Source organism: Anser brachyrhynchus, assembly GCF_964034855.1.
Source record: "Anser brachyrhynchus genome assembly, chromosome: 1".
In the NCBI taxonomy this organism is placed as follows: Eukaryota; Metazoa; Chordata; class Aves; order Anseriformes; family Anatidae; genus Anser; species Anser brachyrhynchus.
The window spans coordinates 35,257,861-35,329,949 of NC_137694.1; the positions used below are offsets into that span (position 1 = coordinate 35,257,861).

At 36.4% G+C, this 72,089-nt stretch overlaps 2 long non-coding RNA genes across 3 annotated transcripts; both read right to left on the reverse strand.

Annotated features, from left to right (window-relative positions):
- Window positions 1–15,238: 15,238 nt before the first annotated feature.
- On the reverse strand, window positions 15,239–26,945 carry LOC308178641. Its single transcript, XR_013939868.1, has 3 exons — window positions 25,480–26,945; window positions 22,372–22,449; window positions 15,239–16,899 (listed from the first exon to the last, which is right to left on the reverse strand). It is a non-coding gene; the product is annotated as an uncharacterized lncRNA (long non-coding RNA).
- A 7,471-nt stretch (window positions 26,946–34,416) lies between these two features.
- LOC308184667 lies at window positions 34,417–41,968 on the reverse strand. 2 transcript variants are annotated; one of them, XR_013942777.1, is made up of 4 exons: window positions 41,876–41,968; window positions 41,592–41,748; window positions 40,156–40,321; window positions 34,417–37,510 (listed from the first exon to the last, which is right to left on the reverse strand). It is a non-coding gene; the product is annotated as an uncharacterized lncRNA (long non-coding RNA). The 2 variants fall into 2 exon arrangements; XR_013942776.1 differs by lacking the exon at window positions 40,156–40,321.
- Between the last annotated feature and the right edge of the window lie 30,121 nt (window positions 41,969–72,089).

Genomic DNA, 72,089 nt, shown 5'->3' on the forward strand with positions numbered 1-72,089 from the left:
TCTTGCTTGTTTTCCATGCTGTATGCATTGGTGTAGAGGCACTTCAGCTGGGCAATCAGTCGTATCACATTTCCAGAACCCTTCCTGATTGTATTGATCTGCACTTCATACAGAAATCAAACTGAATAAAAGATTCTGTACCCATAGAACCGTATTCTACATTATGACCTACTTAAAGTATCAACACTACACTCAGAAACCTTTGTCCTCTCCTAACAGTCACTATCAAACCAACAGGTACTATAAGATACTTTGTGATGGAATAGGTCACTGCTTCCCTGACTAAAATTGAACCCCTTTTATAATGTAGCTCACACAGGCCTCAACTCAGAAAACTGTCTCCATTTCTCTGTGCACCTAAGTGTGTATTTGTCTTTAGGCACACACACTCACACTGCACAGTGCCTTAAGTGTCTTAACCTTTGTAATGCTAAGGGCCTTCCATTTGCAATTCTGTAGTCTGACTTTTACTTCCAGCTCTGCAACCTCTCACCTAAGCTGATGTAGCAGGATTTTTTCCCTTTTGTTCCTAAGCTATTTTTCTCATGTTATTCTCTCAGCCTTGCACCTGCCAACCCCAATATTGTAGTTATAGACGATTCTCTTTGGGAAACAACTTCCACTGGCATGAGAATGACTCCCCCACACACACATTCACCTTCCCTACTCCTTGTTTTGTAGCTTTTAGCTTATACTGCAAGAATACAAGGACTTAGTGAAAACCATAGAAGATAATAGTCTATTCTATTCTATAGTTCTATTCTATAGTCATAAATCACTGATAAGCATTATCCAATAACACACGTACCCCAAACTGAGCAACCAATGTGTGCAACACTTGCACCTGATTAAGCATGTTCCAAAGAGTTCTACAAGCATCATAAATATAGAGTGAGTTTGGCCAGGTCCTGAGGAAAACTATACAGCACCACAGAAAAAGCATGGCAGAAAAAATCATTGTCATCAGCAGCACTTTCTGCATTGCTGCACTGGATGAACTGCTGAATTGGAGAGGATGTAAGGATGATCTCTAGAGAACCCACCTCTTCACTTCCCAGCTGGCCACTGGGGACCTCTCTCTCTCTCTTCTCTCATTCTTCTGAATTTTTCCCTTGTAAAGTAACTTGGAAGTCAATTTATGTCATCAGCCATGGATCTCACAAAAAAAACTTTTTGCACATGAACATGTCTCAACATCCTTTTTGCAACAGTTAAATACAGGTTAAACATGGGGATCAAATTATGGCCCGAATGGGGATGAATTAACATGTTTAAATCTCTTCTGAATTTGAACTGGAAAGCTGGATATAAATCTCATGAGAAACAGGCTTAATGGCCCCAGTATTCCCAAAGATGGCACCAGAGGAAGTATTTTACATACATATGCTGTAAAGCAGACACATGAATACACAGAGGTGGAAAAGATAAGGTTACAAACCAAGAATTACAAAGTCAGGGTCTATCCAATGAGCAACAAAGGCTGGCCTTCTTTGAGTAGTTTGAGAACTTATTCATTTCCCTCTGCTGCTTTCAGAAACTTCCAGTGTATGAGTGTCTGAAAATCATTAGATCATGAATGCTTTAACTAACTAGTAAATACGGTCATTATTGGACCCTCTCAACACCATATCCCATGCAAAAACACTGAGTATGTGAAATTCGGCCAATTACTCCTTCTCTCCATAGGTTCTTTCCTGATTGTGAATGTGGAATAACACTCAGCATCTTTAAAATGGCCCACAGATGGACATCAACAAAAGAAAGCACTATAGAAATATCAGCTTGCATGATGATACATCACGTACTGATGATACAAAAGCCACAAAATAAGATATTAATTTTGCATGCGTACAGGTAAGTTAAGTGTTTTCAACTGCCATGATAGTTGCCAGAGAGCTACTCAATACATAACAGCTTTAAGTATCATTAAGCTCAATGCAAAAGTTGACATCGACAGGCCAGCCAGGTGAACAAATCTCTAGGCTTCACTGACTATATTGACTGTCAACTAAAAACAGAGTTTACGCACCACAGACATCTAGAGTCAGCTGCCCTAATCTCAATCTGAACCCTGTCTCTTCATGTTCCATATAGCATGAAACAATAAATACAAAGCAAATGAAGTGTTTTATCAAGTACGGCCATTATTATATACAAATCCAAACTTATTCCATTTTGATACTGACCTAAATGAGGTTTCAAAAGAAATATGAATGACTTCTCTTTGGCTGAGAAAGAATGGTATACCCAGTCCTAAATCAGATGGTGAATGAGTATACATATTTCCAAGTACATCAACTCATTTTGAAAGCCAACTGGCAATAGCATGATGAAACATTTTAGGATACCTCCCGATGTATTTTCCATGAGAGGAACTACCTTTCCTTTTTAAATATGTATGTAACACACAGTGTTAACTTTCAAAAAAGTCCTCCAAAACTACTATGCAAAAATGTTTAAAGCTGAGTATTTATAAAAAAAGTATATAAATTTGGCATTGCCTCCTGAAGCCTCAGGCTTCCACGACAAGCATAATATTCTTTGTTTTCTCTTTAATATTTCTGTATGGCACTGATATCTTTGACTTCCATGTGATACAAAGTGCAGAATTTGACTCTGAGCTAGTATTACATATGCTTTCTGAAGAGGTACAAAACATGATTTGTCCTTGTCTATATTTGCACTCAAACCATTTAAACATTTCTTTAGTTATATGCATTGCTAACGTCTTTCGTTAGCAACAGGTAATTTTCATAGCAGAGAAGGATGGAGAACCTAACCTCCTAATACTTGAAATCTAAAAAAAAAGGCAGACAGCAAAAGGCCTGAAAACACTTGAACTCCAGCAGCATAAGCTTTTCCCAAGCCTTTACAGTGGGCACAGATTTGCACTTTAGTGTGATAGGAATGGAACTAAGGAAGGATCTTTTCTTTTTATTGCCCCTTCCGAAAAAATAACAAGACTTGCAAAGATGAGTGTTTGCTAATCATGTTGGTTTCCACAGTTATTAGCAAAGCACTTTAAAATCACTATGTGACACCCAGTAAGAAAACTACATACATGTGGACTGTGCCAAACAAAAAAGTGCTCTGAGGCACAGCTTTCTTTTGGATTTCCGTGTGTGGAGATCTTCAAACCACTGATGAAAAATTGACTCCATTTCTCACTTTATAGGAGGTTTTCAGAACACTGCAGCACTCAGCCTCCCCAAAACTCTGTGTATCTGATCTGTGTGTCCTTGTAGCTATTGTTACTAAGGGTAGAGTCTCAGAAGTTTTCAAATGGTCTGTAGCTGTACCAAAGGTACTTCTGGCATGAAAGTATTAAAATAATGCTATTTGGCTAATATAGGATGATATAATGATAAGGGATTACAATTAAAACAAAACAAAACAAAACAAAACACGGAAAGCAAGAAAATAAAATGAAACATTTCAAATACAGGTCAAAGAAAAATGAAGTTACCTTAACAGGCTCACTAACAAAAACAGGGTAAATCAAGGAAATACAGTGTATAGAAATGTAATTTGTACAAGAGTGTGATTGTTGAAATTTAATTGATGAACGAAATCACTGTTGATTAAAGAGAGGTAGTATACATATCACAGAGTAAGAAGATTAAAGGGAGAAATCATTTAAGCTAGCATCAAATGAAAACGAGCAATTGAAAGGACTTGTTCAAAGTCCTTTTGTCTACAGTGCTTGAATGACTGCCAGGTCTAACAGCTGAGGTTCCCACAACTCCTTGTTGTTCTGCCATCAGAGTTCATAGCTGCTTGTTTCTGTGTGAACAAGAAGAAGTGCAATGAGCCTCCCAGATGTCCTCCTCTGCTTTCCCATGGCCCTGATGCTTCTTCTGGGATTCCACTTGGTACCTCAGCTTTAATATGGGGAATGACCAGATCACAATTACAACAGGACACTTATACCAAGAAAGCTCTGCTTTGAATACAAGCAAAGCAATCCTGCACACCTAGACAGATGTGTTACCCAGAAAATAAATAAATAAGAGCTTGTGTTTTGACCAGGCTTTCCCAAATAGCATACGAGCAGCTAATTCTATTGCTTCTCAAAACCCTACGCTGAATGACAAGTAGTATGCACAATTCTCAAAGGGTCATCAAACAGCTACTCCTCAAAGTCATAATAACAGGGACTTCTCAGAGCAAATCGGACTTATATTTGCCCATGGTAATGAGCTCACTGCTTGCATGCAAATTGTTTTAATTTATTTTAAACCTCTCCTGTTTCATCTTGATAATCCAAGAATTATAAACAAAAGAAAAGAGAGAGAAGAACAAAACTTTAGAAACAGCCTCCATGTTTACATGCTGATGCAGGCTGTTTCTCTTGCACTCTGTGGAGAGAGCTCATTTCTGTATAGCACAAGCACATTTAAAAGTTAAATTAAATACAGCTAACAGTGTGAGAATAAAGACGAACAAAATTCATTATAAAACGCTCTTGCTTTCTCTCAAGACAATATTGAGGAACTCTAAGGAAGCTCCAATTGATAAACTACACCACACAGCTTCAGAACATAAACAAACTACTTTGGTTTGCAGCTCCCAAGGAATTTTTACCAGAGAAAGGCACAGCTGTGGAACAGTGAAGGATTTCTCAAATCTCAGTTCAATCAACTGCTCAATAACAGAGCAGTTATTAGCTTTAAAGAAGAAAGACCTAGAATTTGTATCTTACTTCTAAGTATCAATTTAGAAAATGCTGTGGGAAAATACAGTTTAATAAATAATGGAACAAATCTTTTCAGAAAGGTTAAGTAAGGAAATGTACTTCCTCTAATACTTACGCTATAAAATTAAGGAGAAATTTAGTAGAAGAAATTCTCTGGATACTGAGGAATATAATTAATTACCTTCTCTTCCAAATAAACTAGTTTGCAGTAATGTATCAGAAGCCTAGCTCATTCTCTATATTTTAAATAGGAAATGCATGTAATACAATAGATCACTTTATAGTAACTACCAGGAAAGGCCATCCATACCATTCTCTCTAACTGTTGTGATCCTTTTATAATTTTATTTTATTTTTTTTCTTTCAAAGGAAATCAGAACCAAAGCTGCTGGCACTTAGTGGAGAGTGTATAAGGTGACACATAGAAGAGTATTCTGGTTCCCACTGGTAAACTATCTCAGAACTTATCTGGAGTCCTCAGTGTGGAGAGTTATCCAAGGTAAATTAAGAAAAGCTAGTATTTTCATTTGAGCATATTCTTCAGTCAAACTTCCTAAGCTAGGAGAATGTCATTCCTTTGGTGTGATCAGCTAACCCACTATAACTGCATGCAATCATAAGAGTCTTCAAAAGCAATTCAATTCAGCTATTTTGAAGGACCATTTGATTCCCTTTTTCTCTTCTTTACATGTTTCTTGTGCTAAGAACAGAGTCTTATGAAACCAATTCCCATGGATTCTCACCTTTGAAACTGAGAAAGGAATATATTCTGAATGCTTATTTTACGCTCAAAAACTGCATTCAGAATTGATGAAAGGATTATCTGATCTAACTTCAACATTTATTCCAAATAAGAATATTCCTGTTCTTTGATCAATGTAATAGAAAAAATAACTATTTATAAATGCAGTTTAGGTAAGCAGTACTAAAAACAAATTAACCAACTATTCCAAATATCTTTTATTTCAACTGGTTTCTGTTCTCCACCTGTTAGAGATCAAAAAGAAGTTTCACAGCTTCTGTATCCAACCATTTCATTGTACTTAAACACTTAATTTCAGCAAATGTAGAATATAGAGTCATTTATGACGTATCTTAGTTTTGATAATTAAATGGAAGGCAGCAACAGATAATATGAGGAACAAAGAGGAAGAATGCAGTACTGGAAGTTGCTGTCAGCAAGGGTAATGTTATATCTGAACCACTGTTCAGATCACCTGGACCTTGATCAAAATCAAAAAACACTGGTGCATGATTCATCACTTTGCCAAGTGAAGACAGCCTCATGCTCCGACAAGTCATCAGGATCATCTGTCTCTGTGCAGAGCACAGAAACCTGACAATAGTCAAATGTAGGCTGTTAGCTCTGGTGAAGCCACCTAATTTGAAATTGGTTTTAATTTAGCTTAATGCATATAGTTTTATACATTATTTATTTTTATAGTTGCATGTTTGTTTTTCATTTTAATACAATTGCATGTTTTTATCATTTTAACAATCTCTATTTACTATGTGATTATGTTGTGGATTAATTTATCAAAATTGATTCACATTTAATTAGTAATAATTTAACAACAATTTTATTTCCTACTGCTTAAGAATACTATAGGTTTTAACAGCAGTCACCTCTTACACCTTTACCACTGCATGTACTTACTGAAGGATTTTTAGAGTATAATTTAATAAAAGATATGCAAGCAGTAATACAAAAGTTTCTTAAAGAAAGAAACTTCAGTAATAACCTTGCCCAAAACTAATGTAGCAACTTCATTCACTCTCTACATGTCTTTCTACTGAGGACACAATTCAGTGATAGTCTTTCCTCTGGCTGTAATGAGAATCTGATCACCATTAATTAAAAACGCTTGGAAAGTACTTCTCTGAACCATAGGTGGTTCCTATCTCATCGAAGTTTAGAAGATGAAAAATTAGCTCCTTAATTTAAGCTTGTTACCTTTGATCTCCATAGGGTAAATGTAGAGACAAATCACTAGAGAGCATTACTCCATTCTAAGAGAGTTGTATAAGGGTCGGATTCAGCTGTATATTAAGACATCTAAATTATATTGTGAGCAGGTACTGGGTCATTATGGATCATAATCATCTGAAACCTCAAAGTCATTTTACAACGCCTTTATATGAAAAAAGTATCTTCTGAAATTCTGTTTAGACACACAATTTTATCTCTGCCTTGTAATGAAGATGGAAAATTAAAAACACTGTCTTTAAAAAGCTGTATAGCTTAATCTGGAAATGGAAGCTTTATTAACCATTAATTGTAGCTTCACAGTTACTTTATAGTCTTGTAGTTATTGTGTGGCACTGTTCCAAAGAAAAATTTAAAGTGTTTTGTGCCTTCATTTCTTTCCAATGCAATTCCAGGTCTGGAATCCCTGATTTAACAGTGTGTAGTATGGAGATTATTAGAATAATTCTGAAATATATATATATATTAATTTCAGTAATTAATACATCCTTGAGCTTTGAACCCATTCTGAAGTTTTTGAAAATACGAAAGGTGCACATGAATAGGCATATCATGGTATGAATACTTAAAATGCATCTTTGAGATTAATTTTGGGAGATACATCCATTCCCACTTCCACAGCAAACTGGTGTGATTTAAAGTAAGAACGACTGAACCATTGCTCTGCTTTCATATTGCATGGATTTAGTGAGATAGATAAGGCATGCTCTCACCTCAGCAATTTCCAGGAATTATTTTTTGCCATACATTACTTTGGTGAGCTCATTTATTTCATAAATGGTTCTGGCTTCTGAAACCATGTAACAGATTCCCCATTAGCTGAAAGTTTGTTCCCTGTACAACATCTGGGTGAAATCCAACTGATTCTTGTGCCATCAGGTTCTTGTGCCATGCAACTTCTAACCTAAGTAAAAAATGATCTGTGACACAATACTCTGGAAGGATCTGCTTTGATATTCATTACTTGTACATCTGGTCAAAACACTTTCCACATGTTCATTGTTGGAAAAGAAGTTTGCAAAACTATAACCCATGACTCAATGGAATATTAGTAAAATGTTTCAGTTATTCATTGCCATTTAAAAATGTCCATGTGGGTTTGTCAGTACAGCTTTTGAAATGTAACAAATTAATATCCTCACTTTGTCTTAATTTGTGGACAGATGGTGTGAAGAGGGCTGAGTGATGCACAGTGCTGTCCCTCAGCTTGTCAAGACTTATTTACAGCACAGGAGCCATCCTCTGATGGCTGATTATCTGCTTCATTTGGTAGAAGTGAAATTAACCTCTGGTTTCTGTGCTGATGACTCAGCAGGTAGTGTACTACTAATGCAAAAAATAGTACCAGAAAGACATTGGTCTTCTACCCTAACAAGGCCCATTAAAGAGCCAAATTGCTTTATTAGACCCAGGAGATAGAAGCAATCATTTCAGTCCACTAACTGGAAATAATAAAGTCTGGAAAAAAGAGGAAAATGAGTTTTCTTTCCATGCATGACAAGAAAAAAAAAAAAAAAGAAAAAAAAAAACATAATTCTGCAATTAAGTTCATTGGAAGCAGATATTTGTACTAAAATTGAAAAATCATGAAAGATACAAGAAGTTGTACATAGTTTCAGTTCCTGTGGCTTTTGCTTCTTGGATTGTGTTACGTAGTACAGAGAATTATGCACAGTGTATTTCCAACAAGAGTAATCTTAGTTAAACAGCTTGATGTTAAATATACCTGATGTATGATTCTTTATGCTGGCTAATAATACAACAGCAGTAATAATCCACCTGGAAATGCACATTAAAGACTCTCAAAAATGTAACCTCTTTTGAAAGGTTCTTCTAATGATAGCATTTATGGGCTCACAATGAAAAATCAGGGCAGAGGATGACTAACAAAGAGCAATATTAACCATATTTAATTGAATATGTTGAGAAATACATAAATCTCGAGGGCTACCTGTCAACAGGAAGAAAGTATTTGCTATTTGAAATCAAATTTACATTATATTTCTGCATGAAAAGCTCCTATGACAACTCCTGTTGCACAATATTGTGTTACATCACATTACACATTTGCTTGATCCGGCAATATTTAAGTGTGATGCATCAGAAATGTTAAAAAAAGAAAAAAAAATCCTTCTTTTTTCTTTTATCTTTTTTTTTCCCTGCTGAACATACCAGTAAGTGCTCCAGTATTGATCACCCATGGGTAGTTTTGAGAGCATGTATCAAGCATGATACCTGCTCATCTTTAGAAGAGCAAGTGCTGGGGAAAACTGCTATAAACACCAGATGGGAGATTAAACAGAGATTCTAAAGATTTTCTTGAAATATTAACAGAAAATATATGGAGCACACTGAGGAACTCCTATTATGGTAAATAGCTTGTGGGTGTTTGTTCAAGAGCTTTGAGTCATTATACAGATTTCTTTTTAACCCTTCTTGGTCTTTGAAAGCAGAAGCACCTTCATTACTGCAGATTCTTTTCCAGAAGAAATGCTAATATTTTCATCATGAATTTGTGTGTCCAAGAAAAATTGTCTGTTGTTGCCTCCTGGATATGATTTAGTCAGTTCTCCCAGACAAATGCCCCACAGCATTTTCTTTCTCCTCAGAGGCTTCTTACCTAACTATGAAAAACTCCAGAAGTCTTACAGTGACTGATCAAAGCTCCAGGCCCAACAGGTAGTATTTGGGTTGAGTCGAAGCTGTACAATGGATTCACAAGAACTTGCTTAGCCACAAATAAGCTTCAGGTATCCATACAGGGACATGAAAATTTATGTTGCCTTCGGGAAATCTGTATAAAGAAATAATCTCTAGTGAATCTTTTAAGTAACATGCAATTGCTTTGTAACCCCGGAAAACTGACATAGTTGAAAGACATACCATAGATTCTAGAAACTGATTTTCTCCAACTTAGTATCCAGCTTATTTTGCTCGTCTGCAACCATGTTCCTTACTGTACATGCTATTTTATTCACCCATGCTAACTACTGTTTCACGTAATTGAATGTGAACAATGCTGTTGTTCTATCTAAAGACCAGAGACAGTTGCAATGTGATTACACATCTGAGAGCTGGGGGGCAAATGTGGGGCTCTGCATCTTAAGGAGAGTTTTTTTGGTTTTTTTTTTTTTGTTTTTTTCTGGAAGAAGATTTTGACTGCCTATTTCCTCATGGAATACAAGAGGAAGTCAATCATATTTTTTGAAGGAAAAACATGGTACATAACTGTTTCATGTATTCCAAACTTCTCCTGGTAACCCAGTATTGCCATATTGCATTTAGCTACTTATTTATATAAGACCTCTATTACATATCCTGGTCCCCATATTTCTACCATGAAATCTTTATTTTTTTAACTTCTTTTAGTTTTCCCTCAAATCAAGTTGGACACAACCTGAGTTTTTCCAAATGAATAGATAATACCTCCCCCACTGAAATTGTGTACCTGGTGTGCTATGCCATGCCAACCCTCTACACTGAGGTATCTCCCTCTTGTCGCAGTCCTTCCCAGTTTATAGTTCACTCGCTCCAAAACTTTCTTTAGCAGAGTTTCTTGTCTGTTCAACAATCAACTCCTTCTTCTCCTCTTCTACCCAAATCAGTCCTCTTTTACCTGCCTTACTATTGGTTCTCAGTCCAGTCCCCTGGTGAGTCACTCAACTCTGTTCAAAAACTTCATTAGCCCTGTCAACAGGACTCAGTCCTGGGGTCGTCTTTTCTGATACCAACCCCTGCATTTGATCATATTTATCTGTTACAACAATGCATAACATAAGGAACACAGAAACTACTGATAAATGTGTTGGACTGTAACGAAGATGATTAGCACCATTTTCCAGGTTACAAAGATTCAAGTCACATTCTAAAAGTTACACATGAATCTCCTGCTCTCAAGTGGACTGCAGCCTTTCCAGCTTTGAACTCTACATTCCTTCCAGGTAAGAGAAGGAAAGAAATTAAGTCTCAATAACGATTACACATCGGCTTCTCGCGGGAGCCCCAAGAGGAAAATCTGTCATTTCACTTCAACGTTTACTGTAGCAATATTGACAATGTGTCCCTATGCCACTAGCTCAGAGCACTGGATATGTGCATATCTTCACCAAATGTGTGAACAAGAACGATACTCATTCACTGCCACTTCTTTAAGGACTGTCTTCTGTTCCTGTTAAATCTAATGTCAGTTTTGCCAGATATTCAAATTGAATTACACTTTGGCCCCAGCATAAGGGAATTTTGTTCCTAAACTTTTCAGTTTGCTAATTATAAAATGGTTTTCTACACATATTTAACCACATAAACATTAAAGAAAAATACCCCAACAAAACTGAATGAATTCCTGTATTAGAATGTGTCACACATATTTGATGCAGTTTGTCTAAGCTAAAGCCAAACCATTTTTTTTTGGGGGGGGTCTAAATCCTTTTCCATACTTTTTTTTTTTCTACTGTTCCTAGCGACTTCATTAGTCTTCCACAAATTTTTTAACTGTTTAGAAATACATCATCTGAAAAGATAAATAGAAGATGGTCACATCTCCTAGAATCTCTTGCACCAAGAAGCAGAAGCTTACTTAAAAGAAGTATCATACACTGTTTCCCAGAGCAAGCTTAGTTTATTCTAACTAGCTCAGCCTCTTGAAGATGTAGTGGTCTCTCGAATATTTTTCACAAGAACACATCTCATTTCTTTTTGTGTGTGTGTGTTTTGTTGTTGTTGTTGTCTGTCTGTTTATTTTCCCCAGATATCTAGGGTAAATACAGAAATAGAATTTCATAACTTCTCAGACCAACAGAGTGACTCATTCATCATCAAGTTGTGTTGAATGCCATGATAAATAAAATGAATATAATTCAACCCACTGAGTAGAATTTTCTGTGCAGGATACAAGTCTGAGGACATGGTCCCAGGCCAGAAACACAAATTTGTGCTTCATGTATTTAGCATCATACCAAACTTCAGACTATATGTGCAGTCCATGATTCTACACCTGTACAGCATGCAGCTGAATCTCCCCAAACATTTCTCCATCAAACAGTCTTTGTTTGTTTATTAGCATTTTAACATGCACAAGTTTCAAAATCTCTTTGCAACACGACCTAAGACAATTTCTGCAATGACACTTTCCAGACCATCTAAAGTAGTAGCTCAGAAAGATGGATTGTCAAGTTTTTGTCCGAATTTAATTGAGACCTCACTTACCACAGAGTAACTCTCTCAACATTTAGTATTTAACAAAAATGCAATCCTTAATCTTTAACGCCTAGCTTCTAACAGTTACTATTTCCATAATCTTTTCAGATTTTACTTAGCAGCTATGCTTTATCTAAGCAAAACATAGAACTGAAAAGCTAGGAACAATACGTTCACCTGGGACGGGGCAACCCTGGCTATACATACAGACTGGGTGACGAGACGCTGGAGAGCAGCCCCGCAGAGAGGGTCTGGGGGTTGTGGTGGACAGCAAGTTGAATACGAGCCAGCAGTGTGCCCTGGCAGCCAGGAGGGCCGACTGTATCCTGGGGTGCATCAAGCACGGCATTGCTAGTCGGTCGAGGGAAGGGATTGTCCCGCTCTGCTCTGCGCTGGTGCAGCCTCACCTCGAGTACTGTGTGCAGTTCTGGGCACCACAGTACAAAAAGGATGTGAAACTGTTGGAGAGTGTCCAGAGGAGGGCGACGAAGATGGTGAAGCGCCTAGAGGGGAAGACATATAAGGAGCAGCTGAGGTCCCTTGGCCTGTTCAGCCTGGAGACTGAGGGGAAACATCATCGCAGTCTACAGCTTCCTCGCAAGGTGGAGTGGAGGGGCAGGCGCCGACCTATTCTCCTTAATCACCAATGGTAGGACCCACAGGAATGGTGTCAAACTGAGGCAGGGAAGGTTTAGGCTAGACATCAGGAAGACGTTCTTCACCGAGAGGGTGGTCGCACACTAGAACAGGCTCCCCAGGGAAGTAGTCACTGCATGAAGCCTGTCTGAATTTAAGAAGCGTTTGAACTATGCACTTAGTCACATGGTCTAAAATTTTGGGTAGACCTGTGCGGTGCCAGGAGTTGGACTCGATGATCCTTATGGGTCCCTTCCAACTCAGGATATTCTATGATTCTATATAATATCACTTATCAATACGGAGAAAAAAAGCAGCACTGCAATGATTAGCTTTTCTCTAATAGAAAATTAATCAAAATCCTTAATTTTAAAATTAATACAATGCATCTGCAGGTTGGAAGTGCTTTTTCAGAAAACATGGTGTGCAGCACTGTGGGATCTGGGGCATAATAAGGTTTTCAGCTGAAGATCAAGACTAACAGAGAATTCAAACTTTAAAAACAAACAAACAAACAAACAACAACAACAAAACAACAAATGTCAAGTTTGAAGATGTCTGATATCATATCATCCAGATATCTGGGAGGAGCATTGTCCACTTTTTGAAGGAGGGGTAAATGGGGGGGGGGGGGGGGAAGGGGTGTTTTGTTTTTAATGGACAAGCAATGCCTAATACTCAATACAAAAGACTTTGGGGAAAAGAAAAAAAAAAAGAGAGAAAGAGAGAATTGTGTAGCTTCCCAACTGGCTTCCCATTAAGCTCTCTTATCTACAGGGCTACTGAGTCACACTTCTCTACTGGATGAATGTGTTTGGCACATTCACTTTATCAGAAATTATGGTATGTGTTCTGGCAATTTTTACTGAGTTATCAGAGGCAGGCAACCTTTGAGTTTTCCTCTTAAGAAGAGCTAGAAACATGGGCAAACTCTTTCTAGAAAGGGCTCCAATGCATTAAGCAATTATCCACAACTTGAGCTCCTGAAGATTTTCATTAGATTCTGAGAATGAGTAGGGTCTAATATTTGAGTGTCAGATGTCCTTAGACAGCACAGAGATAACTAACTAGAAGGCTGGTTTCCAGAATAAAGGCTGTATTTAGAGCACAAACAGGAACAGAATTCAAAGAAAGTAAGCAATTTTTTGCATGAAATCCCAGCTACCCACAATGTCTAGGGCAAAGTTATCTGTAGAACTTCCCTGAGTGTTAATCATAAATCCTGAGTGTTAAATTTCACTGGAGTTTACATCCGTACATTTTGACTCTTGCATGGCTTCCATTTCCATACATTGTGTCTCTCTCCAGTATATTTTGTAGAGATTTTGTGATGTTGACTGTGTTTTGCTTCTGCTCTGCGTCTTCTCTATTGCACTCCCAAAAAAGTACAGGGCAACGCTTTTGCATATCCAGCTCCTGAGTAGCACTTTCTCTTTATAGAAAGAGTTCACTTGACTTGACTCAGAATAACTTTTCTGTCCAATCTTCTTTTTATTGTCATGTTTATTGAAATGCATGTTGCAGAGCATCTCAGACTGACATTCCCAAGTCTACAGCCACTCACACCCCCAGGGTGGCAAGTGCACAAAACATTTTTGCCTACCTTGTGCATGCATGTGCATGCACGCATGTGAATGTTAGCAATTTTTCCACAAATTCATATTTGCCATAATTCAAACTCAGTAAATATGAGTAGAAATTGTGAATACTTTTCACTATATATTTTCTGTCCAATTTTGCATTGTAAAATTTCTAATTAAAGTACTATGTTCAGACCATTTTCAGAAAGATTTCCTTATTCTCTGTTCAGTAGCAGTAGTAAGGGAGTATTGTACATCATACATTCCTGCTATACAGGAATACATACTGCTCATTTTATTCAAGTGATTTCCTTTTTCATCTACATGAAGAATTTAAGTGGTGATGAAATAAAGACTCAGTCTATGACTCATCTTGTCTGAAAGAAATCTGTCTGAAAGAAATCTGTCATGGATACAGAGTATTGGATATGCCTGTTGGACTTGAACTGGTGAACACTGAGGCAGTGCTTCACAGTAACATAGGGAGTACACTCAGCTTTTTGAAACAAAGTCCACAATATTGGTAATGGTCTTCCAAGTCTAGAGCTCCGACAGTAAATACAGAATGGTAGCTTTTAAAACTGAAAATTAGCAAAATCTTTTTTTGAATAAATTTTATTTCTACCAAGGAGAATTGAAATATTTTATTTTTTAAGAACTCCTTCAACTTCAAGTTGATGTTCACACAACAGGTTAGTTGGTGGGTAGGTCTTTGTGATTCGTAAAAAAAGCAATTACAATAATTTGTACATTTAATCTTCCTCACTGCCTTCAAAATATCAGCAGATAAATACTCCAAAAGACATCGTGAAACATGAACTTCTGGACTTCCTTTTTAAATAGTTCAGACATCTCCTTCTCTTTGCCAGGTTGTCTCCGTTCAGTGATAATTATACCAGAATTAGAACCACTAAATCTGCATTTAACGGACTATGGAAATTATGAAGTATCCTAGTCCGTTGCTAGCATACTGACATACCCCACTTCAAAAGACTATTTCGGCAGGAAAGCACTCAAGCTGAAGGAGGCACAAATGAATACGTGTTTCTGCCAATTATGGAACCTTTTCTTGTGAGGGCTTCTCAACACTGGAATTTGTTTCATTTTATGCATTTGAACAATCACCCTATGATGTTAGCTAGCTATTCAAAGGACACAATCTAACAAATTCCCCCCTGACATTTTTAAGGAATATTCTTACAAATGGCTATAGCATTTGAGATATTTTCAGCCGACTGATGTCTTATTGTTATTAACAAAACATTTTCTGCAGTAAACAGTTCCTACTGAAATAAAATCTCAAGAGCTTACTTAAAAGTTCACTTTTACCAGGAAAAATGCTACATTTGTCTTAAAAGCACTGGTTCTTTTTGATTGGCAGTTTCTTCCCCTGTCCTTTGCTTCTAGCTGAATATAGGCTTTAAGAAAATCACCCATCAACAAATACATTCATTAGGCTACATCTTTAAATATATTAGCTGAGTGTTCAGAAAAGCTGTATATATTGTAGGACTGCTTTAGTGTTTTAAGTTTGTATAGATAATGTGTGTGTGTGTATGCACATATATATGCGTACACATGTACTTGCAATATCTACTTAAGTCATGTTTATATTAGCTGCTGAGGGATGCATGTGTATAAGCCTTCTTCACCAGAGATGCAGCCAAAACTGTGTGATGGAAATGTAGTGATAGGAAAACTGTAAGAAGTTTGCTGAGAAAGGTTCCATGCAGAAAATGACTAAGGGGGTGAGAGCGCTGTTCTGGAGGATATCAGCTGGTGCAGGCACTGGTCAGTAGGTAAAGGATATAAATATGCTTTAGTTTATTTATATTTCCCCTCTCTCAAGAGGGAGAACACTGTAGAAGAATCCAGCACCAGTACCCCTCACCCCCCCTGTATTTTACATGTCATCAGCTTAAATAGACAAATTGAAATCTATTCTCTCAGTGTACCTGGGCAAGCAAAATCCTAAATTCCTAGTTTGATTACTAGACAAGAACTTTCAATTTGAAACGGAATAACGCATTTTAGTTATAAGATCCATTACCATGCACTCACTTTAATAATATTAACTTTTACACAGTCTGACCAAACTAGAAGTTATTTGGGTTCCAGCCTGTCATGAATAGATTTTTACACAATTTTGATTTAGTAGCAATTTAAGATTTATTATTACTTTTATGGTAAATCACAAGATTAAAATGTATGAATCTTAACAGCACTTAATCAACCCTTAATCATCAGCCAATTTAGCACAATGATCCAACAGAATTTGTTACAGTGGAAACAGCAATTTAGTTAAAGAATCAAGAATGGCAAGGTTCATATGAGACTTCCTGCAGGGTGTTGGGCATCGGGCAAATTCCTTGTTGGCATTTGTCCACAGATGAATTTTGATGCGTGAGGAGTCAGCCCTTAGAGACATCCCAGCTCAAGTGGAGATTAAGAGTCACAGCCCGCTTCAATCCTTGGAGAGCTCCATGGGACTCTTTGCTTAGGACCACTATTTATAGGACTGTGAGACAATGGCAAGTACTTTTCCATCCTGGCTGTGGTTCAGAGAAGGCAAATTTGGTATTTTCCACCAACTATGCCATTCCAGTACCTTCCGGAATGTACAGTTCTGGTACTTCGCAGACTGGCATACGATCTAGGCCATAAGGGTTCAAAATGTGATTAGGGAATGTCTGTTCATATTCACCCATTATTTTTGTTGCCCATTGACAATAAGGGAATGATGCAATGTTAGTTAATCTTGAACAATACGTGAGTTTAGCGAAAGAGCTGCTCCACCACACAACCTTTCAAGAGAAAAAAAAAAAAAAAGTATCATACAGATGGAGAAATTACATTTCCTAAAATGGCAAACACTTGTAGGAAACGCAGGCCTGCTGCAAACTCTGATTTTGAGTTGATTACCCATCTAGATACCTAGCCTTGGTGGGGGGTCAGAATCAGTCTTTGTGAGGGGAACCAGGATCAGACACAGCCCTGGGATGACCAGGCAGGGCTGTGGGGATGGGGACAGGCCCAGGCTGGGTCACCCCATGGGCCTACGGGTGGACCCAGCTTGGTGGGGCCCATGGCTGGGCACGGCAGGTCTGTGGGGAGCAGGAGACCAGCCCTGCTATGGCTCTGGAGGAGTGAAATGGAGTCCTGGGCCCTAGGCAGGGTGGGAGGTTTCCAAAAGAGCTTTTCCGCACTTAATGTACAACCCAGAACCCAGCCTCCTCGCCCAGGTTATTTCAGAAACCAGCTGGTGATTACTCAACTGCTAGAAGCTCACACTTCAGTTTCTTACAGAATAAGAAACTGAGGAATCTGTACCAGGTTTTTAAAACAAATATCTGGTTTCCATGTATCACTTCAACTCTTTGGTCTTTGGCACACATATTTCACTGATTCTGGCATTTCCATTTATTCAAATTAAGCATCAGGCTGATAATTAATTCACTGTTCCACCTCTTTTTCTACAAGAAGCTAGTGGTTTCTTACTGCAAACATTATTTTCCAACAGGGATTAGCCTTGTCTCGTTAAAGAACTTTCAGGCAAGTTGGAGAACTTTTGAATAACTACTCACCAGGAAACTTCTGTCTAAATATCCACAGTCTAAATGTTACAGAAGGACTGTGAGTCAATACTAATAATTTACACTGGCATCTCTGAATACATCAAAAGTTCATACTGTACAGTATTGTTTAATTGTATCTTTTTAATTAGAAATTACACCAAATATTATTTTTTTATTATTAAAAATAATAATAAAAAAAAGATCTTCCAAAACAAATTGCTGAATATAGTGAAAACTGGTGTCAGGCATGTGTCAATGAAAAGCAAAACACAGCTAAACAGCTTTCCCTCCAAATGAATGTGTAGAGATCTGAGTAAATTTGCATAACCTGTGCCATTATTCCTGATGAAACACTTCCATTACTGGTAAACTGATAAACAGGTACACAGAAACCACGGACAGAATATTTGGTGAAAATACCCAAATAAAATACTGTACACTGTCTTGGTGTACAGTAAGATGAGGAATCAAATCTACTGAACAAGACATTCAGTCTGTCCGGACTGAGAGTTTTCTTTTAACATTCCACTTTAGAACAATGACATCAACAACAACAAGATGCTAAGAACGCCAAGAAACAGCTAACAGCTTTCTCGTTTCAGGCATTCAGTGGCAAAGCCCAGACTGTACTGTCTGGCTTTATTCTGTGCAGTTTATGCCACACAAGCTCTGTCTCAAAGTATTTTACTGATGTGAATAATATTAGCAAGCAGAGGGGTTGAGCTCTCAGAGAACAAGACAAAGTGTAGGCTAGCAAGGCTTCTTCAGCGGGGATTGAGAAGTGCCAATTTAGAAAAAGGATAAGACCAAGTTAAGAGAATGACTGTAGATATCACTAGGGGATCTCTGAGTGCTTAAGTGATGACCTGGCAGCAAGCCCTGCTGAGAAGGGAGGGTTACTTTGGTGGTGACCTGGCAGCAAGGCCTAGGCAAAGAAAGAAACTAATTCTCCAGGGGTAAGTAAGAGCCTCTATTAAGAGCCTGAGCCTATTTGGAATCCTTGTCCTATTTATAAAGGAGATAAGGAGGGCTGAAGAGCTGGCCTTAAAGGTTATATGAACTGCCAGGTAAGCAGACAGAATGGTGCACTTCCTTTATTCATGCTCCACCAGGCTGATCCTCAAAAAGGATTTGCTTTCCCAGACACTGGCCGCCTGCCAAAGCTGCAGGCCTTCTTGCCAGAATGTGCTTCTTAGTGCTGCAGGGCACACATGAAGAGTGGGTGAAAGAAGTTTTAAATGCTTTACTGAAGTTGCTTATTGATAAAGGAGGTGAGGAATAGATTAGTAAATGTGCAGAGTAGCACAGTGGTACAAGGAAGACCTAATAATTCAGGCGTATTTTATTTGTGATACACTTTCCTAAAGAAAGGGAAAGGTTTAGGTTTGGCTTACACACTTTGCCCAAGATAAAAAACTGAAACCAATATTTTGCTCGGGGCTTCTTTTAAAAATATAAAATTTGTGCCAGATCAGAAGATGAAGTGTAGCTCCAAATTAAAACCTTATTCTTGCTGAGTTTTCAGTACTACAAAGCTGTTGGCTAGGTATTCCTCCATTAATATTTATTGATTGGTTGCCTTGGGTAGTGTTGAAACTGTGAGTCTGTGACGCAGACCAGTAAGTCTAACAGAACCATAAACTGCCAAGCTGAGAGAGGAGGAAATGTGGGAGAAAAATTGCTATAGGGCAATATTGCTGGTTATAGTTGTTATAGTTACAACACAGGGTGGGAGAGGATCAGCTTGAGCCAAGTGAGGGCAGCTTTGTATTACCACACTGGAATTTACCAGTCCTGAGGACCTGACAAACTGAAAGGCAGGGTATTTGCAAATGACACTATTTGCAAGCAAGAACTAAACAGGAAAGAACAGAAATGCAAATAATAAATTTGTTCTGATAATACTTTTCCAATTATTTACAAAGTACCATCCTACCAACGCACCAGTTGGGCCCTGTGTATGATAAAAACAAGAGCAAGAAAGCACTTCCAAAGATGATGGATACAATGATACATATATACATAATTTATTAGTAATTATTAAAAAAATATTACTCCCATTTTGAAACACTTTTCTGTGCACTTATATTGCACTCAATGCACTTATGTTGTCTGGCATATATTATATAAAATGGAAATGTCCAGGTTACATTGCATATGACTTAATAGAAATCGACCTTCAAAGTACTGATCCAGCTCAGGTGTACCACAACCAGATGTATTGGATTCAGAGGATCCAGTGATGTTCCAGTGCTAATTGGACATAATTTAATAAAATGGTTAATACTGAACCATTGAAAAACATTTGCAAGTGCAGATGGTCCATTGTAGACAGATATGTTCAGCTAATCAGCATCCCACCTTTGACCAGCTAATGCAAAATCACTGTTCAAGTAATTCATAAGTACCGCCTTGAGGTGGTATTGATGTATCTTGTCCCAATAAAATGTTAATTTCTCAATCTTTATACCATTTTATTCCCAGCAGAAATTTTTTTCTCGTTATTAGTAAAAGAAGTTATCAGAAATCATGTAAGTCCATCCTTCTTAGGCCTAAAGGCTCACATTCAATAGGTTGATGACTATTATCTCATTCTCATTTTTCCTTTAATTTTTCACATCTCCTCAATTTTTAGATCTATTTCTCAAAAACAAAGATTATAGTAGTACTTTTCACGTCTGTAGACTTGCCAAGTCACATGAGCAACTGTCCCATAAAGGTTGTGTTGGATTTCTGTGGCTGATAATTATCTAATTTCTATATTTTGGTTTTATAAAAAATATACAGGTTCCACTGAAGATGGCAAAGAGCTGATAACATATTAGTGACTGCACCTATTTAATTGTTAACTGATTATATAACAGGAAACATACTTTTCTCATGACTTTTTCATGTGGACCAGTAGAGATAAAATATCTCTGTTTTCTCTCCATGAACCAAAATGAAAAAAGATTGTGCTGAGCTCAGCTGACCCTGGTGTGTGTGGGAGATATGTAGCAAAACAGATAACAGCAACTGTGGCTTGGCTCAGTATATTATGGAGATACAATTATCGGTACAGCTAAAAAAAATGAAGTCAAAGGCAAATCAATGTATCTTTGCCTAACTACTATAATCCACTTCCACCTGTCAAGTAAAAAGGGCCACTTATTTTAGAAGAAAAATCCATATAGTTAAGACGTTTTAAAACACTTTAAAATTATATCTGCATTCTTACAAAATATATGAATTTGGCGAGAATAACTGGAATTTGCTGAAGACAGATCACTAAAGACTGCCAAGAAGGCCAGTGGTATCCTGGTTTGTATCAAGAATAGTGTAGCCAGCAGGACCAGGGAGGTGATCGTCCCCATGTACTCAGCTCTGGTGAGGCCTAACCTTGACTACTGTGTTCAGTTTTGGGCCCCTCAGTACAGGAAGGACATCGAGGCCCTGGAACCTGTCCAGAGAAGGGCTGTGAAGCTGGGGAAGGGCCTGGAACACAAGTCCTACGAGGAGCAGCTGAGGGAACTGGGGTTGTTTAGTCCAGAGAAGAGGAGGCTGGGGGGAGACCTTATTGCCCTCTACAACTACCTGAAAGGAAGGTGTGGGGAGCTGGGGGTCAGCCTCTTCTCACAGGTAACTAGTGATAGGACTACAGGGAATGGCCTCAAGTTGCACCAGGGGAGGTTAGAAATCAGGAGACATTTCTTCTCAGAAAGAGCAGTCAGGCATTGGAACGGTTTGCCCAGGGAAGTGGTGGCATTACCATCCCTTAGGGGTGTTCAAGGAAAGGTTGGACATGGTGCTTAGGGACATGGTTTAGTAGGTGAGTCTGCAGTAGGGTGATGGTTGGACCAAGGTCCAAGATCTTGAAAGTCTCTTCCAAACTTAATGATTCTATGATTCTAACGATGCTAACCCACATCCATATTGAGATGGTATTTTGGTAGGTATAAAGCACCTACAAGTCCCATTGAAAACATCAGGAACTGCACCTGTTCCTATGATGAACAACAGTATTTATTCTGCTACTAACATATTAGATTATGTGTTCAAATATCAAAAACAAATTTTGCCCCACTGAAGTCTGCAACACAAATTCACACTCATAATGCTTTTTTTTCCCCTGGGTTTTTGCTGTTTCTGTCCACTGAGCTTTGCAAGGGAAAGGACAAAATTCATTAAAAGTAGGGGGCTGTCTAATGAATAAAACAAAGACACTACTGTAAAAAAACAAACAAGCAAAAAAAAAAAAAACCTACTTTTTCTTCAATTCAATTCTGGTGTTACTTGGAAAACAGCAGATTAAAAAAGTCATGCAAATATGGCACTGAGCAGGCTGCAGCATTTTAAAGCTCAAGACAAATATCTTCATATATTTTAGCAATGACAAAGTTTTGAACGTAGCAAATATTGTGTTTTTATTTTTCCCCTAAGTATTATAGTATCAGCGTTAAACCATACAAATGAGAACAGAAATTCAAAGGAGTTGAGTACTAGCAGGCTATATTTCACATTATAACTTGTCACAATGTAATTGTAAAATCATATGAAAAGTACTTTCTGGTGAACTGTTATTAATTCATATAAATTTTATAATAAATCTGAAGAGGAAAGAGAATGAATTGAACAATACATTTTCTGTGCCTCCAGTGTCTATACAAGAATCACAATTCTACAAAAATATAAGGAAATTCAGAAAAATGTTACTGTACCTACCTAAACTTTGGTCAAGCATTAACCCTTGTTTAATCATGCCGTTACTCAGTCTTTATTCAGCTGTGTGACATCTGGTGGCTAAAAATGATCAATATTAGTTATGTTATTAAAGAAGGAGTGAAAACCTCTGAATAGATTGTTGCTGAACATAAGAAGCAAGTAGCTATCTATCGCTGTGTCAGTGGGTAAATAACAGCAAACTGCCCTTCTTACATAAACAAGCTAGGAAAACCTATATACCCTTTCTCTTTCCACACTAACAGAAAATAGCCAGACATACACTGAAATGAGTCTAGTCAGACTGAAATTGCATATACAATCTCTTTATTATTAAAAATATAGAAAAAGACAAGGTAGGCAAGTATTACAATAAAATTACAATAACATCCATCTCATTTTTCATTCTCCCTTTGTTTTCCAGATAAGATCAAACCCCTTGAACGACTGAGTATTTCTTTTGGTATCAAAAGACAGTATCTGTATATAAAACAAAGCATTAAATATTCCTAGCAACAATACCATTACTGCTATGTTATAGTTAATTCTTGTAAACTCTTGGTTTTCAACAAAGGGTTATTATGTACAAATTATCTATTGTGAGTGGTTCCTGGAATGTCCTAAGTCCCACACCACGATCTGAAATCATTTGGGAGAGTGTCCGATACCTGGAACCAAAAGCAAGCTAGCAATCATTATCACAATTCATCAGCACAGATGACTGCACTCTAGTAGGCACTGTTTAATCTGCTAAAATATCCATATGGAAGGAGCCCAGCAGAGCAGTGTGTTTCATACATTACTGCACAACTTTGAACCTCCACATAACATGACAATCAGATACCACTTTCTCATTGACATTATATTTACTTACAGACAGACCCATTTTTACCAGTCTCACTGCTCAATATGAAATACTGTTAAGGCACTAACAGCAGAGCTGCTTCAACAATGTAGTTTTATAGATACATATTTAGACAGCATTACCAATTGGAAGTATGCCTTTTTAGTACCCTACTGCTGATGCTTTGAAAGTGAGCTGTTTGTAAAACATCCGTCTTCCATACCACAGAACTACCACACAATGGATTTCTCACAGGGGCACAAAAGGTGAGAGTACACTGTTGGTGAGTTCAGACTTCACTGATTTGTATGCATCAGACACTGAAATGCTGCAGGTATGAACGCACACAGAATTTCTTATGCATACGAAGCCTCCCACAACAGTAATATCTGAGCATTCTGCATTAATGGATTACCTTCTTTTAAAAAAAAATAAAATATTTTCACTCTCCTGCTGAGAAACTGGAAGATGTTAAAATGAATATGGTTTTTGAATGTTAGCATAGCTAGGATGACACCAAGATTTCAACTCACAGCTCAAAACGACCATAGTGTTCTTTAAACTTCACTGTTTTTAAACTCTTTAATGCTATAATAAATATTTACTGTCCAAATAATTACTGTCCATTTTCTGCCTGCCAAATATATATGCACATACCTACAAATACATACACATACAAACATACAAAACTTTTAGTCACAATACTGCAGAGTTTAAAAAAGGAGAAAAAAGATTAAGCATTAAAATTTCACATCTAATTCAGATGGTAAATCTCTCAGCAATGGAAATCTTTTGCAGTGGAAAATTTCTCACAGTTTAAAAGAATAACATAGAATATGACATGCAACTGTAACAACAAAAGTTTTTACAGGGCAAGTTTTTAATTGTTCACCATTAATTTCATTTCTGTAAAAAATAAAAGAAAAAAAACTTATATTTTCATGTCTTTTGTCGCATAAATAGTGATTATTGATTTTACAAAAAAATAACTAGGTATAATTTTTTGGTCACAGATTTCAAAATTAAGCACTAGCAAAACAAGTGAAGAAGTTTTACTTTTTTTTTTTTTCCTTTTCATGGCAAATTACACTTTAAAATACTACTGGACAAAGTACAGTGCATGTTCTTAAAACATAAACAATTTCCTGTAATAGGAATAATGTGTATAGATAACAAAAATGCAGGGTAATGAAATCATAAGTGATGGCTATAGTAAGAAGTTATAAAAATGTCAGCCTAACTCATCAGGTCATTTTCTCTGTAATAATGACATTATTTTTATACATAATGAAAAATACTAAGTCAAAATAGCTACTTTTTCCTCTTCAACTATGTCAACACAATCTTACTCAATTGCAGTCACTGCTTGGAAGCAAGCTGGTATCCAAACATCATGAAGGACAACACTGTATAACAGTGGATAGAGTGTAAACCCCATTCTAAATTATAAACAGGGAAAAAAAAAAAAAAAAAAGAAAAAAAAATGGGACCACAAGACCTCCCACTCTCTTTGTTAGTAGTATTCATTTTCTTGTACTTCCTTACCTAAGAAACCCCAAGACATAATCTGTGAAAGGATATCTCCTCTCAAGCTCTTGCACTTGCCCATAGCTTCTATAAGCACATCTCAGACTAACAGAAAGCAGAAATATATGATTTAAAAAGGGAGGAAAAGATTTTCCATATAGTCAGGAAGCTCTCCTCTCTGCTTAATCATATCTAGTTTTTCGGAAGAAGAGGCATGGCCTGTAGCATGTAATACAGAGAAAATGCAGCAGTATCTCAAACTCACAACTATATTCCTCCATTTCTGTGAATATTTTCATGTCACATCAGATAAGGGAAGCCCCCTCTGCTCTTAGTCTTCTCTAGTCATTGTCTTTACTGAAGCCCCACTCATCCTAAAACAATTAAAACCAGGAACACTCAATTTAACATCAAGTTGCAGAAATTACATGTCTTCTGTGTTTTCTTTACCTGGTGGGTTGTGGTGGTTTTAGTCAGGTGGGCAACTGAGCTCCACCTCAAGCACAATCTCACTCCCTTTACTCAAAGGGAAAGGGGAAGAAAATACAATGAAAAGGGCTCAAGGGTTTAGATAAGAACAGCCAGATCACTCAACAATTATTGTCAAAAACAGACTCAGAATTGGGATATCAATGAAATGCATTACCTATTACTAACAAGCTAGAGCAGTGAGAAACTCAAAACAAACTAAAAACACCTCCCCCCACCCCTCCACCCCTCCACCTTCTTCTACATCTTACCCCCAAGCAGCTGGCTGCGGTCAGTCCCTAACGCTTCATCTCCACCGCTCCTTCACGGTCCCTCTCTGCCCCTGCTCCCCGTGGGGTCCCTCCCACGGGATGCCGTCCTTCCCGAACTGAGCCTGCGGGGGCTGCCCACAGGCAGCAGCTCTTCAAGAACTGCTCCCACATGGCTCCGTACCACGGGGTCCATCCCCCAGGAGCAAACTGCTCCAGCACGGGTCCCCCACGGGCGGCAGCTCCCCCCAGACCCCTGCTCCTGCGTGGGCTCCTCTCCACGGGCTGCAGCTCCGGCCCGGGGCCTGCTCCTGCGGGGGCTCTCCATGGGCCGCAGCCTCCTCCAGGCCACATCCACCTGCTCCACCGGGGGCTCCTCCACGGGCTGCAGCGTGGAGATCTGCTCCGTGTGGGACCCATGGGCTGCAGGGGGACAGCCTGCTCCACCAGGGGCCTCTCCACAGGCCTCAGGGGGACTTCTGCTCTGTGCCTGGAGCACCTCCTGCCCTCCTTCTGCACTGACCTTGGGGCCTGCAGGGCTGTTTCCCACTCTTTGCTCTCCAAGCTGCTGTTGTGCAGCAGGGTTTTGTTTTGTTTTCCCTTCCTTAAATCTGCTCTCACAGAGGTGCAAAGAACATTGCTTATTGGTTAATCTCTGGCCAGCAGCATGTCCCTTTGGAGCCAGCTGAAACTGGCTCTTATTTCACAGGGGGCAGCTTCTGGACTCTTCTCACAAACACCACCCCTGCAGTCCCCCCCGCTGCCAGAACCTTGCTACATAAACATGGGGAAATAGTGGCCACTCCTTGTAAACTCTTCCAGATTTGTAGAGGACTTCTTTTGGCATGAAAAGTAGCAGATGTTCTGAAGTACAGGGAAGGATGAAATACTACAGATAAGAAAGAAAAGAAAAAGAAAGCTTTGCAAAATCTTGGAGATACAGTACATTTCAATAAAGAGTCATTTTGGTTGGACTAGGATCCTAATGTGGACCATGGCATGTATTATCAAAGAAGTCTGATTTCTTATTATTATTATTATTATTATTTATTTATTTATTTATTTTAATCTTCTCTCATTGAGATCACTTAATCCACTTCCCTGAGTTAAGTCATGGTTAAGTTACTTCATTTAATGAAGGAATTAAAAAGCCCATGCTCTGGAATGTCGTAGCTGCTACCTGGCATTGCAAAGAGGAATAAAAGAAAGTATAAAAATGAGCTTTGTACTTGTAACAGATTACCTAGTTGAGTAAGGAAGAATCGCAGCTGGCCTGAGACTTACTTTATTTTTTAAGATAATTATTTTATTTTTGTGCAGGCTGATAGACAGTTTACAATAGAAATTTAAAAAAAAAAAAAGGCATTAGTAATCAGTCTGTAATATTTTTATATTCCTCTTTTTGCTGTTACTCTTCCTTGTTTTAGCTAGCAATCAGTTGTCCAGGTCTAGTGTTACTCAGCTCACTAGAGTTAATATTGCAAGCAATTGAGAGTGATTGCAAAGCTTAACCCTGAAAAACAAAAGTAAATGCCTATTCTGTTATGAAAATTCTGAAGCTAATAGTATTTGTTTACCTGCATAATAAGAAGAAGAAATCAGAATTTAAATAACCTGTAAACATTTGGAGCTACTAAATTCTAATAATTAACAAGACACATTTATATGTGAATACATATTTCAGAGGCATTTGCAAATGAGACTTTCATGATGAAAGGAACCATGAATAAGCTATAAAAATATGGAAGATGGTTGATTATTAATTTTTCTTCACTGAAGTAAGAATAATTCAGACTCCATTGAAAACGTGGAAGATACCTGATGCACAGTGGGTGTAAGAGTGGGCATATAACTGCTATTTCTGCATAACCAAAAATGCTAAAGGAATTGACATTCCAAAATAAAAGCAAGCTTTTAAACCTGAATGAAAATAGTATTCTATTACATTCTTCATGATTAGGAAAATACCACATTATCTGAGGTTTTTTGTTTGTTTTTTTTTGGCCTAAGTAGAAGTAGGAAAGAATAGCATAGCAAGCATGAATAGTGAAACCATTACCAGGAGCACACAGGCAAATAATTCACAAGGAGCCATGAGCCAAGCAGCCTGGACTTCATACTCCTTCCAGATGGAAGATTCAGTTTTGGAAAAGGAAACTGAGACATTTTCCCCATTAATTTTCCAGTATTCTCCCATCTCTAATATGAATTATTCTGCATTCACATCCTGCTGCCCACATTTTTGTTGTTAGACTCACAAACACTGAAATAAATCTGTGTAAGTTGCATGACAGTCTTAATCATTATTAGTGTAGACCTAATCCAGACCTCCAGAAGTCCATGAGAGTTTTTTCAGTGGACTATTATGTGGGTTTTTTCCTGCTTCAGTTTTTCATATCTGGCTTTTTTCCTATACAAGAAAAACAAGCTGTTCAACAGATGTAATTTTTTTTTTAATTTATTTTATTTTATTGCCAGTTTTAGGAAGCCAACTTTAGTAAATATTAAATTCCTTTTTCGAAAAGATATTTGATTGTATACTAGTGAGTTGTATTTATATTTCAGGCATCTGATTTTCTTATTTTAGTCTTTAAATTAGGAGAGTAATTTTCTGTGAGAGACTCATAAATAGGACATTAGAAGAAGGGGGCACAGTATTTTTGAACAGATTATTAAGTAACAGATGATAGATAGCAATTGTTGGCAGCATATGAAACTATAGGAGCTGCAGGAGACAATGTATGTTTTTCCCTAACAGGTATTTTCACCTGCTTATTCTACTCCAGACAGAACACCTCAGTTTATGCCCCAAATTATGTTCTCACTTAAGCCCTCACTATTGTCTCCTCTGACACTGGCTAAAATAATGCCACTATTGAGCTTTATGACTTTGCTTTTATTTTTTCCACACATATAGGAATTTTCCAAATGTTCGTATTTCATCTGCAATGTATAAATTGTTCCAATTTCCTGAAAGTATTTTACAAAATTCCAGGCATGGTAATAATAGCAGAGAAGAAAAATAACAGAGATGTAATTAACTTTCACCTTTACATTAAACTACTTTGGCCCACCCACATGATATCAAAAAAGCAAAATGTTTCAAATGTTCTTAATCCAGTTTGGAATCTCTGAAGCAGACAAGTAGATGCTTCTCCAAATCAGGTTTTTGTTTTTTTTTTCCCTTTATTGACCACGCATTATTTATTCCCAGTTCTAACTTTTCCTGCAGTTTTGGGGGTCTGCTTCTCTTGAATTTTACCGTAATCTGAAGCCTTCTGCTTAAAAATGCAACAAGAAGCATTTCTCTGTCTACAAGTTTCTTCTGAAACTTTAAATCACAGAACACTATTATCTAAAAAAACAATTGTATCTCTTTCACTCTATGCAGCTTCACATAATACTGTGATGAAAAAAGAAAAAAAAAAGAAAAAAGAAAAAAAAAAGAAAAAAATCCATTTCAAAGTTTGTAGCTGTACCTTGCAGCTAAGGAATGAAAATACAATACGGATTAAAGTTAAATTGTTTAGACATTTTTTACTATAAGTCTTAATCATATGCAAATACAAAAATTCTAAAGGACAACTGAAATCAGCTTTTTATTCTTTCAATGTCATATAAAACATAATACTTAGAATTTTACAGCTTACAAAAAAAATTTAAATTAATATCTATCCTAAAAGAAATGCATTATGCTCATCTGATAGATTACAGATAGAAGGGAAAAGACATTGCTAAAAATTAATAATAAATAGATAAATAAATAAATCTGCCTGATTTATGAGCCTCAAAATGGTATCCCCACAACGAGTTCTATGTGGCAAGACTGGTGTCCTCAGCATCCTTTTGTTCAGTGGAGAGGGAAAGATGAATGCAGAGAGTGATTGAAAGCTTCTAAAATTAGGCTCTAAATTCAAATTATTCTTTGAAAGCATCTCTCTCTCAATTAACCATAAAACAGCTTGCTGTCTCTGCACCCTTTTGCAAACCTTGTCCAAAACCCAACAAAAGACAATCTCTTAGGGGCTACTTTCCAATGTGTTTAAATGGGTTAAGAACACAAATCACTCTGTCAGTAGGTATTGTGGAAAGTCTTCCTCTTTCATTATGAATATTTAAGCTTTGAGAGAGGTCATTTGAAAGCTCTGGGGAGTTCTGTATGGAAACTTTAGGATTACTGAACAGACTAATAAGTGACCATGTGGATTTCCTGCAAAATAACTAATCAAATAAATAAGGAGAGTAATACATGAAGGCCACCACTTCTCCAACAGCAAAAGCTTTAGGCTGAGGAATGTTTGTGATGTTTCAGTACAAAAGTATACTCATTACAAAATAAAATTGAGAGTGATGTTTAACTTCCTTTTCAATATCATACTGAAAAGAGAGATTTAGACAAATGGTTTTGCTTGCTTGCCCAGGATCCTGACCTTCAGTCTTCTCACTTGTTTGTTCTAAGATTAAATACCTAAGCTTGACCTCTTCTGAGAGAATTAGAGCTTTCTCTGCAAATCATCAAACTAAAAATTCCCCTGCTGATTCACAGTCAAATAGAAAAAAAAAAAAAAAAAAAAAAAAAAGGCATCCAATCTGGCTGGAAAAAAAAAAAAAAAAGGCAAAACAGAAGGAAAAACTATATATATTCTCTGGCTATCTAAATAGATATTTTTCAGTCATTGAAACTCCATGGGGAATTAGCTTCATGAGCCACATCAGTCATCTAAATACATACCCTTTTAATTGCAGTAAGATCTTGGAAAGGTCTGATAGTTGTCTTGCTACACAAATATACTTCACATCAAGAAAAAAAATCAAGCATAGATATAAAAGAAACCGCAAGCATTTGCACATTACAGACATTAGGGATAGATTTACAAAAATTTTAGACAAGATGAGCATCCAAAAGAGGATTCTCCAATTAGTATTCTTAACAGCATTCACAGCTCCAGGAAAGCTCACACTTCTCATGCTACAAAACTGGAAGGATTGCAGTTTATTCTATCGCAAATCATCCTAATAAATGGTGCTGAATAAGTCCTCCTAGGGCTACACTAATTCCCATGACTGAGAGCAAATTAAGTGAAAATTGCAGTGAGTGAGGAGCAACCATTTGAACTGGCTGTGTTTTAAAAATAGTTTTGGTGGAAGAAAATGAGAAACTGTGAAGAAACATCCCTTGTTTAAGGGAGTATTCTGTTAAGACTACTTCTGAAATTGTTAGCAGCTTCGAACGGCCTATTTTGCTACTCATAAGAAGGAAAGCTTGAGTGAAATAACAAGGTATCGACAATGTCAAAATTGTCTGTAAAGAATTAAATAGGGCTGGAGATGCTGAGCCTTTGCTGTAGCTCCACAAGGACAAATTTCTCATTAAATAGAGAAATAAAGTGTTTCCTACACAGAGGTGGAAAAAAATAAACAGAAAGGGGAAAACCACAGAAGGAACATAGCATCACAGCACTCCATACAGCTGAAAAAAAATAATAAATAAATTTTAAAAAAGCAAAAAACATGTGCACAGAACCTGCTTTTTTAAAAGAAGTTCAGTGCTTTTCAGGTAAAGGGCTGCTGTCATAGAAAAATATTCAACAATTTGTATTAACCTAGGTGTACTTGGACAACATCTGCTTCCTCCTTATTTAATAGTTATGTATAGCAACCCAATATACTAAAAGATAAGAGAACATCTTTATTAGATCTTTGCTGGATCAGATAAAGTCCATCACTGACTTTCTCTCTGATGATTTATTCTTCACATTCCCAAAGGGCTATTGTATTTCTTAAGGTAAAATAGTAATGGTAGGATTCCAAATAATTACAGAAAACATGGAAAGATTTTCAGCTGCTAGTTCTTGGACAAATAAAATACATTTTAATACATGACTAAACTGCATATGAGTTGTGTATGTAAAGCATAAGTACTGTCAGTTATTCAGATATGTAAAAGAAGAATAGATGATAACATTGGCAACAACGTGAAAAATGTCATCCAGTTCTTTGTATCTAATGGGCCTTTTCAAACCTAAGTCTTGAAAAGAGATACAACTATCTGCCTGTGTGTACTCTATGAAATTCAAAGCAAATGAGAAGTCTTCTAGGAGTGTTGGAAGGAAAGACATTCAGTGGTAAAATAAAGTCCTGAGTTCCTCATTGTGCAGTTTTTCTTCAGTAGATGAGTATTCCCCAAAAGAGCTAAAATCTTCCCAGTCAATATGAACTTGGCGATTGGCTTCATTGTAAGTACAATGATGACCAATTTATTGTTACAATGTATGTTCCCTAGACCCCTTTCACTCCATTGAAGTTGATTAAATCCAGCCAAATTCTCTGTTGTCTCTCTTGTCAGATTTTTTATATTCTAGAATAATAAACTTGGAGCAATCAATTCCTCACTCTGCTGTTTTCATTTTTGCTAATATGTCTGAGTATACAATCAGCCAACTTTACCATTATAGCTAAGACACTACAAATGAAAACTACAGGAGAAAATCAGTCTGCAAAAAGTAGTAAAATAAGACACTTCAAATATATTTATATGAAAATTTAATATAAATATATTGTTGAGTCTGATAGCTCTGACACACTTTTTGAGTGATCAGGTACTGTCACTATTCCATAAGTTAACTTGTTGAAGTTCAGTCAATGAAATATTTTCTGCAAGAAAAAAGATCCCAGGATGCGTACAAGAGAGTAGCTAGACCCGTATGAGCTTTACTTTTGACTTGCAGTACTTCAAAACGTTGTAATGTATGAGTAATCCATACAAATGTTTTCTGGTGTTAAGAAGAAACAATATCTTAAGTCACAATAATTTTTCCATTATGATGGATATAGTATAAAATAAGTATAACTACAAATGACTACAACACACTCATATTTTCCTTTTTTTTTTTTTAACTATATTGAGTTCACTTGAAATTAGTATATACCTCAGGTAAGACAAGAAAAAAGAAAAAGTTAATCTGCATAAGAAAATTCTCTAAGAATCCACCAACGATGCTTTTCCACAGTCAGTGTTCTCCCCAGAATAGCCTTCCCATTTGAATTATTGAGTGTGATCTAAGGAAGGACTAAATAATGAAGTATGATGTAGCCCCAAGACACAACCCCATTATCTCCAATTATAATATTTGTTGCCCTCAATCTTTCTGTAATCTTCATCCATCTTAGTTTTAAAATAATCTTTAAATTTAATCTAAATTAATTTTAAAGCTATATTTTACTATAGAACAAGGAAGAAAGAAGAAAGAAAAAAGAAAACTGAAATTAAAAGAATCTTAGTAGAAGCCCCATCATAAAGAACTTTAAAATTTTCTGAGAGATTTCATCTAAATTATATAGTGAAGTCTGCAAAGATATTAATCAGAACCAGTCTTATCCCAGCTAATTTTAAATGATGAAATCTGCAAGACACTCGGTTTTAACACAGGAATTAAATTGTCTGAGACCTCAATTTCACAAGCCCATTCCACAAGAGGTACACCGATCCAAGCAAATAATCTGAAATACCTGGTCCCCAAGAATTAACATAGGTTTCTTCATTTGTTGTACAACCTATATATATATTGTGATAAGTAAACATAAAGCACAAAAGCAGGTTTGTGTTGCATTCTAGAAATCATTCAAACATCCACTACAACTTTCAAAACATGCCTTTAAAAGGAGTTATAAGCTACATTGTACTTATTACATAATGAATCAATATATTGTGGATTTATAAAAAATTACTCATCTGCAAAAGGGTAAAAGGAAGTTTTCACAATGAATATTAATTAAATTTATAGGTCACCAGCAAATATTACAATAAAAAAGTAGAAAATAAGTCATGCATTAAGTTTATCTGTTGAATACCTCAATTAGTAGATGAACATTCAGTGTATCCTGTCTCTCTTCTCTGTGTTTAAGAAGCTCTAATCAGCACACTGCCACATGACATTATTGGCCGTATTATTTTTGTTTGTGACATTAGCAAACAAACCAAAAACTATTTCCAAAACATTCAGTTACGTCAACAATTACTTGCTTCCCCTACTTCAAGGCACCCATCAACATTTCAGTGCATTATAGGTGTTTTCATTGCTGTCATTTGACAGAAGCAGCACAGAGTTCGTCCTTAACTTCAAGGAAGGGATGGCATGGAGACCATAAGCACTTTGGTCACCTATCTTGTAAACTCTTTTAAATTTTGAAGGTTTTTACTTTTTTTTTTTTTTTTTTTTTTGGTTTACAACTTCTTCCCAATCCTTTAGTATAAATTGATGGTTTGACATTGTCATTTCAGCCTCAGAACTAAAAGATGTGGTATGGTAAGAAAGTAGATTTAAAATATATATATATATTTTTATAAATAAATAAATAAAACGTTCTAAGTAGAGAACCAGTCAGCTGAAGAGGTCACTGAACTGTCTAAGAGTTGGTACCCCAGCTAGATTGTTAGGTCTCACATAAGAACCAAGGGATTAAAACATTTAATCATTAAACAATGGCTAACTGTTCAAATAAATTAGACAGTGATATGCTTGTTTACAGAAGCTAGAATCTGGGTGATAGACATCCATGTATGATCTTCATTCTTCCTGCAGAGAAGTGAGATATCTTGGGATGGGCATGGCAGAGCTGATTTGGTCTTTAAAGATGATTTTGATGTATCAGCTAATGCAGACTACTGGGTTATAAAGACGGGTATATTACAAATTCTTGAAAGTACTAGCCTTCAAGCATCTTCGGTATTTTGTAATTCTTCAGAAGTGCATTCTCAAGTTGAATCCAGGCTTAGTGCTTATTGAAGGCCTGGAAGCAGCTCCCTTGATGGGATTGATCAAATTGAGAGCATTGTTTTTTCACATTACATATATTCCGCTGAAGGTATCATATCAATTCTCCTTGCTTCCTGTGGCTTTTCACCCCATCTGTTATCCAGAGAAGGAACAGAGATAAAAGGAAAAGCATGGTGTTTTTTTATTTTTTTTCTGTCATGTTTTGTTTGTTGTTTGTCGTTTTGTTTTGTTCTGTTTTTCCACTGCTATGAAGACATGTTCACATTGGGTTGGCATATTTCTATATATTATTATTATTATTATTATATTGATACACAAATATATTTTAAATACATACATGCACTGTCTCTGGAGTTGTTTACTTGGTTAGCTCAATAGCTCTCAGGTATTCTGGACGACTTTCCTGTTAGCATGATATATCTCTCTTATCATAATGAACTCTTGCAAAGGTCAAGTTTAGACAATAAATGCTGCAGGAAATTATGACTCTACAATAATCCTGTTATCTTCCTACAACTCTAATTTCATTTTGTTGAGTTGAACAGAGTGAGGGTAAAAGGGTAACTATTTTCTGTCTACTAACACCCATGTAACCAAGTCCCCTGAGCGTGGTGTCATGTTTAATCACTGCTGTAATATATTAGTAATAAAAATTTAATGTAAAAACATATTTTGGGAGGGTGGGGGAGAACAGAGGGAAGGCTTGCTTTGTCATTATTAGCAAAATATGTTGAAAAACTATTTAACTCATTTTTGTCTTGGAGAGTAGTTTGATAATGCTACCCTGATATAACACTATAAATAGAATGCAAAGTGCATTGTAAACAACGTTTTTGTTGTTGTTAACAAATGTTGAGACTATCAATGGGTAGATGCTCTGTTACATATTTGCATATGCAAGGTGGAACACCACTTCCAGATAATACTTTCAAAAGTTTGCAGCATTAGTCTAACCCTGCTCTGATCCAAACTAATAGAGCTTTATTCCTGCAACGGACTGTACTTTATTATCATTTTTATTTAGTAGTTAAAATAATTCAGTGCTATTTTTCATTAACTCTCTGGCATAATTCATAATTACTCTCTGGATGACTTGTCCATATTTCCTGTTCCTATGGTAAAATAATATCCTGGGCAAAAACTCAACACACATTGGCATACAATTCAGAAAGCCCTGTCATTTCTGGGGTGGTTTAAGGAAAAAAAAAAAAAAAAAAAAAAAACAAGGCCCTATCTTTCTCCTGCTAGACAAGCAGTTTAATCCTACGACAATCCTACTTCAGTAAATGGATCCCACTAGCTTACCATAACCAAGTCAATGCATTGTTGTCACCATTACAATACACCATCCAAGGGTAGTAGCCATAGTTAAGCTGCTTAAGAAGAACTTCCCCTGCTTTGTAGTTTTCTTCTCAAGCTATGCTTGTTATCAGAACAAAATTTAAGCTACCTCTGTGACTTGATACCCTCTCTGTTGCCTGGCTCAAATGTAACTCAACTTTTCTAGGGGTCTCTAAAGGGCCATGTATTAACTAATGTCGCAGGTGTAATGCAGGCCTACTCAACCTCTGATCAGACTAGCTGCAGCAACACAGTAGAAGCTATCTGCAAGCACATGGCTAGCCCATCCTTGGAAGAGCTTTGGCATCATGCAGCAAGCAAATTAATTAGTTAAAAGCAACACTACATGTAGTCATGTGAGCATAGACATTCTCATAAAACCTTACTTTAAGGAAGTCCATTTGAACACCTCTATATAACAAATCTTAACATTTGTTTTTATACATCTCCAGGGTGGCACACAAGGGATGCAGCAAAAGAAAAATATAGAATAGGTACAAACAAACTGAATTAATTTAATATGTAATATGTTCTTGTATAGAAGTACATTCATTTGCTTGCTTCTAAATCATGCCAAACACATTGGTACTTGGGCATTCTGTGTGTGTGCTGTTACTGTAATTCGTTTTGTCTGTTGTCTAAACCCTGATCAGAAAGTGTAGGAAGCTTAGCAGCTTACTAGCGAGGAAAAGCATAGTAAGTACTGAAGATGTTCAAAAGTGCCAGTGAAGTTGTACTCTTCTCTGGATTTTTTTTTTTTTTTTCTGGAAAATTTCACAGTGACGACAAACAAGATAGGCCATGAAGGAGATAAAGGCAATATCATGTCATTGGCTCAGCCTGTTCCAAAACATGCAAAGCCCATGGGTAAAGGACCCATTTGAATGGCTGTGGCTATTAACTCTACCTTTTATATTTTCATTATATGTGAATCCCAGCTGAGGTTTGTTGCTATCTTTTGTAGCCTGTAGCAATAGGTTGAAGAGATGAGTTTACTCAGATGTTGAAAACAGAAACCTGGAAACGTGAAAAATTGCAGTGACAAGGAAGGAAATCATTTCTTCTGATGTAGTGAAATGAAGTTGTTGCCCCATGCACCTAATATGTCTGCATAGGCAACAGATGCATGCACAGAGGCTGTAGCGATATTTGTTTAAACCAATTTTCACGCCTCTATAAACAATACAAATGTCAGCTTCCTATAATCTCTCTTCCACACTTCTGACCTGGCAAAAAAGGTTGCCCAAACAAAAAGTCTTACAATTTTGAATTAAAGTTCTCCCTCAAAGCCCCCCAAAGTTTTTGTGGTTGTTGTTTTGATTTTTTTTAACTTACTGTTATTAAAAACAAAAAAAATAAATAATAATAGAATAATGAAGATAGAACAATATATCACTTGGAGGATCATTGCCCAACAGAAAGTGCATCCACCAGAAAGACAAGTTGTTTACAAAGTCACTCTTACTTTTATGAAAATCTGGTCAGATACATCCTACCAGAAAACCTATAATCAACTTCCCCAATATCTATACTGTTGACTAATTCAGACACATTAGAAGTTACATCACAGCTAGCTATTGGGAAGCAAAAACCCAGTAAATGAGAATAGTGAAAGAAATTGTAGTTTAAAATGTTAACCTTTCTTTTCAAAGCTATAAAAAAGATAATATATAGCCAGTAAAAGAGAAGACCTCTTGCTCCATATTCCACCATGTTGCAGTTTTCTTGCATGAACAACTGCATCAATGCATTGGGATCCTTGGACTAGGGTAGAGCTGAACCAGAAAACTCTTGAACAGGATAGCATTCACCATGTGAGGGGTGTTGACTGAAGTCCTTGATGCAGACTTCTTTGTGGAGGCATTCTCAGTTCATCTGGCAAAACTCCCCAGTCCATATGTGCTGGCAACTTGTTTCTGTAATGCATATATAACATACATGCTCTTTATATTTGACCAGCTATCTGACTGATGAAAGTTTCTATACCTTTCCCTACCCCCAGTCACTAACTGGCTACACAGTAAATTATGTGAGCAGTTAAGCAAGTTAAGGACTCTTTTCCATAAAGAAATTGGAAGATTTTTATATGTTCATATAATAAGGTTATTTTAAGTTATTAAAATTCACACCCATGGTAATGTAATGTAAGCTTGGTTGGACAGAGGAGTCAAAGCTGGACATTCCACATAGTCTCCTTCAGGACTGACTTTCCAGATTTTCAGACAAACTTCTTCTCACAGTATCCCTTGCGCTTGGAAAATAAATAAATAAATAAATAAATAAATAAAACTAACAATAAAAAAAGACCTTAAACGTACCTAAAATCAGTTCAGAATTATCTTTTAAGTCCCTTCTTTAAAATTCCTGTCACATACAGCCTACAAAATCTTGACTACAGATTTACAGGAATCTCATTATTTGCTTGTATGAACAGCAAGCATTCTCTTGTTCTCTGCCTGTGCAATAAGCAATGTAGACTTTTAGAGACTGTTAGACAATCTTCTACACATGCTGTTAGCCATAGTGCACACAAATGGCCATGATATACCCTATAGAATATATACCCTATATACCCTATAGAATAGGGTAGGAGAGACCTTCCAAAGGAAATACTGGGCTGTTAGTTAAGGGAGCACAAGATCTTCATGAAATGTCCCAAATGTCATGGGAAAAACAGTAAGAACAGAGAGATAAGTGGTTAAGAAGCTAATGTAGAATTGAGTTGTTTTGATTTAATAAGAACTGTGGAAAAAAGTAAAACCTGAAGTACTAATTATATTATGTAAATTCTCCCTTGCATGGTCTACATATCTCCATTCATCTAAGAAAATATTCTAACTTTATCTTAAAAGAAAACAATTGCTAATTAGAGGTCAAATCTGCATGCCAATAGACAGAGTTAAGAGCTCTCTTTCACGTTTTAGGGACTTCAGCAGCCTCTCTACAGAAGTAGAGACTTTCCCTAGTACACTAACCAGAAAGAGAGAAAGAGATTGCTTGACTTGAAAAGAAATTGCTGACAGAAGAGTTATCTGTAGAAACAGAGCTGGAAAGCAAAGTTCAATGACACTTTTTTTTTTTTTTTTTAAGAAGGGCATTTTCAGTTTAATGCTCAGTCCTTTTGCAGCACCGTTGCCAATTGGATAAAATATTTAATGGCACTGTATTCTGAACGATATATTTTTGACAATGCATTTCATGCTTTGAATGCCACTGAAGTTATGAGATCGGAGTGAATAATGAAAGAGTAACTCAGCAATCGTTATGGCACTGTGTTTGGATTTGTTATTCTTCATTGACATGCCACTAGCTAAATCAAGTCTTGATGATACATAACTGGTTCTAACTTTGTAGGAATTATGTTAAGATATAAGAAGGTCTCAACCTTCTGTCTTATTCTATGCAATATTAAAGTCACATTAATATTTAAAGCTTCAGTATCCATTGTGGGAAATAAAATTTTAAAGAGCATGTACAAATCTGTGCTACAAAAATTTGATTTCAGAGCTTTAGTTTTCATACCAGTGTTATCTGTTCATAAAGCAGTCCAGCCAGGAAAGAAAGAATAGCAGAGCCAGACAAGCTTTCAAAATGTTTATCATAGTGTTAAACGTATGAGTAAGTAAGGCATTTTCAGGATTTCAATACTACGTGGTTTAAAGTTATAAAAGGGAAAGTTTGAAAAGAAATGAAGTTATTCAAGAGGAAGAAGTATAAATTCAAGTATTAATAAACAATGATAAGACAATAACCTACATGCCTTCAACAAGAAGTAGCAGAGTTACTCATTTAGAACCGAAATTTTCATTACTCATTTTGAGGATGTCATAAGCGCAATTTTAAAAAACACTTAAAGCAGTTGTAGCAGTTGCAGGATGATCAAAAATAAAATAAAATTTAACAATAAACACTGACCAAGTGTTTATAAACCAAGTGGCAAATGACTCATTTCTGGTTAAAATCACAAAAGCAGGTGTAAAATGCCTGCTGTTCACAGAGAAGTTGTATGTGGACCTCTTCTGTTTCACTGCTCCAAAGTACACTGCAACTGTATCTTCTTCCCATGCCATAACCACTGCTTATCCTCACTGCATTATAGCAGTGCAAAACGTGTGCAGAAAAATATACCAAATCAGATCGATGGTGCTACTTGCTTAGACAAACAGCCAAGTTGAGCATAAAACTCTCACAATGAGAAAGATTTTAAAACACTGTGGTACTGAAATCTGTGCAATGGGTAGCTCAACTCCTGATGTAAACCACAAGCTTCATCTGCTTCATGTATTTTTAGCACAACCAGTGATACTACCAGATACTCTTGTTCATATAAATACCTTGTTTCTTTTCACTCCTCCTAAGTTCTTGACTGTCAGTAAGCCCTTAACCGTGATTTCTGTAGGATGATTGAATACTAAGGGTAAATATATTAGCTTTTTATCATTTTTATGTGCCTTTTAATTTCATTGAGTTTTGTCTTGAATTGTAGATGGAATAAATGGGGAATCTGAACTGCTGTCACACCAATTTGAAGAAATTCTCTCGATTATAATAGAAGACATACTCCTCCTTTTCTTTTGAAGCATTAACAATTTGTGATGCTCTACTCCAGAATTCCTACTCTTCAACAATTTCCAAAAGAGTTTTTCCCAGTCAGCAGTCTCTGCTGCTCCTGTGCAAACTTCAGCTCCTTGCCCTGGTGTTCACGATGCACCTCTGTTGTGTTGTTCCTCAAGGAAGAAAAAAAAAAAAAAAAAAAACAAAACTTGCAATATTTTAGTTATTCTTCTTCTTGTGAACTATTTCCATTATTTCCACACCATGGTATTATAATGCTCCTTTGTATCTAGCAACATTAACCATAACAGAAATCTCACTCTCTCATTCTCGGTATAGTATAGGAGAAACTTCATGTCTGATTTGTGTGTATTTATTTTACATATATGCATGTGGCAGCTGCCCCATTTTTGCAAAGCATTCTGATAATAAGACAAATTATAAAGACAGTTTTTGTATCCGTCTGTGAATGCCAGGTTATCTGCAGTCATCTACACCTTCATATTAAGACATTCTATCTTCCATTGACATCCTCACAAAATGTAATAAGGGATGTAATAATCACAGAGAAAGGCAAGGCAATGGGTAAAAGTCTGTAAGAGACTTTCAGTGGCAGATATATAATTCAGTGAAATCTAAGAAAAGAAAGAAAGCACCTGAGTAGTGCTCATGACTGTTTTGTATCAATCACTGAGATTTCCTCCTAAAATTATCAACTGGATCACTTCAAGATGCACATGGTTATATACATAGATTGCGTGTCTAGGTTGCTGATCCCTCCTGATTACGGAGTTACATATTTCACTTTTTCGGGTGACAGTCAGAAGGAACTGAGCTACCAGCAGTTGTATTTGGTTTGATACAAAACAGAGCTGCTATCCAGCAGGTCACAAGATCTCAAGAGCTGAGCTGGTTAAGTAAGCATTTCAGTCAGCATGACTATCATATTTCTAACAAATTTACAGAACCATAGAAGCAAGTTAATTCATTCAATGATTTGAAAGTAGGTGCTGTCAATGATGAAAATGTTCCAGAGAAAAATATTTTTCCCAGTTTACCCCCGTTCCTACCTAATTTTACGTCAAGCTTTTCTAGATTTTCCATGTAGCAGCCTACTCTTCTAGTAAGGCAAGATTTGGTCAGACATTTAAGAAACCAGTACTTTACCTAAAGTTTCAGGAATAGATAGATATATAAGGCATCTTTGAGCCAGACACCCAGAGCATGGGATAAACAGTGCTATCGCAGAAGAGGTGAGCTCAGGCACCAGAGACCTCTTTGCAGGATGGAATGCAATCTAAATGTGCTACTGTGGTGCTGCACCATACAGCTCCTAATGCCTCTGGTATCCTTGCCCATAATTTGTCTCATTAAAATAGTCAACATCTCTGATTGACAGTAAGCAAACAGTACCCTAAAGAGTCAAAGAATAATGCTACTTACGTTGGGCCAAAGTGACCTGCAAAATGCTACTTAATCTGTTTTGCAGTATACCAGAACAGATGCTGGCAGCTGCCACTGAGCACGTAATGCAGTTTTTAAGTATAACACCCATGTTGGGAATAAATAAATAAATAAATACAAATTGAATCCTACATTCCTGAATTAAGTGAAATATAATTAATGAAAAAAAATAAATAAATAAAAAATAAAAAAAAGTTATTACCCAAGTAGGGGTAAGAGGAAAAATCAAATCCATTAAATATTAAGAAAAATAAAGCAATTACTTTAAAAGGACAAGATATCATCTCTCCCAAGTTAACAAAGTGATAAATTTTTTAACTTCAAAAATATTGATATCTTCACTATCTTTCTTCTATATATTGCACTAAACAAATTCTATTTATTTTACCCAGCATTTAACATCCTGCTAATATTTGTTTTGCTGACTTCATCATATGCAGCTGTTGAGTGACTATGACTAATTGTGAAGAATAAATACAAATACTAAGGGGAAAAGGTGGAAATTTTCTGTGATCAGCTGCCTTATGTACATAATTAATCAAGTGACAGCTGACATTGATCCAAAGTTGTTAGTCTGCTGAGACAAAATCATTAACAGATATTCTATCCCCTCGTAAATTAAAGAGAGTGTTTAGCATTGTAGGGTATTTACTTGATTGGCTGTAAATCATTGACAGCTTGTATAAACTATCAGTATGTGATGCTTTCTGATGCTAAAGTCATGACACTAATCATGGGCACGATGGATTCCAGACAAATGCATAAAGAAGTACTCATTACAACAAGTTTGTATGATATTAGGACTAATGTGAAAAATTTACAGACCCTGACATTTTAAGAGTATGTCATAATATGGGGTTTACAATTTTAAAATGACATATTTTAAAAGGATGGATGTTCATTTGCTTCACCGGGGGGGGGGGGGGGGGGGGGGAAGGAAAATAAAAGCCTTGTGAAGGGTGTTTCATATGAAGCACTCACGAAGTAGAATCAAAAACTCATTTTTGAAAATCTGCAGGACTGTAAAAAGAAAAAGAGAGAAAGAGAGAGAGAGAGAGAAAGAAAAAGAAAGAAAGAAAGGAATCAGAAAAAATAACATCAAAATGAGCGAAAAGAAATTGAGATCATACTTTAGCATACTCAATTATTATAATTTTCACTTTTAATCCTGTTTATATTACTTATTGGAGGAATTAAAGTGATGTTGGTGGAAAAGTGATGTGGTGTTTTCAAAAAAGTCATTAAATGACACTAAAATTCTGCATTTATCATACCAATATTTGTTTGCAATTTTGTGAAAAGGCTTTGCTGTCAAGCATTTTCTTATACACTGCATCACTTTAATGGCTGTCTTAGGCTCACATGGTGTGAATATATATCCATTTCATTATATACATAACCTGAACAACTTTTGTTGCATGAAGACTTAATTTGAAGTTAATGTAGAACTATGTGATAGGTTGTTCTTAAACAAAAAAAATCTTCAGAACAAATTGTCTGACATCATGAAGACTAAGTGAGCAATATCCTGTGAATTGCCCTTGGATCTCAATAGCTAAGGTTAATAATCCTTCCAAATAATGTGATATAGGACGATAATTTCGCTAAGAAAATAAAAGATAATAAACAAATAAAATTCTACTTCAGCAACCCACAGAGGACACATGCAGCTTAACTTCTGAGTGTAAAATAGGGATTGGAAAAGTTATGTTCAAAGGCATAGTAATGTGATGTTTAAATATGTTATCCCTACACTGTACCTTCATGTTCTTCATAACCACTGCATTATACTTGGACTCCTGTTGGGCTGCATAAGACAGTGGCTTTCATTGTGACAGGTCATAAATACTGTCCTGCTGTGCAGTGCTTTACAGGGTTGAGGGTAATTGTGTGCAGCTTAAAAACACACTGGTAACATGACCCCCAGACTCCATGAGCTCAACATAGAAAGAACAAGAAAAAAAAATAAGAAGAAATATTTCAAAAATTATCTACAACTTAGACAACAAGAAACTTCTAGACGTTGGTCTATATCAGCTATGGGCTTGTGAGAAATCACATGCAATTTAAAAAATAATAATTTTCTGTATATGTTTCTTCACATCCATTTTGCAGATCAAAAAAATAAAGCATAGTCTACTGCAAGTAATTATAGAGTATTGTTGTGGTTTAACCCGGCTGGCAGCTAAACACCACACAGCCGTTCGCTCAACCTCCCCCCTCCCTCTCTGGGATGGGGGAGAGAAACGGGAAAGTGAAGCCTGTGAGTTGAGATAAAGACAGTTTATTAAGACAGGAATATAATAATAACAATAATAATAATAATAGTGATAATAGTATTAATAATAATAATGTGTACGAAACAAGTGATGCACAATGCAATTGCTCACCACCCGCTGACCGATGCCCAGCCTATCCCCGAGCAGCCAGCCCCCCACCCCGGCCAGCCACCCCTATATATTGTTTAGCACGACGTCAGATGGTATGGAATACCCCTTTGGCCAGTTTGGGTCAGCTGTCCTGGGTCTGTCCCCTCCCAGCTCCTGCTGCACCCCCAGCCTGCTCGCTGGCAGGACAGAGCGAGAAGCTGAAAAGTCCTTGGCTTGGTGTAAGCTCTGCTCTGCAACAATTAAAACATCAGCATGTTATCAACACTCTTCTCATCCTAATCCAAAACATAGCACCCTACCAGCTACTAGGAGGAAAATTAACTCTGGCCTAACTGAAACCAGGACAAGTATCAAGGAAAGGGGAAGTGGAGGGGAGGGGAGGGGAGGGGAGGGGAGGGGGGGAATGAAAACGTTTGAATGAAATGTATTTGCAAACTACATGCAGTGGGAATTATGTGGTTTTGTTTTTGTTTTAGTTTTGTTTGTTTGTTTGTTTGTTTGTTTTACTTTCCCATGGCTGTGGATTAGAAGTAGATGATCTGACTCTGCTGGCACATTAGCATCAAGGCTGAACCCACAACCAGCCATGCACACATGCACCACACACACTTTAAACACATAGCCATCTGCGTGGATCAACACAGACAGGAAACAGTGGCATCCACCAAAACAAAAAGATCATCCACACAAACATGAACAGCACAGATTGGCCAACCCTGTTCTTCCTCTGTGATTGATCAGAATCAAAACCTGCCAGTGGAATATACACAAACTATGGGTGTGTCCAGAAGCTGGTATTAGGCACTCTGTTTACCCAGTAGCTGTCTCCTAGACCTAGGTCTTCATGACTTGCTGGCATCTCAGGCCCTCGGGCTTCTGGGGTTTGTGCTTTGACTCCAGCTGCTGGTAACCAGTTCTCTTAGTCTATCATCAGCTAGTCCAGCTTGAATTTCCCTAGCATTCACATATACCCACAAAAGAGATAGTTAAGATTTAGTGAGAATATAGGATAGCTTGCAGTGATCAGGTTCAGCCAGATAAGTATACTGACCAGCCCCTGTCTGCGCTCAAGAGGCCTCTTTTACCCTTCACCCTTTATTTTCCCATGCTTGTTCCTCCCCAGTACACTCTGACTCCTCCCTTTCTTTACCTTTCGTCCTTTCACTAAACATCCCATGATGAATGTCACATATTCCCAAACTTCTGTTCTCCCTGCATCCCATGACAGGTCCTGTACTCTGTAGGCAGTAACCCCTGTTCATAATGTCAATGATAGCAGTAGGAACACCAAGTCAGCATTCTTCATTAGCGCTGATTAAATTCTTGGGGTTCCCCCACCTGCTGTGGATCCCCTAGTCCCTTGGGGGCTTTTTGTTTATGGGCATTTGCTTTTAATCATATTGCCTAATGTTCTCAGTTCTCAGTATAGAGTAGATGAATATCAAGAAATTTCAGTATCTTGTTACAAGTAGAAGTAAAAACAAATTATTCTGAAATAATTTTGCCTCAAATTAGAAAATTTGGCCATGTCCCAGTGTCTAGGATGACTTCATAAGGTAGAGCTGTAATGCTGATTTAGAAACATAAGGCCACAAGTGATCTCCAGAGGCATTCTGACTTTCCCAAGATAGAGGGGAGAAAAAACAGTTTGAGGCATAACCCTCTTGAAAGGACTTCTACTCAGACTTTGCTAGCACAAACTGAATATTTTCACCAATAAACTAGCATATCCAGGGGAAAGGAGAGGGATAGGAAAAGCAGACTTTGGTCCAAGGTTGTGTTGCCTCTTTCAGGATGCTTAACAAACCAGACTCTGAATAGTCCCTCATTTTTCACTGTCTGAGGCTGAGGGTCCTGAAAGTCAGACAATATCCTTGTAATTCTTCCAGTCTCTCCTTTGTATGCTAGCAGGACAAACTGTAATTTATCCTAGCTGAACACTGAGGATTAGCCTTCAATCCTTAAAAATAAATATATGAATTTTTCACCACAATTTAATTAATGCATGTTGTCTTTATCATTGCAGAAGCCCAGAGACAGCAAGGAATTGCAGTTTCAGTCTGAGATAAACTGAAGAAGGTCAGCCCAGCAAGGTGGTATGATGACTGATGTTACCGTGTAGATGTTTCACGATAAAAATATAAGTACTCAATCTTCATTTGAATCTTTCAATGTGTTTTCATGTAACAGTGTTCTCATTTGTAAAAGGCAGATTATTTTTAGGCAACAACAAAGCAACCCCCAAGTGCCACCCACATTGTGTAAGCCCAAATGAACAACAGAATGTTTAAATCAGACAGCTCTTCTATTTATGTATTTATTTATTTAATTATTTAGGATGAGCCTCTGCTAAATAAATTCCCTCACTGAGAAAAAATAAAAAATAATTTAAAAAAAAAAATCCAGGGGATAATTCATGGAAATATTCCTGGATAAAAATGACAAATGAAATACACTGGAGATAAATAAAAGAAAATCCAAAATAGTGCTCAGGGAATAAGGATGATTCTGACATCGGTAAAATTTGAAGTAAGAGCACATACCACAGGGGTCCCTCCAGAAACAGAAAAAAAGAAACAAAGTAAATATACAACACAATGGAACACAAGAACTAGATGCCTTGAAGATATTCATAATCTAACATCTATGCAGAAGACATAATCATAGAATCATAGAACGGTTTGGGTTGGAAGGGACTTTAAAGATCATCTAGTTCCAACCCCCCTGCCATGGGCAGGGACACCTCCCACCAGACCAGGTTGCTCAAAGCCCCATTCAGCTTAGCCTTGAACACTTCCAGAGATGGGGCATAATAAACCTGTGGTGAAAAATAATCAGCTCATTTTCCAAACAAACAAACAAATGAACAAAAATTGTGGAGGGAAAAAAATTGTGAAGAAAATTAAATTCACTGTCAGTAATGAGGAAGGGACTGCACAGAGGAATAGGGCAAGCAAGAAATATATGAAGTGCCACAACCAAAATGACAACTCAGAGAGTTTAGATAAACCCACAGTTGTAGTTCAGCAGTTCTGAAGAAACCTGAATTCTCTATGTCAGAAATCAAAACAGACACAGCTAATACTCACAACCATGAGCAGTAGCATGACTTATTTAAAAGCATCAGTGTATAATCCTGTCATGACTGGATTGTCAAATGTAAAGCAAATAACTTTATTAATAATTCCATCTCAGTGAGTGGAGATCATGATACTAGAATCCTGATTTTCTTTCTCTCTCTCTCTTTATTTTATTTTTTTATTTAATGATATAAGGCTACAGATTCTGGGATATTATCTCAATGGATGGGATTCAGTTCAAGATTAAGATATGCACAGTTAACTGTTTATGTCTAGGTGAGCTTGATGTCTATGATCCCATTATAGGCAATGGACATCTAGATAAATATTCAATAAAACCTAGGGTTTAGCCAAGTGATTAGCCAGCAGGTATAGTGATTTTAGGGTCCATGAGCTCTACAAAAAGGTTCTACATCAACTATAACAAGAGTTTATAGAATCATAGAATATTTTGAGTTGGAAGGGACCTTAAAGATCATAGAATCATAGAATCACAGAATCTTTGAATGGCTTCGGTTGGAAGGGACCTCAAAGACAATCTAGTTCCAATCTCCCTGACATAGGCAGGGATGCTACCCTGATCAGGTTGCTCAGGGACTCACCTAACCTGGTTGTGAACACCTCCAGGGGTGGGGCATCCACAACCTCTCTGAGCAACCTGTTCCAGTGTCTCACCACCCTCTGAGTGAAGAATTTTCTCCTCTAATATAAATCTCCCCTCTTTTAGTTTGAAACCATTCCCCCTTGTCCTGTCATTATCCTATTGAGCAAAGAGTTGCTCTCCATCTTTTTTATAAGCATGTTGGTTTTTTTTGTTTGTTTGTTGTTATTTTATAGTACTGAAAGGTTGCAGTGAGGTCACCCCAGAGCCTTCTCTTCTGTGGGCTCCAGCTCTCTCAGCCTTTCTTCATAGGAGAGGTGCTCCAGCCCCTTGATCATCTTTGTAGCCCTCATATGGACTTGTTCTAACAGGTCCACATCTTTCTTGTGCTGGGGACCCCACAACTGGGCATGGTACTCCAAGTGGGGCCTCAGGAGGGCAAAGTAGAGGGGGACAACCACCTCCCACGACCTGCTAGTCACACCTCTTTTGATGCAGCCCAGGATGCAGTTGGCCTGGGTTATAAGCACACACCACTGGCTCATGTCAAGCCTTTTGTCCACCAGAACCCCCAACACCTATTGCACATGGAAACAACTACATTTATGTATTTAAACCTGAAGCTGGTTTGAATCTAAATTGTTTTCTTGACTACTTAATTCCCTCCTTAATTTCTTTGACAGTACATCAATATACAAAGACAGTGCAGAAGATGACTCTGAAACAGTAAAAAATAATATATGACAAATATATATATAATATATAGATAACATGCATATATAATATAATATAATATACATGTATATAAATAAAAATATATTAACAGATAACAATTATCTGGCACAAATGAAAGAATTAAGGAGAAAAAGAAACTGTAAAAGCAATAGAAAGCTACAGGCTAAAAGCAGTTTCTATTTGAGCATATTTTCCTTCTCATGCTGTAATTGAACTTTACGGTACTGAGTACCTACATTCTCTTTTATTATAATTCACCTGTGTGAAATGCACTGGTAAAACATAAACTTGTATCAATCATATAAAGATATGTTTGTTCAACGAGGTTAAAAAGTTGCAGACTTTAAAATTTCACTGATAAATTTGACTGATTTCTTCCATCTTATGACTGCTTAATTCTGAAAGGTTAATACATAAATACATATTTTGGACAATTTAATATGTATCATTGGTAATAACATTTATTTTTCAAACTGTTTTGTTGTTATAGATTGAAAACACCTTCTTACATAAAAAATATTAAGTCCCCACCATTGAAAAGACTTCTAAAACACATTCTTAACTTAGATAATAATTTTTCCTCTGATAACATTTCTAGAATATCAAAGATCACAGAATCACAAAATCACTAGGGTCATTAATGCAGTTGTCAAGCAGTACTGATCCCAGTACTGACCTCTGGGTACACCATTGGTAACTGGTCTCCAGTTCGATTTTGTGCAACTGATCGCAACATTCTGAGCCTGGCAGTTCAGCCAGTTTTCAGTCTCCCTCACTGTCCATTTTTCCAGCCTATATTTCATCAGTTTGTCAATGAGAATGTTATTGGAGACAGTGTCAAAAGCCTCGTTAAAGTCAAGACAAACAACATCCACTGCTCTCCCCTCATCCACCAAACCAGTCATCTCATTGCAGAAAACTATCAAGTTGGTCAGGCATGATTTCCCCTTCATAAATCAGTGCTGACTACTCACAAACAACAATCTGTCAGAAGATACATTGGTATCACTTTGGTAGACTTACACGTGTGCTAAAGTGAAAAAAAAATATATAAATAAATAAAATAAAATGAATAAAATAAAATAAAATAAAATAAAATAAAAAAGAAAAAGAAAAAAATGGAGTCTGAAGTCCAAGAGAGAATAAGTAGAAATAATATGAACACATCATAGAGTCATCAACAACAAAAATCTGGTCCTATATTTCATTTACAACATTTACAATACTTGAACATTACATTTATTTACAACAATTTTATTTTCAGAATTCAGTTTCAATTCAGAGAGAATTTTTCTTTCAGTTATTAAATAGATCAACAAATTTTTATATTATTATATCTAACCTTTTCTGAAAGGCTGATCCTACTATGCTAAATTTGAAGACTACGGTTCTTATCAGGAATAATTTTGACTGCAATGCAAACAGTCCATTTCAGGATTTCTGCTCAACTGGAAGAGCAATTGGATAATTCTCTGAGATACTGAAATACAAGAAGGAAAATAGAAATGAGGAGTTTTTCTGTGATATTGTCCCACAGAAACTATACCAGTTACCAGGAAGATAACAGGAGCCACTGCACATAAGAGGCTATCATTTAGATAATAACAAAAAAAAAAAAAAAAGCAATAGAGTTGTTAAATCAATACATTTGCTTTTAATAAGTTTATGGTAGCAGAAATCTCAATCTTCCTATGTTTCAAAAGTTCTGCTTTACACTCCTCTGTCTTTAATTTTAAAAAGGAAGATGGATACAGTTTTTAAAAAGGTCCCCTCTAGAATTAGAATATTTAACAGGAAGTGTCTAAGTCTTTCAAAATTGTTCTGAAAATGTGATTAAAAAGATCAAAGTTTATCTTCAGTTATGTCTAAGTCCAAAATGAGCATGAGGAACAAGCTCTGCTGAGAAATGGTTTCATAGTTTTCTTGGCATTAATAACTTCATTTTCCATTCCAGTCTCTATACCCTTAAAGTAATAAATGATGTACTCAGCTGTGTGCGGAGAAGAACAACAAAGCCAGTGAAGGGACTAGAAAACACAGTTTATGAGTATCTGAGGGAACTGGGATTGTTTAGTCTGGAGAAGAGGAGACTGAGGGGAAATATCATCACTCTCTACAACTACCTAATAGGCAGTTGCAGCAAAGAGTGTTGGTCTCTTTTCTCCAATGACAAGTGTTAGGACATGAGGAAACAGTCACGAGTTGTTGCAAGGGAGCTTTAGATTGGACTTGAGGAAGAATTTCTTTGTGGAAAAAGTGGTCAAGCATTGGAACAGGATGCCAAAGAAATGGCTGAGTCACCATCCCTGGAGGTATTTAATAAAAGATGTGTAGATGTGGAACTAAGGGATATAATTCCTTAGTAGGGAATTAGTAGATGGGTCTTAGTAGTTCAGGCTGATGGTTGGACTTGATCTTTTCTGACCTTGATGATTCTGATTCTGTGATTCTAAATTAACAAAAATCTGACAAAGACAAAATAATCGAAGAAATGTTAGAGTTCAAACATGAAGATATGAAATTACTATTTCTATGCACTTGCTCTGAAACAATTATTTTTCCAGTACTTTCTTTACATAAAGGTCTACAGGAGGTAGGCATCCCTGCTATACTTATTGAAATTTTGAGAAATAATCAGTACCGCCAGCAGAAAACACTAGGATGCTCAAAATATTCTTGCAGAGTATCTACTGAACTGAGAAGCCATGGGGTTTATTTATTTAAGTATAGATAACAAGTATCCACAACAGGATGGGAAATGGTCTCTGCTTTCAGAAAAGAAGAAATGAGCAAATGGCATTTTGCAATTAGATCAGCCTGTTAATTTAAATATTTCATCCATTTGTGAGCCACTACACGGCCTTTTAATTGTTTACTTGGACTTCTCACTGCACTGTTTTTATTAATAATTCTTGCACTGCCGACTGTCAACACATGGTTTGGTTCTAATAAATCAGTATAAAAATTCATGTGGTAATATTTTTGATTTAGCAGAGAGATCACATTGTATATGAGGTTTTGTGTGAGTGTTCTCATTTCTTCTTAGTTTTACTTCTCTGTATTCATACAATTTACAGAAAAACTTCCCATTTTCTGTATTAATATATGGGTACAGAAAAAAAAAAAAAAAAGAGCTCAAGGTCTTAGTCCTCAGCAAAAACATTTGAAATATTTACTTGCATCTCATTTCAAGTAAGCCCTAGACATTGAAGCACTGATTGGTGACTGACTACCACAAGTATTTCATCTGCTGTGTGAATGAAGACTCCCATGAAAGGGAAAGATAGAGTCAAATTTCCAAAAAGCACAGGAGCATATAATATATTGTTCAATTGCAATATGCAATTTTTTAATCTTTTTCTTTTACACTTAGAAAATTATTTAGGTTTGAATTAAGGGACAGATTTTAAATTCCCATTATCATTATGAATGCTTATGAACAGATTTACCCCTTACCCTAAAATCCTTTGCTAATTTAATTTTTTTTTTTCTTTACAGTAACCTGAACTAGAGTCCTTAAGAAATCCAATCTCTTAAAGGTGCTTGAGGTCTTAAAACAAAACAGAAAAGAAATGTAAAAGCATCAGTTAACTGCTCACTGGTACTAGCACTGATTTATAAAAAGCTTAATGCAAAGACTGTCTTTTGCTCTACATAGTTTTTTACAACTTGGTCTTGCTCCACAAATATGACTCTCGATGCACCGGTCTGGGCGGTGAATAATAAAGTAACATGTTGTCATCAACAACTGGGACATGATCAAGCACAGTCCTCCTGAGAGAAATAAAGCTGTTGATTTTCTAATATGAAACTTAATTAATAGTCTCTCTGGAAATTTTGACAAGGATTTTGTGATGTGTATTTTTAGGAGCCTCATAAAGGAGCAGGATTGAAGAGATATATATTAAATTTAGTGATTAAGAAATAACATCTGGAAAACATAGGGCTGTTTGCTCACTACTAAAGCAAACCTCTTTTGAAAAATTAAAAGTGAGAAGCTATTACTGTAGTCCATAAACCTCTCCTTAGCCCTAAAGGCAGAAATATCTGCTAACTCTTGTAAACGAAGTCTACTTAAAAGAAAGTTACCAAATTATCATTACTGCTTTTGCCTAGGGAATGTCTCTAGAGTCAGTAGCAATTACTACAATAGGTTTCAGAAATGGAAACAATTTGCTTGTTAGTGCCACTTGGGTTTGTGCTAGATTTGAACTGTCAGTTTTTAAAACAGTAAACACTATAAACTTTGAGAGAACAAGCAGGAGAAATGCCTACTGGAAAGGAGGATGCTTTCAATGATTTATTTTTTATCAAATAGAATCATTAATTACTAGATAAGAAGCCTTTTGAAATATTTTGTCAACTCTTCAACAAAAATGAGTGTGTTATAATATTTGTGGTCAGTTTATGGTGTTTTTTTATAGTGACATTCCAAAGAATAATAGAATTTCTTCTGTAGTAATATTTACTGAAAAGAATACATTTTGTCAGCTTGAAGAATTTAAATATGTTAGAACTTGGGATTTGATTCATGATCACCCCTAAGAATTAACAAAGATTTTTTTTGTTTGTTTTACTTTCTATTGCTTTTCACAAGCCCAAACTTCTTCAAGGAGGATGGTTTTGAGTGTGCAAGGTAGAGCTACAATTAACATATGGCAAGTAAGGAAATTAATTCCCCTGAGTGGTCAGCTCTCCATTCACTGACTGACAGAGGTTAAAGGAAAGCATAGATACCAAACAGTATGTGACTATTTATAAGTCTTATACAAAAATACTCTCAGCATAAATTATGTCTTATGTGCAGGTATGAGTCTCTCATCTGTTCAACGGCTGTTAATATACCAAATTCATAGAATCACAGAATGGTTTGGGTTGGAAGGGACATTAAAGACCACCCAGTTCCAACCCCCTGCCATGGACAGGTTGCTCAAAGCCCCATCCAACCTGGCCTTGAAAACTTCCAGGGATGGAGCATCGACAACCTCTTTGGGCAACATGTTCTGGTGCCTCACCACCCTCAGAGCAAATAATTTCTTCCTAATATCTAATCTAAATCTACCCTCTTTTAGTTTAAAACTATTACTCCTTGTCCTATTACTATACTCCCTGACAAAAAACCTCTCTCATGCTTTCTTTTAGGCTTCCTTTAGGTACTGGAAGGAATCTGGCAGTTCAGTTAGATTGTGATAAAGAGCAGAATTTGAAAGATTACTATATGGTTTTGTGATCCCTTGGCCTAGTATGGCTCATGTCCTCACACGTAAATCATCTTCTTCCACAAACCAGGTTGGCCAGACCTGAGCTGGGAGCACAACTGGAAAATAATACATGGTGTGCAGTATCCAGACCATGGCTGAGTGTTTTCTGGGATGCTGCTAGCTGACACAGGAAAATAAGTGTCAGAGAATGGGCTAACAATAATGAGAGAAGACCAAGTACACACACACCTGTATTTTGGTGCTGTTTTTATAATCTAGCACAGGCCTAGCCTGTATTGGCCCTTTGGCCAAAGTATACTGCACTCCACAAGACAGATCTTTGATCATCTAACTGCACTGAATTCACTTCTAGTCCTCTCCTGCTCCATGCCTTCTGTCAACCCAGTCTCTTCTGGTTTTTAACTCAACAATAGATCCTGTGCCTTAAAGGACATGCCATTATCCAAAACAGCTCTGTTTGTATGTTTTATGTGGCTGAGGTCACTTGGCCTATTCATCCTGGAAAAGAGAAGGCTGAGGGGAGACCTCTTTGCAGTCTACAGCTTCCTCACAAAGGGGAGTGGAGGGGCAGGCACCAATCTATTCTAGTTAATGACCAGTGATAGGACCCACGGGGATGGTGTCAAGCTGCGACAGGGGAGGTTCAGGCTGGTTATCAGAAGTTTCTTCACCGACAGGGTTGTCGCACACTGGAACAGGCTCCCCAGGGATGTAGTCACAGCACCAAGCATGTCGGAGATTAAGCAGCATTTGGATTGTGCTCTTAGTCTTATGGTCTGAATTTGGGATAGACCTGTGTGGTGCCAGGAGTTGGACTCGATGATCCTTATGAGTCCCTTCCAACTCGGGATATTCTATGATTCTATGATAACTTATTATCAGGGTACTAACAGGATACTACAACAATATCAACCCACAACTATATATATATTTTTTTTCTATATCAAATTTTCTATTTTTATCAAATAAGCATACTATCAAGATGTTTGCAGCTGCACTCCAGTAACATCATCTTGACCCAGATCAAAATATTTCTGGCACATCACTTCACCGGCATGACCAGCTGCTGTTACAGTCCATCCTGTTGTTCTGAGATGAAGTCAATACTCGGTACTCATTTCATGTCACATGATTCCTGCAAGGTAGTTGGCACCTGAAAATTTCTGAAAAACCTTGTTAATAGGCCTTTTGTCCAGAGTAAGAGTTCATGACAGTTATTACACAAGCAGATTTCTGTTCCCATCTCTGTTCTACTGCTGTCTCATGCTTGAATTATCTCTTCTACATGTATTGCTAAGCAAACTCTCTCTTCTATATGTATTGCTAAGCAAACTACCATATAGATACTAAAGCATCTCAACAAAATCACATTTTCTGTGATACAGACCCTTTCATGTTCTGCCTTCCCTCCTCACTATATTTTCTCTCCTATTTCTCTTCCTCAATTTGTTGTTTGTTTGTTTGTTCTTAGTGTTTAACAGGGAACACACTCTACATTAACTACTCTATTCTCAACTCTGCTGTCATTCAGTTAGCTACAGGTATTAGTAATACAAAGGTGATTTCTACATACAAAATCACCCAGAATAAAGACTGTGGTGGTTTCATATCCATGATAGCTGCCACTTGTAACTCCATTGAGCTAATTTCCACAGATTGACCCCTCCAGCAAATCAAAAAAGTGTGTAAGCCATATAGGGTAGTTCAGCTATCCTCTTGCACTGTACGAAGCTCACTTAAAAATCTCTATCAGGCCACAGTAGGACAGTGGCTATTCCTCTACAGAATTATGTTCCTTTAGTAGTGACTGCTAAGGAGATGACACATGCCCACCTTAGCTCTAAACTCAGTTACCAATAAGTCTAGCTAGCCATGATACCACAGTGCCTTGTACAACAAATAACCCAGTTATCACCCTTGAAGTACTTGTGCTCTGTACTGATGTTGCCACCAGTATTCATGCTAGCTGTTGAACAGGGTTTGCATCTCATAACAATAGATGCAGCATTAGCATAGAAGCCAAAAAGGGTCTTGAGACCTGTCAAGAGAGCCATTACTCACACTGGAAACATTACTCCTTTGCCATTTGACAAAGCTGGTCTGCAGTTGTCACCTTTATGGGCTTTCTTTCATTCCACGTAAAAGAAAATAAGAAATTTTCTTGTTCAAAATGTTCTTTGTTATTACAGGGTCAAGTATAGTTCTCAACAATTTCTGAAACAACTGCTGAGAAATAACATTCTTTCTTAGTCGAGAGTTAATTTTTATTTCTTTGACATGTAGGAAAAAACTGCCCATGTGGAAGGCTTCGTGAAATAAACTATTCAGGTGTACCATGACTTACAGAGCTATTTCTTTGACTCTTGATTACTTCAATAACTGAACATAGAAAATTAAATGAATATGGAGAATTTCTTATTCATTTAATTCATACTTGGTTTCATTCTTTATTTTAAAGAACATTTGATTATATGGATTACATTTACATCCATGATAAATTGTCCTGCATAATTACTATTGCCAACATTCTGTGATCATTTGCTTAAAGTTATCTTTCAATCCATATCTCTAAGAGGATTTATATGACATAACACATAAGGTCAAGAGCTGCAGAATCTAGAGATAGATTAATATTTGGCAGTAAAAGTTTCAGTCTTCTATTGGCGGTATCTTGAAGATTTTTCTTTTTTATATTCTTCAGACCACCACTTTCTTTAGTATTTAGTGACCCAGAAGAGATGGAAAGAAAAACAAGTCATTATTGTGAGTGAAAGTCAGGACTTTCTTTTCATATTATGTGTTACTCTCTTTGGAACTTAGATCTGTTATGCCTTTTGAAGACTGTACACCTTCTCCTGATCACTTGGAAATATTCAAATGTGGATGGAAGTGTTTTCTACATTCCTCTGCTTCTCAGAATTCAATTTCAAATTGTATTTTACTCTTACTTGCTTAGGAGTGGATAAAAATATTCCATTAATTTACTGAGTTACTCAACAGTTTCACCACTACATATGACAGTAGAGTAGAGTTTGCCCTTTTGGGTGACAGTTCGAGGTATTTTTGATACTGGTTTACAGTCATTTGTGACAACTATGGAAGTGCTTTCATACATTCCAATATTTAGTTATAGGAAAATAGTTAGGAAAGGAAGTTGGGAAATCACTTTTACCTAGAAAAATCTGCTGCTTTACGGAAGATGATAATATATAGGATTGTATCTTTTCATGTAACAAACAGAAAGCATTTGAATGGAAGGGATGAGAGTCAGTGTACATCCATTTGATGCAGGCAGTGAGTATTTAAAAAATAAATATATACATCATCATATACATCATCAGGATGAGCTGCTTGTCAGTAGGATGCTTTGAACTGTAGAAATGTCTTCTCACCCTGGTACAAATTCTTCTAGAAAGAAACGTTACAAAATAGATTGGACAAAATATAGAATCAAGAATAAACTGATATTGTAGTGAGATTTAAACAACAACTGGAAAATACCGACACATCTTATGTTGGTAATGTGAGTCTACTTTAGCACAGAGTATGAGGAACAATTCACAGATAGCAGTGATCTAAAATGTCTTGCTTCTGGAAAATCATTCTTGGAAAATCTGTCTAATGAAAATAATAATAATATTATTTGCATAGCATTATTATACATAACTTCTAATGCTAAACATAAAACATAATAGGTATTAAATTTAGAAATGTTAGTTATTAAAAAACAAAGAACATTACCATAAGAAAAGAATAGAAATCTTAAACCTAGTGAAATACTCCCTTATGAATTAAAGACCATTTGTCTGTCTAAATTGTCATCAGAATCAATCCATTGCTACTAAGCAATGCAGTTTAAGGGAAAAAGTATTTTTTAGTAAAGAACTGATCCTTCAAGTATCTCTAATCAGGTCTACATCTAGATCAGTAACCAGTATATAATAATACTTCATAGGCTTCAGCAAAAATGTCAATGTAAAATTGCACTACACCTACACCACACCTGCTGATGTAGTTAGTCATGTTTTACATTCCTCAAATAGCACAGCTTAACAAAAATACCATACAGATTTTTTTACACTCTAATTTGGCAATTATTTTTTGATCTTATATCTTAAAATTTTCTTCTAATACCCACATCTGATCTTACATATTGGTCTTGTTATTATTGATCAAGTCTGTAACACCCTGTGGAGATGTTGCATTATGAAGAAAGATTATTTTTAAACATTTTTTTCAGAACAGTTTCAGAATTAACAAGGATAGCATAATATTCTTCTCAGCATCAGAAAACCCTTTTGCAGAGATGGGCAAAGTCATGCAAAGGCAAATTAAAGATCTGCATAGCATTTGCAAATGTTGTTAGTTTTACTTCTGATACCTTCTTTGCTAACAGTCCTGTCTTCTGTGCTTATATAATACTGATTATATGAACCCTTTTCAGAATCACTCTCTCAAGCCATAATGTTTGATCAATACCATTTAACCTTAGCTCTACTAAATTTAGCACAAGGTCTGTCTCTGATCTGTTTCAAACATAGAGTCTCCCCAGTATTTGTCTCCTAGAAAATGATGAGTTTGTTTTAACTCACTTGTTTCTAGGAAGATCAAGGTTAGGATGTACTAAGTACATAACAGCTATGATGAAGTAGGAGGGAAGAAGAATTTTATGTGTGTATATATATATATGGATATATGATTTAATTACCAACATTATATTTTGCACCCATTTCTTGATTCTTTTTTATGTTTAAATTCCACACATTATAATTCTCTAAATGCATTTAATTTGTATCAATTTATATCCATGTGGCTAACAAATTCATTTATATCTCCTCTGAACTTAGCCCACAGTGTAAAATTTGGTCTGCACTGAATAAAGTCAAGATATCATAGATATCCCTCATGAATCCAAATTTAGGGATAAGGAACTTTAAAAAAAAAAAAAAGGTATATCAAATGCACATTATTCAAATACCTGTACAAGTGGTAAATAACTGTGAACTTTGTCTCAATTTAACATGGGAATAACTAGAATCTGTTTTACACACAGATGAAATAAGAACAGTATGTACAAGAAATCTAAGTAAAAAGGTCTGTATTAGAAAGTACTATAAAATTCTACCATGAAAATATTCATCATGTATATATTGCTACTTCCTATATGTGCCAAGCCATCCCTTCATTGTATATTTACATTTATGGGATTATATGTAAATGGTGGCTATTTTTGGCACATGACCAGCCATGTGTATATGGACTGGGGGGAGAGGGGTATTGGATTTTAACATAATGAAATAAATAGTCTTTGGATTTCTTCAAATTGGATATGATTGAACTCAAATGATATAATTGTTTCCTATTGATATAAATAACCAATTCTAAAAGCAAAAACAGAGCTACATCCGTTCAAACTGCCAAAACTGTAGCTTGTTTCACTTGTAGGAAACCTCTGTTAGATTACAATTTGCCAAGTTAATTATATTCTATTAATCAGAAATAAATAAAGGGAATATTTAGATTTTGCTTTACAAAGAAGTCTATTTCATTTAGCACTTTGTTCAGTGGCACAAGACTACAAAGAACACTTTCAGCTGAGGTAATTCAGGTTATGTGCCTCCAGGAATTTCTGCTTTAAATTGGCAACACCTTTTGTGAAAATGCTTACCCAATAATAACATAAAGTTAGTGAAGATTCTGAGCACCCATAGTTCAGAATAAGGCTGCTCAGAGACTTGAGGCTCATGGAGTAAAGTCCCTCAGAGTAGAAAGCTTCCTCAGATACCAAGGGTTTTGAAGTAAAGTCATTAGTTAACAAAACAATATAATTTTCTACCCCATTGGACAAAATATGTAGCCTGCATCTGATTAGTGGACTGAAAATACAGGGTGTAGTATGCAGAGACACCATATTTCAGAGGTGATTCACAGCCCATGAGGTATTCTCTAGCTACTGCATGGATTGTTGGAAGTGATGTGGGCAGACACAGAGCTGGAGCACCCACATCTTCCACAAGGAGGGGTGTGTAGGTGTGGGAGCCAGCAGGGGAAGGGTTCTAGTAAACCACATTGCCTAGGGCAGCAGGTGCTGTGAATACATGATGGAGGGCATGAGACCTTTAGGGAATTAATTAAAGAAGAAATTTACAGAAGTGCTTACTAATATTTTGCAGTTTTCTAGTAGTGTGATTTATTTGTTGTCTTGCTGATATTGGATCTGAATTATAGCTTACTGATTCCTTGTTCGTTATGTGTTGCTTAAAAAAAATTAATAATAATTAACTACCTTTATCCTTATTTGATTTAAGCTGCATGAACTGAGCATGTTTTTTTTTTCCCTGTGACAACCCTCAAAAACATTTCTAAAACCTATTAAAAGAAATAATCATTGTGAAATAAGAGATAAGAAGACAAGATATATTACAAAAGTCTGCAAAAATATTGTTAGGGGCACAGACTTGATACAGTTCCTGCTGAAGGGTGGCTTAGGAAGAACACCAAGTGCCCCTGCACTTGCAGATAGCCACAGAGTTTCCATGGAGAGTTATGTCTTACCTGGATTCAGGAACAGAAGTCCTTTATTAGGTTCTAAACTGGAGAAACTTTTGAATTTTTGAAACTTTGAAAGCTTTTTAGTATTCTGGCAGAGAAGCTTTTAATGATAGACACTATGCCAAAGCAAAAGAAAGTAAACTCATTTAACTGAATGGGTACTCAGTTCACAAAGCAAAGCCAAAAAGAGACAGAATCTCCCAGTTCCACACCTGCAAATACTTTCTCTGCTGCAATCTGCTCTAGCTGCAGGTGATACATGAACCTTTTTGGCAGCACACCATCAAGTGCACTGCAGCAATCCAACCATAATAGCAAAAAGATCCATTTAGCAGGTCAACATGTGAGAGTGAAACGTAAAGTTCTCATCAACCTAAAAGATTCAAAAAACCTCTATATCTGTAGTTGTGACTGACACATCATTTTCTGACATTCATTTTTGATCAATCTTTTCAAATAAATTTCAAGGTCAGCATACAATCAGTTCTCCAATACAGCCAACATAACAGCGTTTTTTCCTATATCATTTAAAGGATATATAGCACTGAGTATAACTAAAACATAGAATATAGGTTCTCTCTAGATGTCAGTTTTTCTTCCCTCAAATGGCAATAGCTAAATAAGATCGGAATTAGATTATCATGTTTCTAGTTGAAAAAGATATTTTCCAAAGCTTTAAAGATCAATCAGGACCCTAAATACTCTATGGATAGAGTAGAACTTGAGACTGTAAGTCCTGCAAAGCCTGTTGACAACTTTGGCTACTTCAAGCCAGTTCAAGATGAAAGTTGAGACTGGGAGTCCCTACTAAGTATAAATGAAAAACAAACACATTCCTTTTTCAGGGTATTTCCTAGCAAACAGTGAAGTCAGAAAATAAGAAGCTGAGAAGTAAAAGCAGCCTGGAAGAATAGAATCATAAAATCATAGAATCATTAGGGTTGGAAAAGACCTCCAAGATCATCTGGTCCAATCATCTACTGCCAATGTCACCCACTAAACTATGTCCCTAAGCACCAGGTCCAACCTTTCCTTAAACACCCCCAGGGATGGTGACTCCACCACTTCCATGGGCAACCCATTCCAATGCCTGACTAATCTTTCATAATACAGACCTCAGAGCTCATAGAGGGTTGAAGTAGTAAATATCCACAAATATGATCTCACTTTCTCTCTTCCGTGGTTTCACGGTATACTTTAATCGTAAGACATTAGACATCTCCAAGAAAAGTTGCCTAATTATATGAAAAGCATTTTTTAGTAGAAGAGAATGGTGATATCTGGTGAAGTATGCTATTTTCAGAGCTGCTGTCCTTATTTAGCAGCAATAACAAAATCTTAGCTGAAAAGAGGAAAAAGTTTTTTAAAATGAAAACTTTAAAAGCAATTCATTTTGATGTTTTCTTTTTTGGAGAGGACTTCACCCTCTGGCTACCTCCTCCAAGTACTTAACCTGCCCTTTCTGCCTCTGTCTCACTCACAGCACTGTTGTTTCCAGGTGACATTTAGAATGTCTGTAAGCTAAATTTCCACGCTTATTTTAATGGGGAAAAAATCAAGCATGACATATGGGTAATTCAGATAGCATTTACCTCACTATAGGAAACTAACTTCACTTGTTACTTTAAACAATTGGGAATATGCCTCATCCAAACTACCAGCTTTCTAATGTTGCAAATACTATATTTCTATTTTTAATCTTGTCTAGAAAAATATTTTTCTTCCCTTTTCCATGTAATGAGGTTAATACTGAACTGTATGGTGCTGCTTTAGCAGAATAAATTTAGTTCACTGCAATACTGTAATTATTTACCATACATTCATAAGTCAAGACAAGACCCAGACTCATTCCATCTTACTTTTAGGCACCTAGACGAAGTGACAATTCACCTTACTTGTATTGGTACTGGAATGAAAAAGACACCTTCACATGGTAATTCAGAACCTAAAGAAAATACCTCTTTTTCTCTCACACATGCCTAACAGAGAGTCCATAGGCCTCTCTGTGAATGTATGTCTAATGATAGGCAAGATGAATGTGATCTTACGTACATGTGACCTTTTATGTGGTTTGGAAGGACATACTCTGTTAGTTCTTGGAATAAGCATCTTCTGTGAAAGGCCACCAGCTACTGCAGGTACTACATCAGGATCACTGCTGACAAGTAGTGAAATAAAAAGAATTTGGGAAAAAAAATAGAAGCAAAAGGCTCAACAAAATCTGTTTCTGGAATAAGTAGTAGGAAATTGCTTGAGGCACAGTGGGAATGTAACAATATCTAAGCAAAAGTTCATAAAGCGGGAAGATATATAAAGATATATAGGGTATATGGATTTTGTGAGAGATGGAAAGATCAGTGGAAGAACTCGAGAAGCATGATTTGTAGGGAGAGAAAAATGAAGAAAAATTATGATCCTATGTTCTGCAAGTACAGGAATGTGGTATGGCTGGCATTATTCAGAGAATGAAAGGAGGAAAGGAAAGAGAATTTGGGTGGAGAGAGCAGACAGGTAAATGAATGCTTTGAAAACAAAGAGTATCACTGTCAACAGAGAGAAGGAGGAACATAGGAAGCTGAATTTTGAGAAATTTCAGAAGTGTTTAAGAGGTGATTTCTGATATTGGCCATATACAATAAGAAGTCAGTGGGGAAAAAAAAAAGGACTTCTTTTAAAAAGAAGGGTAGAAATCACAATTTTATTGTGGCTCTTTCACTTATTTCTAAATGAGCTTTTCCAACCACTCTTTTGTGAATTGTTACCTTGAACCCCTTGCTACTGGAGACAAAACACAAGTGACTGAAACTGTGACAACATTTACAGGAGTTGATCCTGCAGGGAAAAGTCTAAATAGCTTTTGCTGACTCACTTAAAGATAAGCTGAAGTGTAGTGTATCGGTACTGAACTCACTTAACAAGCTGGCTCCTGTAGCAGAACCAGTCAAGATCAGCTGGAGCTAATTTACTCTGTGAGTGGGACTTGGGGAAGGGGGGATCTAAAACACATCTTAGTTAAAAGAAAACCTCAAAGTCAGGAAAAAATGGTCTTAGTAGAGATATTTCTCAATGTTGCAGTTTGCTGAATAATTCCTATTCTGAGGGAAAAGGCTTTGTGTGTTTTGTTTTTTGCCTTTACAAATAAAAAACACTCTCTTTCATAATATATAAATGATAGAAATGACATGTTTAACTAATTAATATTTCTATTAGTAAGGGTGTAGTCAGTAATATGGGCTAATTTATCCCACTGCCTCACTTTCTGGCAGGCAGATAGATTTTTAATCCCGGAGGATTTAAGAGCGGAGCAGAGATCTTGCCATATTTCTCATCTGAAATGCCACCCTTGGTGTAAGGTCTAGTAATGACTGAAGTCAAAACCAGGAGCCCGGTATTCATTTGGTGCTTAAAGTAGTAAGGATTCTTGCCTCAAACATTTTATTCTATTTCAGTACAGCCTACAGTTATCATACAATTTTGGATGTGAAGTTGATCTTGATATAAAGATATTGGGAAAGAGGATCTCATTCACCAACTGACTTGTTTTCCAGCTCTCTTCGTTTCTTCATGTTGCTAGGTATGTTGGATTGCTAAATTCACTATGGCAACTCCCTAACAGTTTACCTTCAGGCAACCTGCTCTCATTAGATCTAAATTATTCCCTGAAAAAGAAGACAATTTACATTTTTGTTTGGGTACACAGCATGTTAATAGGTTCCAGGTGCCAGTTTGATTGAGAAGCTTTGTTTTGGGTTTAATTTCTCAGACAGCATGTTGAAAAAGCTTCTGTAGATTACTCTTCCCAGTGCAGAGTACTATGCACAGGGATACCTAGACCATGCATTGCCAGATCTGTGCATGAGCTAATTTTCCCGGGTGAGAGAAACAGAGCATGTTATCTTAGACATGACACCCTATTAAAGAGCTAAACTAATTCTGTGAGACAGCAAAGCACTACTCAAAGCACTTTCTTCCCTATAGAAATATGTCTTATGGGGTCACATCACATTAGGAATTTTACTGACACACAAATTGAAGAGAATGCATACTTATCCATCTATAAAATAAAGCCAATTAGCAGATGATAAAATATAAGTGCTTGCTATAGCCTTGTATATTTTGACAGTTAGGCAGAGAAGAATAATGCAATAGTAAAATAAATAAATAAATAAATTTGCAGCCTGGCTTGTAAGTTGTAGACATGCATTTTATATCCCTTCTGACCACTCTGTTCTTGTTTTTTACTTATGATTTTTCTACAGAATTCATATTTCTTCTCTTCATTCATATTTCTAAACAATATGCACTTTAATGAAGTTGTAACACTGATACAATCATCAACCAATTCCTAAGAAGAGATTGTTCAAATCTTCCTATATTAAGTGACAAAGAAAAAAGGCAATTTATTCTATAAAAAACAATCAACTAAAATCTTTTAGTAGGGATCCAGAGGTTTTAATTCCTTGACTATAAACCATACCATCTATTTTTTTCTTCTGGCTAAAGGAGTAATATAGAAGTCTAACAACAAACTTGGAATAGAATTGCTAGTTCCATTGATTAGATTCAATTTACAATGCCAGCCCAGTAAAACCTAATTATACATAACTTAATATCTCAATTCTTACTCTGCATGTCAGTAAAGGACTAACTTATTTTCTTTTCCGTATGATACTATTATCAATCATTTTGAAGTGAAATAGAATTTCAAAGTTTTTTCAGTCTTTAATCTTTCAGAAGTCAGACTGTTATGCTTGTTTTTGATCAAAAGATAAATACTGAAGAATAAAAATTTAGAACTGGTTATGTCAGAAAAAAAATATATATATATATAATGAAATTACAGACATCATATAAATCTTCTACAAACAATGCAAATGCAGTCTTTGTGTTTTCAAAATAAATGAGGACAAATTATCTCCTCTCAGGTCTTTAAAGAAAAATGATTGTGAATCCAACTGCTTTTGAAATAAAAAAATGAATTTATTTAATCAAAATTATCACTGTTTTTCACAGTTTCAGAACAAAAGGATAGAAGAACAAGTAATCACTAATTAAATAGAAACTGAGAGTTGTGGTTTTGATAGTGGAAAAGGTTAAAACTTATGGCATCCATTGATGCCATAATATGCTAGGCAGACTCAGATATTAACAGAGAACAACTTTGAGTTCAGCAACCTGGTTTGTAGCTGTAGCTGGACAGGGAGACATCTAATCAGTTTCATTTCCAAACAATTCTGTTTGTAACAATTTATGTTTGACTGCAGAATTTTCAGTAGGTTAGGAGACTGCTTCAGAAATGTAGGTTAACCTCTAGTCTCAAAGGAGAGATTAAAAAGGTTTATTACAATTTCATTTTGTCCTGCTTTTATCAAACCCCACTTTATTTTTCAAATTGCAGCACACAATTATTAAATTTCTAACCTTTCAAACCCAAGTGGGTTTTTTTGTTAATGGGAGTTTACTTTAAGAGGACTCTCCTGCTACATGACTACCATTTTGCACTGATACACAACACATTTTCCATTTTAAAAAATATATTCCGTCAAGTTAGTTTTCTAGTAGAATTTAAATTCTAGTACACTGGGATTCTATGCTTATCGCAGTTTATTACACTAACATATTCAGCTTTAAAAATATTTGGCTGGATTTCAACAGATATATTTAGAGGTAAAAATCAATCAGTTTAACTGTTGTTTGCACAAACAGACAAGTACCTGACTAAGTGAACACCTGTTAAAGTTATAAAAATAGGAATAAAAAATACAAACATGTACTAAGACCTTCAGTGGTTTCAATTTCCATTTAAAATAGATTCTTCAGTAATTAGTTTTTATATTTTTAGTCTCTAACACTTTAGTCATCTAGGTAAAGATTCTGTCTGAATCCCAAAGTAATAAAAACCCTTGAAAAGTATGAAGCCTATTCCATACTACCTAAATGTAAATAGTCATACCAGTTTTCTGAAGCAGAGTAATCCATTGTGATCCATCTGGATGGATTTCCATATGAACATGTCAGCTACACAATCATAAGGAAATGCAATGTTCAGTTCTCTTCCCGTCTGTACGCCTACCCAGGCATCCTGCTCTAAGGAACCTGCTTTGGCAGAGTGGTTGGACCCGATGATCTTTTGAGGTCCCTTCCAACCCCTGCAATTCTGTGATTCTGAAGTTTTCTTTTTTGTCTCCAGTGTTTTCACTTTACTGAAATATCTTAACTCACTCTTTGAAAACTTACTGTTACCATCACCATCAAAACTCAAATGTCTTACCAATATGAGCTAATGACATAAATGATACCACAGAGTAACAAGACAACAGTAACACCGGTAGTGACCTGAATGTGCATATTCTAGGTTCCTCTTACCTCTTGTATTTTCAATTCTATTGAAGTGCTCTGTTTTCAGAGACGGGCATAACAGGAAAACATGCAGTGAGAAACAGGCAGAGCTAAAAAAATATAAACTGGGATTTGTCTTTGTTCCAATTTGAAGCAAGTTCAACAGCTCTTTGAGTTATAGCCAGCTTAGGGACTCTCTGAAAGCATGATGCTCAAACAGCATTAACTAATATAATAGACAGATTTTAGTGCATGGAGTAGTAACATACTGTTTTAGGCAGCAAGACAACACAGAACTAAGGGTGAAAACAAAGAACCTGTAGGTGAAGGGACAAGGAACATTTTAAGGCTTTTGAATATTTTCTTATGTGTAACATCAGAACATAGAAACCTCACAGGTGTTTTATTTTTTGTTTGTTTTTTAATTATTTTTGTAAATGTCATTGCGAAAAAGACTGCAATGATGTCTATGTATGCACAGCTCCTTCCAGGTTTTGATCTACCTAGAGCTCGATTTTCCACCAATTGCCAAAGTAATTCACTCAGAGGTCTCCCAGGAGTACTCAACAAATGAGTAAGGAAATCATTTTCCGGAGTGAGTGTCTTGTTTCTGTAGCAAGAGGAAATTTCTGTGTGTTTTCATTGCATCTTCACCTTTTATATGGGCTCAAATTTTCTGTGCTCTATTTTTTTCCTCTATGAGCTGCAATTTTCCACCAGATCATGAAAGGAGCTTTGCAACTCAAATCGTCCCTTTGAATTTCTGGTGCAAATACTCAATATTTTAGAAGTGTAGAAAATAGATACTCTTCAAGGTTCTACTTCTCGGGACATATATCTTGTGGGCATAATCATACTTAATTAAATTTTCTTGTAAAGATATAAGTGCTAAATATGGTACTGTTTCAACAGTTTGTAAACATTTTGTAAAAGTCTCCTTGGTAGACAAATGAAGGTTGTTCTTCAGCAGTGGCCTTTCTTTCCAGGCCTATTGCTGAACTATCCCGGGAAAGTAAATTAGTTTATGACTCACCAACAAAACCATCCAGAAAGCAGACAAGAATAGGTCAGGGCCAGGTCATGTCCATTGGCCATTCAAGTGGAATATATGCTGCCCAGGGCTGTGAACTGCCCCAGTCTGTGCACTGGTGCATTCACAGGCATTACCTGTTGAAAGTACCTTTGCTTTGCTAAACAGAAATCATAGGATTGTAACAAAACAGAAATACATACCCAAAAATGTAGAAATAATTGATAATGACAGATGGGGTCCCATTAAAAAGCCACTTCAGTTTGCGAGCCACACCTCTTATTAATAACTGTAGTAAAAGATGGCAGCCATAAGCATATTTTTTCTAGCCTTTCTTACTGATTAGTAACATTTCTCTTTCACAGACAAGAAGAGTATTATCAGTCAAATTTAATCAAGTTGTATACAATCCATTTAGATTTCTACAGACAATGGGATGGTTGAGTTTTTACAGCACGATAGTAGTGACTAATGGCTAATACAGTGGTAGACAAAAAATAATAACACTTTCTAAAAACCTGTGAATAACACCTTCTGAAACTCAGTCATAGAAACTCCGTCTTATTTATACATGGAACTGAGGGTGCAAAACATAAAAGCACAGTTTTACAATAAGCTGACAGAAATGTAGTCTCATGCCTGCCCCACTGCTGGTGTTTACCTGCGTGGTACTTTTAAGTTGTCACAGACAATGAAGTTGCAGCAGATTAACCTTACAAGAACATGAACAGAAGAAGAAAAAGGCTGGTTTGGTGGCAGGTGGCAGTTTGTTTGCCTTGTTCTTGAAACCACAGCTTTAGTAGAGACTTAGAGATTTGAAGTCAAAGTCCTGAGGTAATAAATATTGGATTGTCATTTCAATATGATCACTACAGGATTTAAATTCTGGATACCAAGACCAGAGTATTCATACCTATCTTCCTCTTTCATAAATTCATTAGGAAATGCGTGCCTTAATTACGCATCAGTTGGTAGCGGAATGGTAGCTTTCCCTGCATAAGGTGATACCCTTCCTCTGTAAGGAATCATTTTAAAGTGGTTTCTGGAAGAACAGAGAGTGTATGTAAGTGACAGGAGGATTGGTTGAAATTACATTTTCACAGCAAAGTTTTAAAAAGGCTTCTGAAATGAATCCTGTGCTCTCTTGGACACCACATTGCTTACATTATTTAAGTAAAATGTCAGGATGCTTGTAATACAATCTAATGCTACTGAGCTGAGCATAGCTGGTGACTTTTGCAGACTGCAACAGGGGAAGACAAGCAAAGCTGACATTAAGATAAAGAAAGTGAAAAGTCCACTGCTGGGCAAAAATAAAGGAAAATGTGAAAAGACAAGGAGACGGGGAACATAGATCAGAATTGTTTTGAAGACAGTGTTCAGAGTCCTAAGCAACATAAAGGTGAATTTAGCACATACAACTTTTAGAATAATCTGGTGAATCTATAGACTCACACCCTTAAATAGCCTGAGCTTGAAGAGCAGAGAAGGGGATCAAAGGTCAAGACTGGGTCCAGAGAGAGTGGCAGAAAAAGGGCAGGAACAGGTTAGAGACAGTTTAAGGACGCATGTTCATCTGAAAGGGCATGGGGAGGCAGCAGGAGTGAAGGCAGCAGAAACTGCAAGCTGTCCATGAAGAAAGCCAGAAGACATTCTGCAGCAGAGCAAGGGAGATTGCACCAGGTCAGGAGTGGAGTGCGGAGTATTGAAGCTGTTGACAGATGGGACCTTTAATTTGCAGGTGGATCCCAGAGGAAGTATGGATGTTGGTTGATGGGGAGAGAAACTGATTCCAAAATCTACTAAAGGGACTAGCAGATTTACTGTAGCAGAGAGGGCCACACCAGGACTCTAGGAGGAGCAATGGCATTATAATAAAGAGCTGAATGTGTTAATGCAGGAATTCAGGTACAAGTAGCTAGAAACAATATGAGAACATTATACTCTGCATTTCTGCTCCAGTGCTTTCCAACTTCTATTCATAACTGGAATAAAAAAAAAAGAGAGAGAGAGAGAATATCCTTCAGTAGACAAAAAGTCTACTGAATGGATAAATTTCCAGTTTCTTTTTTGTTGACTATAGTGGTTTTATGCTGACATTTATCCTCAGTATGCTTTACAGGAAATGAATACCCTAATCAATGTTTCAAGAGCTACAGAGGATTTATAATTATAAAACACAATGATTCTTATTATATAAAAAAAATAAAATAAAATAATGAACATTTTGGTGGAGACAAAACTCATAACTGAAGTTTCATATTATGAAGCCAGAAAAGTAATAGTTAAATAACAAGAGAACCAAATGGTAATTCTGATGTTAACTGGAAATAAGTATAAAAAAATTCCCACAGTATGTCAGAAAGTGGACATATAGTTTCATGATTTGAAAAAAATATATATATACTGTTCTTATTTCAACTTATATTCATTATTCAAGGTATCAGGGAACTCAGCCACTTCAAAGACAAAAACAACCTGCTGCACAATGAAAGCTGGCAACTAATCATGAAACTATAAATGTATACACATATTGGAAAGAAAAACAAAACTATTTTCCTTGCTAATTTGAGACCCCCCCCCACCCAAAACTACTCTTCTGTGTTTACTAAGATGAATTTTATTTTATCCAATTGCTTGGCCTCAGGTCTGTTAAAGGACTTATTTGAGTGAAGCTTTGAAAGATGTGGGAGATACAGAATTCTGGAGAAATTCTCGAGAGAAAACACACAGCTGAAAAGCCAAGTGAACAAGCCTTGCAAAACATACCATATATTAATTTCCAGGGGCAGATAGTAAATCATCTCAGAAGAATATGACGTTGATCAGAATTCTTTTAATATTCCCAAGGGAGAAGGACTTCAGAAATACAGAATGGAGATTAGGTCAGTTAAAAGAACAGAGCATGCAGTATAAGAAATTAATTTGGAAATCTCCCAATTTTACATTCCTTAATGGTTTAAGAATTTGAAACCTATTTTTCAAAATAATTTATACGTTAAAAGTGAACCTACAGATTGCAGGAAAAATGGCAAGACAAATTAGGGAGGAATATGCTCATAATGTTATCCTGATAAAGAGACTATATTATCCTTCTAGCCCATAAAATTACACTGGTAGCCAATAATACTAGAAACAGGGTCATTTTTGACAGAATTTTCACTTCTCTCCAAATTTTCATGTAAAAAACTTTTTTTTTTTTTTTTGTAATTAAAAGGATGCCATACTATATGACCCAAAATCACTGGTAACATTCTTTTCTTTCTCACCAAGAAAAAAAAAAAAAAAGTAATGAATTTACCAGAACATAAATAAAGTAAGCAATATTCAACCATATTTTTGTTTCTTCTAAGTATGTCTTTCCAATGAATTCTATTCGCAGACAACAAAAGAACTATATGGTATGTCTTTCCATTTTTGACTTCTCTGAGAATGAATCAGTTATACAATATGCAAAGAAAAAGAGAACACAGTAAACTTTCACTAAAGTAACCAACCCTAAAATAAAACTGTTGCAATTTTTTCAAATTGTTCTGAAGTTAGAGAGGCTGCAGACTTCAAAGCTCCGCAGGGTTTCCTTTGGTGTATGGATAAACAAGCTGTCCCTTCACTTGCTTAAGAATTACTAGAAAATCTTCTTAACTGAAGAATGAACACAGAACCATGACTTGAAACCTTTCTTACAGGAGCAACTCCAGTTGAAAGCATTGAGACCATCCATCTGAGCAACCTAGCAGGCAAATTGATGCTGAACAGGATGGATGGAAGAATGAACGAAATGTTGTTTTAAGCAAAAGTTATTCTCTTCAGTATGTTTTCACTAACAGGGCGACATTGTTCTCCTTGGCCTAAGAGGTATGTGAAAATAATTCAATGTGTTTCATCAAATGGTCTTCCTATATCAAGCTTTTTGTCTGTTTCTCTGTGTTTGTTTTGATTTTGTCAGGATCACAAATCTCTCTCCAGTGTTTTGGACCATAAGTAGCTTTTGTGAATTTAAACTGTTCTTAATATGTATTCGCCTTCCCATGGTTTGATGTTGAAATGGAATTTACAAAGAAAGCTGAAATAGAGCAAGACTTATTGGCTGTTTATTGATAGCTGTAATGAGACAACTACTGTCAGAAGTTGGGCTTTATGTTCTTGTGATTCTTAATATGTAAAGCATGTTCTAAAGGCTGACTCTTAGCATAAATAATGCATATTTTAATAGACAAAAAGTAGTCTCAGTTGGTTTCGATGGGGAGTTTTGAGAATATTCTAGGATAGATTTTCTTAAAGCAGACTAGATAGCAGTTGTTAGTCAGTTCTCTTTTTTTATTTGTATTTTGCCAGAGTTCCCTATCCCTAGGGGGAAAAACATGCACAAAGACTTATTACAGCAGACATTATCATTTCCAAATCTAACAGAACCCATTTTCTCAGACACAGAATTCAGAGTACAAATGTTACATTCTCAAAAACACTGACATTCTGTTGATAAGAATTCCAATAAACAAACAAACATTGCTTTTTGATAATCCTCTTT